General features: G+C 44.1%; 1 protein-coding gene across 1 annotated transcript; it reads right to left on the bottom strand.

Moving 5' to 3' along the window:
• Positions 1-26,009: 26,009 nt before the first annotated feature.
• LGI3 (leucine rich repeat LGI family member 3) lies at positions 26,010-47,533 on the bottom strand. Its single transcript, XM_032229854.1, has 8 exons — positions 47,331-47,533; positions 41,296-41,367; positions 38,185-38,256; positions 36,356-36,427; positions 31,197-31,268; positions 29,637-29,806; positions 27,664-27,828; positions 26,010-26,827 (listed from the first exon to the last, which is right to left on the bottom strand). The coding sequence occupies exons 1-8, from the start codon at positions 47,531-47,533 to the stop codon at positions 26,010-26,012; spliced, it is 1,644 nt and encodes a 547-aa protein (XP_032085745.1).
• Positions 47,534-72,089: the final 24,556 nt, after the last annotated feature.

Genomic DNA, 72,089 nt, shown 5'->3' with positions numbered 1-72,089 from the left:
AAAGTGACTGATGACCATTTTTCACACTTAGCGACCATTTTCACACTTAGCGACCGTTGTGGCATCCTCATGGTTACGCGATCAAAATGTTGATGTTTGGCAACAGATTCGTATTTCTGATGATAGTTTGAAATGGTGACAGTATAAATTATTGCTGGTGTAATACTTAACAATGGTTTTTAAGGATTTCTTTTATTTATAGAATACCTTTTTTATTATTTTGGGGGGATTTTTACTTTTAAATTGTTTATAAAATGTATTTACTACAAGAAATGTTCCTTTTTGCAAATGTGATCTTTGCAAATCTTTGTGATGCAATATGTTCAGACCAGGTTTATGTGTCTCAAAGTGGCTGCTATTCTATGGGCAGGCCAGGTTGGTGCAAGGCAGCTTTGCCAGATTTGGTGTGTTTCACCCTCATTGAATTTTATATCGTATAAAGAATGGAAGGAGGAAGGAAGAGAAAAAAGGAGGAAGGGAGTGAGTGAGGAAAGAAGAGGATGGAAGGAGGGAGGAAGGAAGGAAGAGAGGGAAAGAGCAGAAGACAGATAAGGTGAAGGTAGATCAGCAAGAGGAATGAAGGAAAAAGTGAGGAGTCTCGAGGAGGGGGAAAACATTTAGTGACCAAAGTTACAATGGCATTGAAAAAAGTGACTGATGACCATTTTTCACACTTAGCGACCATTGCGACCATTTTTCACACTTAGCGACCATTGCGACCATTTTTCACACTTAGCGACCGTTGCAGCATCCTCATGGTCACGTGATCAAAATTTTGTTTGGCAACAGATTCGTATTTATGCTGGTTTCAGTGTCCTGGGGTGACCTTTTGACAAAAAATTTTTTTTTAATCAAGCGCCCCCCCCCCCCCCCCGGTCAAGGGTGTCCCTCTTTTCTGAAAATCTGGTCACCTTAGTGTAGCTCAACTTCAACAACTTAAAGATGTGTGGACTTCAGCTCCAAGAATTCCCCAGTCCATGCATTACTTAAAGTTAGTGAGAATAATCCAGTGCACAGTGGAACAAAAGAATATTGATTCTGTGAAAAGCCACTTGTAAACCAAGATAGGCTCCTGTTGACATCTCGGACACAATTTCGTTATTTTCTTGGCATTGTTGCCAAGTAATTGTTGGCCACTGTTTTCTTCCAGGATGTTCTTTGACTTCCCAGTCTGGCTTTCAACTTCTGAAAGGTATTACCATCTGAGATTAAAACCATTAACCAAAGGTTATATTTCCATATTCCTATGCTTTATTGAAGAACATTCTTAAATATTCTTTTAAAAAAAAGAGAACTAAACTTCCTCCCTAAATCCAGGAAACAATAGAGGATCATCACCCTGAAATAAATTCTTCCATTCATATTGTGCCAGCCCTCAACCTAACATGGTGCCCAATCCCCAAAAAGCATTAAGGGCATCCTTCTTCCCCTGTCTGTGCAATGATAGACTTCAGAATTTGGAAGAACGGAAATAGAAGAAAAGAGTTGGAAGGGACTTTGGATGTCTTCTAATCCAACACTGCTCAAGTAGGAGACCTTACACCAGTGATGCCTAACCTTTTCCCCATCACGTGCTAAAAGCAGGGGGAGCTATAGGGAGGTCATGCATGGATGTGCCCACACCCATAATTCTATGTGTGCGCTCCCCCGCACATGCGTGTGTGACCCCCCCACCCTCCCCCGCTTTTGGCCCGCAATGGACCTGTTTTTCACCCTCCCCAGGTTCCAGAGTCTTTCTAAGAGGCTGGAGAGGGCGAAAACAGCCTCCCCCCCCTCCCCAGAGGCCCTCTGGAGGCTTCACTGAAACCGGAAGGCAAAAAGCGGCCAAAAAAGAAGGCTGAAGTTAGCTGGTCAGCGTGCACATGCGCACTGGAGTTGACAGGGCAATGTCTTGTGTGCCCTAACAAATGGCTCTGTGTGCCACTTGTGGAACACATGCCATAGGTTCGCCATCACAGCCCTATACCATTTTGGCAAATGGTTTTCCAATCTCTTCTTGAATACATTCAGTGATAGAGCACCAACAAATTCTGCAGGCAAGCCATTCTCAGATATTCAAACTCTTTCAGGAGTATATGGAGGCCATGTTGTGCCACCAGGGACCTTCAGAAGTTGTATATTGTGGTTGAATTCTTTGTATTTGAGTAGGAGCATACAGTCCCATATTAGAAATCTGGGGATATAGCTGTGTTTGAAAGATTTCTTGGGATGTTGCACATCTGATTTTCTTTCTTTCCTTCCTTCCTTCCTTCCTTCCTTCCTTCCTTCCTTCCTTCCTTTTTTTTTGCAGTTTCTTGAAATCCTGGAAAGTTGTGTTGGGTGTCACAGACCTTTCTAAATTGCCGGACACCGTACAGTTACGATCAATAAAACGAATCGTTTTCCACCAAGATTACAATCTGTTCACAGTGATCAACGACATTGCACTAATTGAGTTCGACAGTCCTGTGAACTTTGATAACTATGTGCAGCCAATTTGTTTGCCACCAATCTCCATGGACTCTGAAGCCTTCTCCAGCTGTTACATCAATAGTTGGAGCTCTGAGGGTGAGGGAATCAGAGCGGAGGGAGGCACAAGCAAGCATTGAGTTCTATATGGGTCATCTATTGTATAGATTCCCCATGTTCCCTTAGAGACAGGCAAGTGAGTCAATATAGGATATTTTTCCATTTCTCCCTTGGAGGCTATAGATCCTATAGGCTTTCCCTCATCTTCATCTAACCGTGGCAGGGACACACCCTCACAATATTGTCCATCTTAGGATGGGTAACCTGCCTTGTTTCACCATCTATGATGGTAGTGCCAGGGTTCCAAGTAACACATCAAACGGAATCAAAACTCCAAGGCAGGGAGGGTCCTCAAAGCATGGATTTTTTAGGCATGTCATATTGGCACATCTGGTGAAAACCGACTCTATAAATGCCCAAGGTTTTTCTCCATGTTAAAAGTAAAGTTTGTTCTTTCCATTCCTCATGAGTCCATCACATGGCCCAATCAGGTCCCAGTCTCCACCTTCCTAACACCTGGTGAGAAAGTCCTTGGTTCCCATAGGAAATAATTTTGTTTTGCCTCCAAATCCTCAGCTATCTCTACTCCCCCACTCCCATTTCCACAGCTCTACCCAGCTCTGCTGTGGCAGTCCTGAAGGTGCTGAAGAAAATGGCTTCAGGTTTGACAGGTGGAAGCACTTAGATGCTAGTAGAGGAGAAGATGAGTGTGCAATATTGCAATATTTGTTGTTACTTTGAACTGGTGTGTCCCTTTCCCTTTGGGTGCAGAACAGTTCTCTGGCCCATTGTTCTTAGCAAGTGGAAGCGAGCCAGCTTTTCCACCATGCCAAATAAGACACCTTGATTACCGAGTAACACAAGGATGTTAAAACCGCTTAGCTCAGACCTGGTGAACTCATCAATTCCAGATGTGTAGTTTGGTAAGGTGTCAACTCCTAAAGTTGCCATAGTGAGGAAAGGGGGGGAAGCGCATTCCACGCATACTTTCTGCTAGAGTCGGGCCTCAGATATGGCAGCAGGCTTGGGAGGGGTGCACCTCATTGGGGAATGTGATTTATGACACAGACTGAGGGGAGGGAAGGAACAGGGGTAAAGGTCAGCTATAACTCAAACAAAGCTTAGACCTGACTGTGGAAAGATCTTGCCAAAATTAATGCTCCTAAGAAATGACTAATTTTCTTTTGAAGTTTGGCCCGAGACTCATGAATCAATTAGGGTGTTTTTTGGAAACCTGACATAAGGACCAATTCACGAGTAATTTCTCAGATTCTCTCTCTCTCTTTTGATGAGGTTTGTATCAAGCAGACTATAGACTTGTGGTTTGGGAAATGAGGTATTGTGTGAGTGTGTGTTAAGGAAAAGCAAAAGTGGTCATCCAACTGAATTTCATCGCTTTGGCCACAGGTATGTCCGCTGTAGTGTATGGAGCCAGAGCAAATATTTTGGAGACCACAACATGCAACAGCAGCAGATGGTACAACGGAGGGATGAATCCCCACACTCTTTGTGCCAATTTGGAGGACAGGGACAGGGACTCTTGCCAGGTAAAGAGTTCAGAATTGTGCCCATCAGCAGCAAGAAAAGCAAAAGCTGTTTCCGTTGGCTCAGTCTGTATCAACCAGATAGGAAATCAGACCAGATGAGCTAATCCTACTTTATTGTAACATTTCATTAGCGGCATCTTGCCAGTTTGGAAGAACATCGTTCCCTTCCCCTTTATAGCCCAAGATACTAGGGAGGGTGTCTTCTGAGCCTCTTGCCCTGCCCACATTCCTGCTGCATTTTATCTGGCTGTTCCCTTTGTGGGCTTTCATCATCCTGTCCCCCAAGGCCATTCCCACGTACCATGACAGATTGCCAATGTAAGTGTGTTCCCTCGTGAGCCACTTTTATGGGTTCAAAGCTCCCACTAAGCCAGGGGTGTCAAACTGGCGGCCCATGGGCCGGATGCGTCACACGTAGGCCATGCCCACCCCAGCTCCACAAATGGGGAAAATGCCACAAAACATCACGTGACGGCAACATGACACGGTGAGTTTGACCCCGGTGCACCAAGCCATCAACTAAGCCCCCAGATTTCAACTATTGAAAGAACCCTACTCTGAAGGGAGATTTAGATAATTGAATGGGCGAGGAATTTGTTTGTTTTCCAAATCACCAAAACAGGTTATGACCATGATCTGGCAGACCATTAGGGGAAAATATTCAGAATAAATCAATTTCTCTCTCAGGTGGCTATACTTTAAAAAAAAAAACAGCTTAGGCAATTAAATTATATTTGGATTTGAATTAACCTTTAATTAAAGTTTAAGCATGATGCATTTAGTTCAGCAATGCATGAATTAACGGAGAGCAATTCTAAATGCATGGACCCAAATAACGTATTCTTTCCCCCTTGTGCTGCACTTGATTGGAATTACATTCTCTGTAGGCTTGAAGTTGGATTGCTGAATCTTATTTCTTTTTTCTTTTTTTTTTACAGGGAAACTTTGGGGGACTATTGACATGCCAGACATCCCCCAAGTCACCGTACTACGTAGTTGGAATCTCCAACTTTGAGACGGACTGTGCCAAGACAAAGCACCCAATAATTTACACCTCCGTTCAGCAGTTTGTGGAATGGATCTCCACCAAGATGGTGGGACCAGGAAGGACCCTAGAGGAGAAACATCTACAAAACCGTAACAATGAAGACATCAATTCCGCATCAGTCCCCAATCCCACTAAGGAAACAAGGATCATGGGACCAACCTACGTCCGTGAGGAAACAGTTCCCACAATTCTAGAAGAAGCTCCATATGTCCCGGACGAGACATCACTGTCGCCTCCAGTGTCCCGCTTTATTCCCAGGAAACTACCATTTGTTGTAGTTGACAAGTCATCTCCCTTGAGACCAAAATCAGTGGATAGACCAGAATATCGCTTTCCAAAGACAATTATTTTACCCCCCCAATATGTTCCTCCACAAGCAAAAGTCACTCTGGAGCCTGAATACATCCCCCTAGAGACCCCTCCTCATCTACAGCCACCATACTTACCCCCAGAGGCATCTGCTCACATAGAACCTCCATATATTCTTCCTGAAACTTCTGCGTCTCTGGAGCCACCGTATATACTGCACGAGACCACCAGATCTCTAGAGCCTCCATACATCCCTCTGGAAACCACTGCTTCTCTGGAGCCACCATATACTCTCTGGGAGACCAGCATTTCTCTAGAACCTCCATACACCCCCATGGAGACTCCTGTTCTTCTAGAAAGCCCATACATACCTACAGGGGCTTCTGCCACTCTAGACCCATCCTACCTGCAGTTGGAGAGCCCTCCCTCTCTTGAGACATCATATACTTCTTCAAGGATCTGTTACTCTAGAACCTCTGTATAAATCTCCCAAAACCCCTAGGCCTCTAGAACCTTCATAGTCCTCTCCATAAACACTTGCTCCTCTAAGCACTTTGTACATATGCACAGAAACTCCTGTATCTCTAGAACCTCTGTTTATAGCCCTCTAGACCCTCCAAATACACCTCCAGGAAACAACCCCACATTATTGATGTTATAAAAGTTAGTTATATTTTGGAATGCATAGCTTATTGTTATTTATTTATTTATTTATTTATTTATTTATTTATTTATTTATTTATTTATTTATTAAAGTGTTCTATCCTCATCCAAAGTGTACAGGCACCCTTCCTGAGATAGCTGCTTTACTACAACCTCTTTCTTCCTACAGGTAACCAATCATCTACTGGGGAGGTCCCACTTGAATGGCTTGGAATTGAGACTGATCTCCACCTGAATATTTTTCAGAGTCACATGCTTTCTGATCTTCCTCATCAACTCTTTAAAACAAAACACTTGATGCAGGTGAAACCTGCTATCTTGGGCCCAACGTTGGGGAAGCCAGGCTCTGCCAGTCACAAGCCAGGACAAAGGGTGAATGATGGAGGAGTAACACCTCCTTATCAAACCTTGGACCAGCTGGCCCGGCTGGAAGCACCTCGTAAGGGCCCCTTTCCAGGGTTACGGGAGCAGACGGTCAATGGTTTGGAAGGCGGAAGAGGGCTCTATGCCCCAACAGCAGATCAAGTGGCAAAACCATCGTCTAGGAGAAGGGAAACTCTGATTACAAACCTCCACTGCCTTGTGGTTCTGTCCACTACAGGAGTCAACCTCCAGGCGAAATCCGGAGTCAGAGTCCCAGAAGCAGTTCGTGACTGTGTACAATCACCTTCTGGTAATTCCTACGACGCAGCTGGAACCAATCGTATCGAATCTGCCGTTCCATGGGACTATTTCAGCCACGTGGAGAAGGGGGATCTGCTGCTGGGGTAACAGCCTATCCTCCAAATCAATCTACCCAGGCCTCGTGCTCTGGAGAGAACACTCCTCTTTCCAGAGAACGATACCATCATCTTTTGAGACTGATGGATGCCAATGGATGGATGGATGATGATGCAGGTGACATATCCCACTTCTACTGATGCAAATATTCTGTTCTTATGCAATGGCCAATTCTCCCCAAGGTCAAGAAGAAAGGTGTCATTTCCCCACCCACTTCTAACTACAAGCTATGTTTATTAGCAATTAACAACTTCTTTCTTAATAGCACTTGCCCTTCAATTAAGGGCAAGTGCAAAGACCTTGGGCAGAAGATTGGACTGAAGACTTCCAGGGTCCCTTCCAACTTTGTTATTCTTTTATTCAGGAACACAAGTTGGCATCTGTGGTAGTGCTGGGGTGTCTACTAGTATTACTGCTGTGTATGTGTATGTTTGTGTTGCATAAATTCCAAGACTTGAGAGTAAATACCTAGGTATATTGAGCCCCCCAATCACCCAGACTACAAAAGGGACTAGTTATTTTGATTCCCTTTCTTATAAAGAAATAGTGAGTTGCAGGTTTGAATTGTGAAGTGGAAGGCCAATAACCAGTGTTTGCAAGAAAATGGGGGGGGGGTGAGACAAGCCCCACAGAAGATGTGGGAGAGAAATTCACTGAAGAGAGAGAGAGAGAGAGAGAGAGAGAGAGATAGATATGTTAAAAGAATGCTGAGTAGGAAAAAGGGGGGGGAGTGAGATTTCTGTGTAGACTTTTAAACATTTTTTCCTATCTTCTCTTTCATTTCCTAGTTTTCTTTCTTTTTTTCAAGGACTTTCTACCTTGGAAGAGAGAAAGAAGCAGAAAAGGGAGGTACAGTTTTGTTTTAATTGTTTTTTTCTGCTTAGTTAAAACATTGAGAAAGGTGGGGTAAATGTATCATCTGACGCCTGCTTTTGCAGCTCAGGTTTGCGCTGCTTTTGGCCTGCATATTTCTGTTCAGGTCACTGCAATACAAGTTAGAAAATCAACCAGGTTGCCTGTATCCCAGTGAGTGGAATCTACTTACAGAAAGTTTAAGGAAAGTCAGTTTGCAATCAAGCAGTTGGAAGAAGTGGGCAAGTATTTCAACTCGGAATAGGGGATGAGAAGGCAGTAGAGCAGGGGTGAAATTAGCAGGTTCTGACAGGTTTTGGAGAACCGGTAGCGGAAATTTTGAGTAGTTCGGAGAACCGGCAAATACCACCTCTGGCTGGCCCCAGAGTGTGGTGGGAATGGAGATTTTGCAATATCCTTCCCCCAGGAGCCGGGAGGCAATGGGGATTTTGCAGTATCCTTCCCCTGGAGTGAGAAGGGAATGGGGATTTTGTAGTATCCTTCCCTGCCACTCCCATCAAGCCACGGCCGCAGAACCGATAGTAAAAAAAAAAAAAGAATCTCATCACTGCGGTAGAGATAATTACATTAATACACAAAAGAAATCTGAGTTAAGCAAGAAGAAAATGAGAAAGAAATTCAGAAAGCCCTCCAAAACGTTATCCTCCTAGCAGAAGCCTGGGGCAGCAAAAGGGGGAAGGAAGGGGTCTATAATCAGAAGAGAGGAGGAGGAGTTCAGGGAATCTGAAGTAATAGAGGGCATAGAAGAGGAAGTATTTTCCCCAATTGGGGTCCGAGCCTGGAGCTGAAGCCAATGATGGACGCCAGACATGAGGTGCAGGTTTTCTGATTGCTTTTCATTGGAGTACTCCAAGGAAAAGGGTTCCTGGTCAAAAGGCCAACAACCCAGAACAAAGGATTAAGAAAGCTTTATACACTATCACTATAGGAGAAGGCGGGACAAGGTGAAATAACAAGGCATATTATCTAATAATCTTTTTAGTAATAATTCTACAATTTGTTCTATTGGTCTCTAATTGTCCCTATTCCTAAGCCTTGGCTAATGAATGTCCCAGGAGTAATCTAATACACATTTTATTTGCCACCCCTAGCTTTTAGCTGAGGTCTGCAAGTTGTCTAACTACCCATAATTGCTACAAACTTTACACATGCATATTTCCTGTTGATAAGCATTCTTTGTTCTTGAGAGACAGACGCCCTCACAATTACAGTCTTCCTGATTTACTTTCAAGTGTGTGCCATGACCTTGCTTTAGCAGACAGCCCATCAGAAGGGTCCCTTTGGGACCCACCGAGTGTGTTAAATGCAGAATAGAAGGGCATTGGAAGAGTGAATGCCCGGTGGCTATAGCCATGCAAGCAGAAGAAGAGTGAAGAAGAAGTGTGAAGAGGCCAGGGGCAAGGAGCTATTGCTCCCCCAACCCCTGGTGGAAGTCCAAATTAGGAGATCTAAACACAAGATGCTAACAGATACAGGAGCAAGTGGATCTGTCCTTAACAGATCTCTTGCTCTTCAGATTACTGTTGAGATACCTTAATCTATGTGTTTGTTTTGTTTTGTTTGAGATTGCTGCATTTTAATCATTTTTATTATATTATGAGCCACCAGGCATAGAGTGCAGGTAAATTCAATACATTAAAACACAGAGCAGAAGGCGAGATAACATTTTATGCTAAAACCCTGAATTTAAAAGGAACATCTTCTGAAACAAAGCATAGGTGGCCGATGGCCCTTAAATCAGGGAGGTAAATGTGTGTCTTTTAATAATGGACATAAAAACGAGACAGAACTTCACTTGCACTGTCATGGCTACCATTTTGACAGAAATAACAGAATGCCCCAGTTCCATTAACCCTTTGGCCAAACGAATAGGCAGCATTGTCAATGCACAAGGCAGGTTGGTTGCCACAACATACTTTATAGCCCAATTATTGTTATTTGAAGAAAGCGAGTTTATTATTATGCAACAAGATTTATCTGAAGGGACTGCATTCAGGTATGACTGTTCTATTTGAAACACATTAAAAATGTATAGCAGTGGTGCTCAAGACCACATAATTTCATCAGTAGAGAATTTGCAATGCCATCCTCTTGAATTTGCATTACAGGTTTTGCACTGGAAATTTGTGGATTTACTCCTTCAAAGTTAGGCACGCAACGGGGAATTGACTTTTGCAAAATGCAGCTGATAATTGCAACAGTTTTCCAGAAAATCTGTGCAAAAACTGGTCTCTCTCCCCCTCCCTCCCTCCCTCTCTCTTTTGCATGCAACTCCCCCAACTGTTTAGTCCCTATTAGAATTTGCAGCTCCTTTTTTCCTGCAAGTGCAATTTTGTCAAATGTGGTCTGGGCTGTAATGTTCCAAATAAAAATTATGGCATGAGGGAGAAAGACGAGAACAGTCTGAAAAGCCAAACTTCAGGTAATGAAATAAAATATCCTAAAAGCTTGGGAAGAATTACAATTGATTACAAATACGTTTTCTTGGCCTTTGAGTTTCCTGTTGTATTAGGAGACTGTTCTGCAATTCTTAATTATTTTTTATTCATTCAGCGGTGGGGTTTTCTCAAGGGAACCTCAGTAGCCATTTTGAAGTAAATTATTTTTGCTATATTTGCTCTCAATTTCTGGCAAATTTTCTTATTTAAAAGTGGAAGGAGAACAGGAGCCTTTTTAAAAAAAGAAGATTGGGTGGTCAATATTGGGATTTTAAATTCAGATCTATTCTTTTTTTTTAAAAAAATCCTGTCATAGTTTAAAATTTTCATTTATAATTCAACAAACTCTTGGCTTTTCTTTATATGTTATACTGTTCATATTAAATAAATATGTTTAATTGAAAACTGATTTATTGCATTTTTCATTAGTTTATTTATGTAGTATTTGGGTTTATTTGACCAGAAAAATCTTAGGATTTTTTTTTTTACATAATATTATTTTTCACTTATGCAGTACTGTTCTAAATGAAAGTGGGGGGGAGCAGAATACTTAAAAGCACATATAATTTGAAAAAGTTCTAGTAATTTGTTATACTAGGCCTCTTTGAACCTCCATGTTTAGGGACAGTCTACTTCTTAAATGTCCAGGTATACTACTTTGCAAAACTCGTAGGCCGTCACCCTCTCTGTTCCTTTAGCAAAGTTTTAATGACCGTCCATAAATATTTTTTTGGGACTCCGTGCGAAGATTCAAACAGAAAGTGCAGAAAACATGTATACAAAGCTTAGACAAACACCATTTTCAGAACCAAATCGCTTCTTCTAGCAAAAGTCAGTGTTTGGGGTGACCTCCCTTGGCTCTGTAGGAATTTTAGGAAGAAAAGTAGGGTCCATTTCCAAGCCGGGAGAAAGGTGCTGGAAATAAAATGGAGGCTGACTGACTGCAAGGAAAGGAGTTTATTGGGTTTCCAGAAACTTCAGTGACAGAAGCACATGTTTCTGATAAAATGGTCGAATGAGTGGATGCATCTTTATAGGTTTTCGGAGTTTTGTGTTTGAGATGCTCCAGGGGGTTGTGCAATGTAGTGAGCTTGATGTTAATGGCAGTGGGTAAATCTTATGTCCTAAAGGCAGTGGTGGGATTTAGCCAGTTTGCACCACTTCGAGAGAACCGGTTGTTAACTTCCTGAGCAGTTTGGTGAAGTTGGTTCCAACAGTTGGTTGGAAGAAATCATTAGGGCCAGTTGTTAAATTAAATTATTGGAATCCCACCACTGCCTAAAGGTCGTGCCCTGTTCTTGGGGAGAATGTAAATTCTTCATCCCATCAACTGGACCTGGAAGCATTTTATTTATAAATAGGCTGGCCTGGATTTCTTAAGGTGCACAAAATATCCATCTTTAAAGACTTGAGGCTATTAAGAAAGGCTGTGACTGTTCTCTGCCTTTAAGAATATATTTCTCCCTTTTTCCTTTGGGGAAATATTCTTTTTTGCTTGGGTGTCTGCTGCTACCTTGGGGTCACCTCTCTTTGTAGCCCCAATTTCACTACAACTTTGTGAAATTAGCAGTATCTTTTCCTATTAAATAAATATATCCACTCTTTGCCAAATATGTTAGCATAGCTTCTAGATTTCTGATTAAAACTCTTGATAACAGACTTTTTTAGTCTAACAATTGATTGTTTATTTGTATCCTAGGACTATCATTAAGCTTTGTACCTTATGATTTGTGACAAATATAGCTTTTCTTTTATGTACACTGAGAGCATATGTACCAAAAACAAATTCCTTGTGTGTTCAGCCACACGGCCAATAAAGAATTCTATTCTATTCTATAACATATTTTTTTAGTCTAACAATAAACCTTCAGACACCTCCTCATAATGTAACTTATTTGGAGGAGGGAAGGTGTCCTTTAGCATTTACCGTTTGAAAAATATTTGATTTATGTTGCCACCCATCTTGATTTTAGGGGCAGGACAACAATTTTATATCCCAATTATTATTTGAAAAAAGTCAATTAATTGTTGAATGCCACAAGATTTATTTAAAGGGGCTGCACTCAAGTACAATGTGCACTATTTGCATTACATCAAAAAGGTACAGTAGTTGGATTTGAATTTTGTCATCAAAGAATTGTTCCCTTGCCATGCCATCTCTTTTGAATTTGCATTGCAGATTTGTGGATTTGCTCCTTCCAAGTTGTGCACAAGATACACAATGGACTTGTGCAGGGCAGCTGAACTCTGCAAAATCAGGCTGATAGACGTTCAAATCCTGGCAAAAACCAGGATGCCTTTTCTGTCTCTATTTTTTTGCACGCAACCCACCCGACTCTTAAAATGGCTGTTAAGATTTGCCGTTAGAATTGGCAGTTCCTTTTGAAATATAGTCTGACCTGGAATGTTTCAAATTGGTATAGTGGAGAACTGTTTTAAAGCCAAACTTCAGCTAATGAAATAAAATATCCTACAAGCTTGGAACGTCTGACATCGATCTCAAATAGGTTTCCATGATTTCAGCTAGGAGATTTGATTGGAAATGTCCCTTCGAGATATTTTTAAAAGTTTTCTCTTCCTCAACACCCTCTTTTATTTTGGAGTTGGTCTGGTCCTGAAGTATATATTCTTACTGCAGAGGTGGCCCTGTTCATTTGGTTCATTGGCAGTGGTTGGTTTTTATTTGAATAATGACTTCTTATTTTCCTTTTGTGTTCAAAGATTAAGAACAGCTTTTATTGTCATTGTACATCATGTATACAATGAAATTGATTTTAGCCTCACTGGTCCAATCCATGACAAAAAATACAAACAACATAAATAGTATAAAGAATAATCCCCATGCAAGTAATTAGGAAAAAAGAAAAGAGCACAATTTTCTCTATTTTGAATGCATTCTGTGCTGTGTCATTCTGGAGGAAGCCTCCACAGCCATTTATAAGAAAACATTTTTCTATAGGATTTGGTAGACTTGCTCTCAATTGCTGGCCATTTTTTCCTTGTTAAACCTGGAAAAAGAAGAGAAGCCTGTTTTAGTAGAGATTTTAAAGTCAGATCTGAGTATTTTTGATACTTGTCTGGGTTTCCAGGTTTTTGATTTTACTTGAGAGACCGCCTGCTGCCAATTACCTCCCACAGACCCATTAGATCTCACAGGGTTGGCCTTCTCCGGGTGCCATCTACCAGCCTCCTTCCTCTGCGCTCTTCAGAAGGGCAATGTCCAGATTTAAAACTGAACGGTTTTCCCTCATTACCAACAGCCAAAGCAGTTCCGTTGGTAATCATAATTCCTGCCTGCGTTCATTCGATCTACCACAGAGCCTGAAGATGATGCCAATATGGCGCAGGAGAGATTTTTCGGGGGAAATGAGACACATGTACTTATGCCTTTGGCTTTTTTAAAAAAAAAAGTTTATTAACTGCCTGACTCCTGAGCAAGCAGGAATAGCTTAGAAGTAAAAAACAAGCAAACCAGCATATGAAAAGAAATGCAACTGACCACAAGAGCAAAGATCCCCAAACAAGTATAGTTTATTCTCCTGCACTCCACCGCCTTCCATTTCCCTTTATATTTTTTGACAGAACATGTCATTTCCTCTGTCATGTTTCTCTTGTCATCCCCTCAAAATGTTCTTTTGCAGATGTCCCCTCAATCAGTTGTCGGTTCTTTGTTTTCTCTCTATGCCATCTCAAATGGCCCAAAGTATTGGTGGTCTTCTCCTTCAAAGGGTCACCAGTGCCATCTCTGGGGCCTGGTGCCAAGGGTCTCAACTCCCTCCAGGGCACCCTGGAGCTCCTCAGGCCTGGAGATCCCTTCAGGAGGTGGCAACACCACATCTTCCTTTGTCCACCATTTGGCTCCCGTCCAGCAGAAAGAGCGTCCATCAAGAGTGCCTTGGTCATCAGATGCTTCTCCTACATTCCCTTCACAGCAGCTAAAATGGTCCAGAGAGCTATCTTTTTTGTTTCCAGGCAGCAGAAATGTTTTTCCAGACCATTTTTCACCTCAGAACGTGATGACAGTCAGACTCCTGGTACCTTTTACCACACGTGGTGGACATGTAGTAAAGCAAGAGATTATTGGGAGAAAATACAAAACTGGCTGGAAATGATAACTAAACAGAATATTGAGTTAAAACCAGAAACAGGTCTCTTACTTATACTACCCGAGGACTATGATAAAGGGACCACATATTTAGTTTTACACATACTGACAGCAGCAAGGATCATATATGCTAAATGTTGGGAAAATGTGGATAGCCCACCAGAGGAGGGTGTAAACCAAATTTTTTGTAACTGTGCCAAAATGGTTAGAGTAATCTTTAAAATTAAAGATCAACAAGATACAGAATATTAGAAGATTTGGAATAAATTCTATGAATGGATAGAAGCAAGAGGTAGGAATGAGAGAAAAGTAAGATCATAAATGTTAGTACTGAAAAGAAGAAGGTAAATAATTACAATACTTTAATGTAAGAGAAAACCTAGCTAAAAGCTTTTTGGTTATATTATTACCATTGTTACTATATCATTATTATTGTTATTAGCTTCTATGTTTAACACCACTGTTTGTTTTTGGTCTTTTTATTTGTAAATGGTATACCCTGACAATGCACTGTTTTTCAAAAAAGTGTCTATGAATAAAATTTATTTAAAAAAAAGAAAAATACAACACTTGTTTAAAAAGGAACAATAAAAAGTATATCCAAAGCACCACTAAGAAAGTAATCATTTGGGTTGAAACTGCAAGGTGGCTCCCAAATCCTCTTTTAGGGTTAGGGATGAACAGTTTGAGTTGTAACCCTAACCCTGCAGAAAAATAAATAAGATTCAATAACATATTGGCAACTACAAGGAGTTTTCAATGTTGTCTAATATTGGAAAACTTAGCAGGGTGATACCTGGTTAGCGATGATAGAGTGACACCTGGGAGATATCTTGCACATTAAAATCCCCCTCCAAGATCTCCCTGGAGAAATAATAATAACTTGGTCCTTAACACCAATAAGACCAAGGAGCTTATAGTGGACTACAGAAGGAATAGATCAGTCATCCAGTCCTTGCTTACCAATGGAGACCGAGTGGAGCAAGTGGCCAGTTTTAAGTTTCTGGGTGTTATCCTAAAAGACGACCGGATCTGGGGCACTCATATTGCAGCCCTGGTCAAAAGGGCCCAGCAGAGATTATATTACCTGAGACTTCTCAGGAAACAACAACTGAAGGAAAAACTGCTGGTGACCTTCTATCGCTGCACCAGAGAGAGTAGTTCAACTTACACCTGTATCTGGTTTGCCAATTGCACAGGGGCAGATAGGACAGTGCTCCAGAGGGTCATGGGTTTCCCTCTCCTCTCTTTGGAAGAGCTTCATAGCTCCTGCTGCCTTAAGAAAGTTCAAAACATCCTTAAAGATCCATCTCATCCTGGGCACCCCTTTTTTTGAACTATTACCATCTGGCAGACAGTACAGGATAATAAAAACAAGGGCAAATAGGCTGAAAATCAGCTTCTATCCCAGGGCAGAAACCATATTGAATTCTACGGTATAATGCAATATTGGGTTTTCAATTTTAATTATATAGAAAGTAAAGGATGTATGTTTGTGTTTTATAGTTATAATGTACACTGAAGATGGCATTTCAGTTGTATGTGCAATGACAATAAAGTAAATTAAACTAAACGAAGGAAGAAAGTTTCACTTGGAAGAAAGTTTTTCAGATCTCTATATTTTTTTTCTGCAGGTGGAAGTCCCGAGTTCCACCATGCATTGCCAATCCCTTTGCTGTTCTTAAGCTTGGCTTATAGTAGTACAAATGTTAATGTCCAGTCCAGCCAGCCATTCAAGGACAGGGTGGTCTATGTTGAAAAAAAATCAGACCTTGGGCCAGTGGAAGCTCTTGACAGACATTCAGACACAATGTGGTGGATATTTTGTCAAGGAGCACCACAGTTACACTGAGGGATAGAGACAAGACCCCACTTAAACAAGGAGTCCTGTGTGTGATGCTAGTTCACCTCCTCGTAGTGCATCCTGGTTAGCACTGTAGTGTGAACCAAAATGACTAGCAACAAGTGGCAGCCAGACTTCATTGAAGAATTGGCACTTAACGATAGTTGGCAGCCCAGACATCATTGTAGAACTCCTGGCTCGCTAAATACATGGATGTGGACTGACCCACTTTCTTTTCAATGTCTTCTGGTGACTTGTTGAGAAAAAGTATTTTCCTGCTGTTATGTTATTATGGCTGGAAAATTCTCATCTTGGACAAAGGCTATTTGGTTGTGTCCAAGTGGAAATGGCTGCCACTCAATCAGCTGAGTGCACAACTGTTCCAATTTGTCTGTAAGACACACATAGAAAGAAGCAAGGCATTCATAGAAAGAAGCAAGGCATAGTCATCTCCTGATTCATCTGATCAGCCCTAGTAATATATTTATCCAGTGTTGCTCTTACTGTAAGTTTATATAGCACAAGCAATTCATAATAAAAGCGAATAGCCAATATTAGTTTGATTCATATGCTCCTTCATTACCTTTGGTCTGTCTAAAGGAGAATGGCTGCCACTCAGATCATCCACATCTGTAAGACACGCATAGATGCAAGACCATTACTCATTCATCTGATCTACGGTTCATCAAAAGGAAAATGGCTGCTGCTTAGTGAGCAGGATGCACAAGTCATCTACATCTGTAAGGCACCTGTAAAGAAACAAGGCCACTAGTCATTTATCTCCTGATCAGCCCTAATGATATTACTTAAGTTATTTGCACTTAGAATTTCAATATACCAAGCAGGAATCCTGTATAGAAAACCAGGAGTGCTGTCTGAAAGCTGGGAGAGAGTGGTAGAGATTCAAACGGATCCTTTCTGCATTATACAATGCTCCGATCCTGAAATCTAAATCTCTAGGACACCTGAAGGACTGCTACCGGCTCTCCCCCTTCCTTTTCCACTTCTTTTTGAACCCATTAAGGGACACTTTCCTTCTTCCCCAAATCTGATCATACAGTAGAAGATGGTTCACTCTGAGGAACTCAGTAAGATTTTGAAGGCTGCAAGGTGGTTCTCATCCTGTATCTGGAAGTCCTGAGCCTTTTGGTAAAGTTGGAGATCCAGCACTTTCTTTTCGGTACCTCCTGGTGGATTCTTCTGGTGACGTTGGGAAACAACCTTTTCCTGCTATTATAGATCGAATACTCTCATCTTGGGCGCAAAATGATGGCTCCATTCAACATGAAATGTTTGCCACTCTACCAGATACACAATTCATTGATCTCATCTGTAAGACACACCTAGGGGACATTAGTCAGTCATTTCCTAATCAGCCCTAAAAATATAGTTATCCAGTGTTATTTGCATTTATAGTTTTAATATTCCATGAAGGAATCCTGTACGGAAAACCGGGTCTGCTACCTGGAAGCTAGGAGAAAGTGGTATTCAGACAAGTACTTTCTCCATTATTCAACGGAGGACCTCAATGAGATTTTGAAGGCTCCTACAACTGGTTCTCAGGTTCCGTCTGGAAGTTCTCTTGCTATCCCACTCCTCACCCAGTCATTCTTCAGTTATTTATTTAAATACTTTATCCCTATCTCATGTTCAAGCGTTACCATTTGTTGATAATTTTTGGTTGCTTCAGGTTGCACATCCCTAGATGAAGAGAGTTAAACAGGAAAATACTGTATTGGGCCTAAGTCCACATCATGAAATATCCATGGAAGAGGTTAAAACACTAAACACCCCAGGTCCGAAGCCCTTCTCTCCAGTACACATGCCCCAGAATGAAAGGGAAAGAAAAAATAATTGGGACGAAAGGAACATTTTCTTTCTTTTTACAATGTCCTTTGAAGTAGATCAGGGTGCTGAGGGTATCATGTAGTTTAGCCCTCGGTCACTTCATAAAAAGTTTGAGAGATCTACCCTTGCCAAAATGGGCCATGCTCCTCATTAAAGGGGTGCCATCCTGCCAGTTGAGTGGACAGTTTGTTTATGTCATCTGCATAGTAATTATGGCCTGGAAACGCCTTGCCAAAAAGGTTGACTGCTCAGTTTTTGAATGGGTGCTACTGGACCAGCTGATGGCATAAGTAATGGGTGTCCTCTATAAGACAATAGAAAGCAAGTCCATTAATCCATCATATCTGGAAGAGCCCTAATAATATCTTCATCTGGGGTTTTTCTTATCTTCAGGCTGCCTAAAAGAGTATGGCTGCCACCCCAATTCTTCTCTCCCCAGCTCTGCCTCTTAATGCAACTATTTCCATGTGAATCTTCTGGAGAAGCAAGGGATTTCTTCATTGGGGAAGATGGCCCAATTCCTACTTGTCACAATGGAGGAAATGATAGATTTCAAAGATACTGGTGAGCAAAGAAAACATCCAGTCCTTCTCTTAACCACTCACCTTCCCTGGTAGCCAATCTTCACCTACACAGAAGCAGGAAAAAGCTGCTTTTTCATTTCATTAGATCATTTCTTTCTTCTTGAATAAAGTTTTCCCGATTGGCCAAAAGTTAGCAATCCTCACTCCTTTCTGCTCTATTCCAGCAATCCTCACTCTGTTCCAGCGGGAACAAGGAGCTAGTAACCCCATAGCTGTCATCTTTTTAAATCTTCCCGGCTGAAGTGCTAGAAAGAGCACTTCATTCTTAAGTCGAGGTTTTTGCAATAGTTATCTTATGCAAAGTAAAGAAAGTGTTAAAATAAAAATACAACTCAAAAATCTATCAAAGGTTCGGGGGCTTAGCAGTGAGAAGATGGAGTTTCAGGCTACTCCTGAAATTCCTCTATACCGAAGGATTTTTGGACGGGTTCTTTGAACCCTAGCTGTCCCGGAGAAGACAGTGAAGGTGGGGAGAGACTCAGGACCTCAGAGATACCCGCAAATCTCTGGGGGGGGGGTATTAACTCCTCGTGCCAATTCCTTTCTGGATTAGCTGCGTGCTAACTGAAACTGCAGGTTGCCCCTAAGAATGCTAGAAGTGATGTCATCTGGTAAGCTGATTTTATTATCCAAGAGAGACTGTTCGCGTTAAAAACTTAAGATAACTGAAACCAAAGAACAGGGAAATTTAGCGGCGAATTGGCTTTTTCTAATGGATTTATGGCTGGTGGTTACTTTACTTCTTAAATGCTTCAAGAAACTCCTCGACACCCTCCCCCCTCTGAATCTCCTTAAGTGGATCGTAAAATTTATTTTCTACTAATTAGCCCGTCACGATTCGACACTTTTATTACTTTACTACTCGGCTTTGTTTACAATCACAGCCTGCGAGAGACTAAGAAGTCTGTGGAAAAAAAAAAAAAGAGTTTGCAATTTTTAACTGCGACACACATCATGGTGTCCCAAAATACCTCTAAGATTTCATTTCAGAGACTTTTTTCCGCATGTAGAGGACTCTTTGATTCTTATCAAAGACTGGAAAGAAAATTGGATCATCTGATTTTAAAATATGAAGCAAAAACTGAGATTGTTGAATGTTTAAATGCTCCTGAAATACAAACGGAAAATGTGAGAAATGGTGTCTGGTCTATCTCAGAGGAAGAAAGGAGGGGGGAAGCTATAAAGAAGACTCATTTAAAAAGACAGAGTGCAGGAGGAATGGAAAATCCACCCTTGAGAATTAAAGTTAATTTGGAAAATTTTACAAGCCCAGGACAACATTATTATTATTTTGTCACTAACATTCAGAGTCCAAAGGTGCCAAAATATCTTTGTCTGGATTTGATTATGAAAACATTTGGTAAATTTATCCAACGCGTGGCAATTGGCTGGAGAGGATCTTGCTATTGGAGAGACACTGGCTGATAGATGGAATGGATAGTAATATATACAATTTGGAACTGGCTGATAGAATGAAGAACACAATTGAAAACTAGTTAAACCTAATTGCTTTTTCTTGTAACAGATATAGTTGAATAATAATTGATATTGATAGTAATGTATATAATGTGGAGCTGATATGATAACTAACAATTGGAAGATTATACATAAAGAGTATTAACTACAATAATTATCACTATTAAAAACTAAATAAAATACATACAATCAAATGTTAATCAATACTGGGAAAATGTTATGATATATGATATAATTAAATATTATGGATGTCCAGCTAAAATAGGATATGAGGATTTGATGATAATAGAGGATTTTATAAATAAGTAAATGAATTGTTAGCATGTGTTATGGATTAATTATGTAATGTATAGCTAAGGATGAAGGATGTTTAAATAACCATAGGTAATTAAAACTGGAGGTATAATGATGTTGATATGGTAAATATTCGAGTTAAGATATTTGAATTAATATGAGTTAATGGAAGAGAAGCACCAAAGCATGTTGTAACCAGTTGATATACTTCTTCTTTTTTTCATGATAGACACCTGTGTTTTGTTTCGTTTTCCTGCCTTGTCTCTTGTCGTTTTTGTTTTTTTTTGTATTATTTTTATTTTTTATTCTTTATTTTAATTTTTATCTTTTATCGGTCCTTTTTTTTCTTCTTTTTTTTTATTTTTTCCTCTCCCACCGGTGTGGGCAGGGATTGTTCAAGATTATTACTTTCATCAATATTGCTAAATAATAATTACAGTTAAATGAAAATGGATATATAATAATGCCTTAGTTAATATGTTGGTTGACTGTGGAGGAGATGTACCAAAACTTATCTGTAATTGATTGATATATTTTTTACAGATGTAAAGAAAGATGTGTACCTGTTTTAAACTAAAATTAAAAAACATTTATTAAAAAAAAATCTATCAAAGGTTCTACATTCCTGAAGATGGGATTTATATCTTTGCTCTGAGATGGAGTTCAGTAAAAATAGGCTTCCGATGCTCGTATTTAGTGTCCATTTGGCTTCAACAGGATTTTTTTTTTTAAGTCCTGAGACCTGTTGCTCTGCGTCATGTATCTGCAGACTCATTGAAGTTGGGGGTGTTCAAAGCTTCACGGGATCCAGGATTTCCCGCATGGGCCCTTCTGGCCATAGAGCAGAAGCCGACAGAGAGACCTGGGGGTGGGGGTGAGAGTTCAAAAGGCAATTTCAGCTACAGCCCCTTTTCTCCTGGGCTGCACCTCCTGACCGACTCGCTTCAGGGTCTGGGAGTGCTTTTTTTGCCCCTTTGTTTACAATTGAAGGGAAGCAGGAGAGTATGCTTCCCTTTGCACCCTTCCTTGAGGTCACCTGCTGAGTAGTAGCGCACCTTGGTCAGCATCTGGTCAACTATTCCGAGTCAGTCTGGACTCATCTGCCAGACTGAAAATGGGCAATTGGTTCTCCAGGTTCTCTCTTGAAGTACCAGGAACCACCCTAGAAGGCTGCATCTTAACCCACTGCTTTGTGGTTATTATGGCCTGGAAACACCTTGCCAAAAAGGTTGGCTGCTCAGTTTTTGAATGGGTGCCACTGGGCCAGCTGATGGCATATGTCATTGAGGTCATCTGTAAGACATACATACAGAAGAAGATCTTTATTACTTCATCTCATTAGAGCTGTGGTGGCGCAGTGGTTAGAGTGCAGTACTGCAGACTACTTCTGCTCACCGTTGGCTGCCTGCAATTTGGCAGTTGGAATCCCACCAGGCTCAAGATTGACTCAAGCAAGAGGCTGACTCTATAAACTGCTTAGAGAGGGCTGTAAAGCACTGTGAAGTGGCATATACTGTATGTAAGTCTAAGTGCTATTGCTATTGCTATCTCTGCATCAGCCCTACCATGTTTATTGGATAGCCATGGCGTGGCTGTCTTATTTCCTGTCCTGTCTCCCCCAACCCCCCCAATGAAACAAAATGGCTGGAAAACTCTTACCTTGGACAGCTGTTGTTTAGCACTATCCAAGATGAAATGGTTGCCACTCAGGTAGCCAGCGACACAGCTCATTCGGTTCATCTGAAAGACAAAAGAAACAAGGCCATTAGTCTTTCCTAATATATTATGTTACTGTGTTATGATTGCTGGAAGACACTCACCTTCAAAAAGGGAAGATGGGGCATTAAAAGGGTGCCATCCTGCCAACTGAGTGGACAGTTTGTTCACGTCCTCTGTAAGACACAATAGAAAGCAAGTCTATTAGTCCATCATCTCTGGAAAGAGCCCTAATGATGTCTTTATCCAGGGTTTTTCTTACCTTCAGGCTCCCTAAAAGAGTATGGCTGCCATCCAGCTAGCAGGACACACAAGTTGTCTATATCTGGAAGAGACACACGAAAGGCACAAGGCCATTAGTCCTCCATCCCCTGAGATGCTTTAGAGATGGCTCACCACATTGGTTTTCTTCTGACTTCTTTTCCATCATCTTCTCCTCTGCCCAGCTCTCCTCTTAATGAAACTATTTCCCTCTGACTGAGTCTTCTGGAGACAGAAAGGATTCCTTCAATGGGCGAGATGGCCCAATTCCTACCTGCCATGACGGAAGAGATGATGGTTTTTAAAAGGACCCCAAAGGCTCTTCCTCATCCACAGAGAAATACACCAAGGCAGCTCAGCGGGATATTTGTTTTCCTGCTTTACGATTTTCTTTTCCTCATTCTGTTCTGTCACTCCCCCTGCTAAACTTTAGATGTGATGAAGAAACAGAATTAAAAATCTAGCCTATCTATCTATCATCTATCTATCTATCTATCTATCTATCTATCTATCTATCTATCTATCTATCTATCTATCTATCTATCTATCATCTATCTATCTATCTATCTATCTATCTATCTATCTATCTATCTACCTACCTACCTACCTACCTACCTACCTACCTACCTACCTACCTACCTAGGTCTTTGGTTATTCGGGTTTTCTCCCATGTAAAATTGGAAGTGTCTTGGCGACATTTCGACGAAGTCTCATTTGTCATCTTCAGACTTATTTGCTTGGCTTCATGCTTCCAGGAGCAATGTGAGATCTCAGCTGTTTCTTCCTTTTAACTGCCAGTGGGGGGTTGAGCTCATTGGGTGGGAGCTTGGCTGTGTTCTGATTGGGTGGAGGTGTGTTCTGAATGGTTGGGGGTTTGTGCTTCATGTAAGGATTGGAGGGGTTTAAAGTGGTTAATGGTGCGGTTGCGGTCTGGCTTCTGGTCCTTGGTCGTGCCTCATCATCAGTGTGGGTTTGAGCCTGCTTTCTGCGTGGCTGTGTGGTGGTAAAATCCTGTGTGGCTCTTGTGAGTGTGGGTCTGGTGTCATTCCTCATGTTAGGGACTCGTTTGTCAATAAGGGCGGGTTTCCCAATGGCTGGTAGGTGGGAGGTATCATTTCGTTTGTTCCAGCTGTGCAGGAAGAAGGAGCCAATTGTCACAAATTAGTAGCTGTCGTGTTTTTAAACGTTCTTCATGGCTGATGGGGCTGTAAAGTAAAGGGTTTGTATTGAATCTGATCAGAGGACATATTTGGAGGGAGACCATAGCACACCACACCAGTGAGGGGGTGCTAAGATATTTGACAATGAATAGCCAGAGCAGTGAAGGGTTGGACAGCAAGTAAGGGCCCACAATTATAACCAATCGGCTGAAGAGAGATGGCCACTACATGAGGGAATCTGAGCTGTCATTGGTTGCTGTAAGGGTAAAGGGGGAGTTTCCTTGTTTCCCGCCATTTTCCCATACGGTCTGTGATTTACCTCAGGATGTTCTCGTCCTGTTGATTTATCTGATAATGCTTCTGTTTGTCTCCTGAAAATATATTTATTTACATAAAACTGCCAATTTGTATCAATGTCTCTGACTCCATTTGGACACCAGCTGCGCAATTCCCTGACAAATCTGATCAAAGGAAATATTTGGATGGAGACCATATCACACCACACCAGTCCTCACTATTAATCTTCCCCTGCAAAGGCTCTTCACTGCCAATTCACAACCTGCCCACCTCACAGTTCATTCCACACAGGAACATGTCACCTGAACAGGTGTATCCCTTAAGTCAGTGTTTCTCAACCTTGGCAACTTGAAGATGTCTGGACTTCAACTCCCAGAATTCCCCAGCCAGCGAAGGAGTTGAAGTCCAGACATCTTCAAGTTGCCAAGGTTGGGAAACACTGCCTTAAGTAACCCAGCTAAAAATGAAAAGCTTCCCACCCAAAGCACCAACTGAGCTCTGCCTTCACAAAGCCAATGCTACAGATACAGAGATGAGGGTTGCTTTGAATGTCTTTTGAGCATCAACTGCATCTTGTCTTTTGAGATGGGGAAACCCAAAAGGCTAAAGGAACTGGCAGATGTTGTGGTCCACGAGAACCAGCTGTGCAACCTCTTCCGTATTCACAATAGCCCCATAGTTTGTGACAAGGGATGGATGAGGACAGCATATGTGGCAGAAGAACCAATACCTTTGTTCCCATCTGGACACCAATATCAGACACTTGCATTAATAATAATGCACTTGCATTATTCAGGTAAAACTAAAAAGTATATTGGCATCATTTTTGAAGCCTTTTACCCAATATCTGGAGTACAGACTAGATAAAATAGATTTTACAGGTGGATTGAAACACAAAGCAGTTTAAGGACAAAGTTCTCCAAACTTTTTTTAAAAAAAGGTATTGGCAGAAACCCAGGATACTTCCAAAACATCCTGCCTTTGGAGTAGGATTTTTCTCATTACTTGTAGTTGTAAGGTCAGGGTGGAAAGGTGAACCTCAAATTAGCCAGCTACATTCCTACCCCAGGATTTAGATACCTGATTGGAATATAAGATCCAAGATATAAACCCATAGAGAAATTGCTATCTCTTCTCCAGAAATCTACCTTTGGACCTAGAAATGGGGGCTGCACCCCTCTTGCTTCCTTGACCTGCATCTGCAGGTACACACTTTGGATGGAAAGGAGGCAACAGACCTGGATAACAAACAGACTTTGTTTTAAAAAAATATGCAAAGGGACTTTCTCCTGAGCAGGCACAGACAGGATTTTATTAGGTTTCCATTTTCAATTCAAGCTCAAAACTTCTTTTGTTTAGAACCATTTAATATTTTTAAAGTAGGCGGGAAAATGTAGCCCAAACCATCACATGCTTTTTAGAAAACCATCTTGCTGAGGTGGCATTTGGAAAGGTAATTGTGTAAGTTTCATGAAATGAAAAAGGAAGGTGAAAAAGGAGCTCAACCTAGCCACCCTAAATCTTAGTACCAACACTGCCCTCCCACCCTCCAAAACAGACAGATGAATAGATGGGAATGCTTTATCCTGGCTGTCCTTGTTTAGTGATCACAGATGGGACTAGCAGCTCGGTCTTTAAGCGAATCAGCCGCTAAGTGGAAGTTGATTTGTATGAAGTAGTTCTCCATTGCCTCCTAAAAAACAATCCCTTAGAAGCAGCAAAGGTGAAAGAAACATGACAATGATTTGGTGAACACAATCTTAGTTGCCCTTAAACACAATAAACAAAGCATAACCATTTCAGATTATAATGTGGAAGCCTCTTGTAATTATTCTGCAGGAAACCAATTGCTACCTAAGACGCCAATCCATGCAGTCTTTGAAGGAAAGCCTTCCAAAGTCATTTTCATAGCTATGCGGATATACTAGTGAAAATAGCATATACTGTGAGGATATATTAGTGTTTGTGTGTGTCTCTATAGGTAATTTATGTGCAACTCTTGTGTGGTCTCACGCTTGGGCAACTAATCCAGGACTCTGGCAAGATACACCCAAGCTAATAAGATCCTTTCATAGTCTTTTATGTTCATGAGGAACAGAAGGAACAGTTGAATAGGACGTAAAAAATAGACTGTCAGTAGCCGTGTCCCAGTGATGATTCTGCTCAGTTGCCACTGAATGCTGCAAGGACTTCAGCAGAATAGTAGGGCTGGTGTGGTGCCTGTTGGGGAGGAACGTGAGGAGGAAATACTCATCCCTCCTACAAGCTGAGGTCTACGACAATATGCTTGTAAACCAGTGTGTTCCCCTTGAAGCTGGGGGCTAAGAGGACACTCATGGCCTCCAAAGGGATGGACTGGAAAGCCCGTGGAGCTTGGACAGAGAGTTCCTGGAACTTCACAAACTTTTGCTTGTCTTCATCCCAAAGGTAGATGTGGGTAAAGGAGAAGTCACTCCCCAAAGCCATGTAAAGTTGCTGAGAGATCTTGAAAGGCTCCATTACCATGGAGCCTCGGGAGGGCAAGGTCTGCACCTCTGTGAATCGCAGCCCTTCCCACCTGACCACCTTGGAGTCTCCAATGTAACGGCTCAGGCATAAGTAGTTGTCTCTCTTCATCTGGAAATGCTTGACCATCTGGACATCCAGCACTTCTGCGACGTCCCCCCAGTGAGCAAACTGCTTCTGGGAGCGATTCCACTGGTAGATGATCGGGGCCTGGGAGCTGCTGGAAATGATCAGCCGGGGTTTCCCATCCACCTCTAGGTACTCCACGTCCGTGTCCCGATGCCATGAGTGCAGGTCCTGGTGGGGATAGAAGCCATTCTGGTTCCAGCGATAGAGGCTGGTGGAGCCTGCCTTGGAGCTGTCGGCAATGACGAAGAACCACTCGCCGTCAATCTGGAAAGCCTCAATGTCATTGGGCTTCCGGATCTTCTGGCTGTCTATATCTTGGATCTTAATGAACTTGTCAATGTTGGTGTCCCAGCGGTAAATATAAGAGCCTCCAAAAAGCTGAGCCACCACAACGTACAGCTGGGATTCTACCACGATTGGTTTGCAGTAAACGGCAGAGTGAGCTGCAAGAGAGAAACGAGAGAGAAAGCATTGTTACTGTGACATTGTGCGGCTTGTGTGTTGTGGCCTCTCAGCTGCCACCCCATCCAGTAGCAAAATCAGAGGAGGAGGAGGAGGAGGAGGCATGGGATCTGAGAGCTCCGAGGGGAAACAGCGAGTGGAGCTGTCAGAGAGCAGGGGGAGAGGGGGGGAGGGAGAGAGAGAGACAGGCAGAGCCTGGGCCATCCGTCAGCCCTCAGATGGAGAGACAACAGCCCCCAGGTTTGGAGGTGGCTGATGAGGAAGAGAAGGAACAGCTGGGTCCAGTGCCTGACATGCGGCTCGCAGAAGGCAGATGAGAGGAGAGCAATGAGAATCTATGGGCCAGACCTTGGGATGGAAGAGCCACCGCTGCTAGCGAAACCCCACCCTACCTCTGGGGATAAAAGGCACGGGGTGGTGATGAATAGATTTGGCAGACAACTATTCATCTTCCGGACAGAGGGATTTGTTAGCCTGTGGTGAGATGGAAACTTTTTGCCGGGGCTGCCAGCACTTCCATTAAAGGAATCTTTGAATTAACTTTGCCATGTTTGGGGAGCTGGGTCAGAACATTGTGGTTGTCATTTATGTCTATGGTTTTTTTTTGTGATCTTCTTGTTTAATATTGTTGAGATAGGCAGCCATAAAAGTATTTTTTTATGAAGTCTGCAGGGTTTTGATAGCTTTTTGATAGCCCGGGGTAAGCTTGGTCCCTTAAAGATTTCTCATTCCAGACTGCAAATGGTTCGTCTTCAGTTTGCTTTCCAGGCACACCAGGGTGAATGATGTCCCCTTTTGACCTGCAGGTGTGGCTTACCAGGGATGCGGTCAAAATCCCGCAGTTTGCGCTCAACGTAGTCCCACTTCAGGATGGTACAGCTGCTGGAACTTGGCTGGGCCAGAGCCACATAGAGATCGCTGGAGTACATGAATGGCTCAGCAGACACAGACTGGAAAGGCAGCACCTGATGCACCACGAAATCTGGGAGAGAGGGGAAACAATCGTGTTTAGGGCGTCCTTGGAGGAATTTACATTCGAGATACCAGAACCACAAAATACACTTTCCAGTCAAGGATCTTCTCCATGCAGGAGCATTTGCAATAGATGTTTTTAAAACATTTGCCAATTTTTAATATGCAGTCATTTCCTTCCTTTTTGCTTAATAAATATATGATGACTTTTGCCCAATTACAAGGGTTGCAATTTATGTGGTTTTACAATAAATCAACACAACAAATATTTTAAAAAGGTGGCGCAGTGGTTAAATGCAGCACTGCAGGCTACTGCTAGATCAGCAGGTCAGCGGTTCAAATCTCACCGGCTCAGGGTTGACTCAGCCTTCCATCCTTCCGAGGTGGGTAAAATGAGGACCCAGATTGTTGGGGGCAATATGCTGACTCTCTGTAAACCGCTTAGAGAGGCCTGAAAGGCCTATGAAGCGGTATATAAGTCTACTGCTATTGCTGCTATTGCTATTGCTATCAAAGCTATTTATTATTTCAGACTGAAAAATATTTTTTCCTGGTAAACGTTAGTGCCTTTTAACGATAGTGCCAGAAAAGCCTCTTTAGATATCACATAATGACAATTTCAAAATAAGATAATGTCCTATATTTGAACACAATTTGGCCTTGATGTACTATATTTGACGTATCAGCCAATCACAAAGTGAACTTTGGCACCTGCAGCTCCTTTACATATGCAATCTTCTTTTTTTAGAAATTCCTGCAGCCTCGCTGAAAATGTGTCAAATAACATCAATAGTACTTTTAAAGTTAACTAACGCAAATCTTGTAATTTTACAAATAAATCCACCCCTATGCCTGTGACACATCTGGAAATAGGAAATATTAGCACCAGCGACTTCTCATCTTACTAGATAACCTTTATAAATACAATTCAATACAATGCAATACAATAGCAAAGTTGGGAGGGACCTTGGAGGTCTTCTAGTCCAACCCCCTGCCTAGGCAGGAAACCCTATACCATTTCAGACAAATGGCTATCCAACATCTTCTTAAAGACTTCCAGTGTTGATGCATTCACAACTTCTGGAGGCAAGTTGTTCCACTGGTTAATTGTTCTCACTGTCAGGAAATTTCTCCAAAGTTCTAAGTTGCTTTTCTCCTTGATGAGTTGCCACCCATTGCTTCTTGTTCTACCCTCAGGTGCCTTGGAGAATAGTTTGATTCCCTCTTTTTTGTGGCAACCACAGATATTGGAACACTGCTATCGTGTCTCCCCTAGTCCTTCTTTCTATTAAACTAGACATACCCAGTTCCTGCAACCGTTCTTCATATGTTTTAGTCTCCAGTCCCCTAATCATCTTTGTTGCTCGTCTCTGCACTCTTTCTAGAGTCTCCACATCTTTCCTACATCGTGGTGACCAAAACTGAATGCCATATTCCAAGTGTGGCCTTACTAAGGCATTATAAAGTGGTATTAACCCTTCATGTGATCTTGATTCTATCCCTCTGTTTATGCAGTCTAGAACTGTGTTGGCTTTTTTGGCAGCTGCCACACACGGCTGGCTCCTATTTAAATGGTTGTCCACTAGGACTCCAAGATCGCTCTCACAGTTACTAATATTGAGCAAGGTACCACCTATATTGTACCTGTGCATGGAAATCCAAATGTTTGGAAGTTGTCAAGGGAATTTAGGCAACTTCATGCTAAGCCCCAGAAGCACCTGGAGAACATGTATGTCAATTTGATCAATCAAACGTTGACCTAATTTATGAGTTCTGATGCCGTTTCTTAGACAGTTGCGCAAAGACACCCATTCCTACCTGTGGTGATACAGTCGAAGTTCTTTAGAGGAAGCTCTCTGATCTTCTGGCCTTGGTACTGAGGAGGACCACCACAGAAAATGGCAGGCATGCTTGCGTTGGTGTTTTCCATCCATTCCACCAGCCATTTGATCTTGCAATCACAAGTCAAAGAATTGCCCCGAAGGTCTCTGTGGGGATGGAAAATGTGGGGACTGTCATTGAACTCCTCCAGTCTCAGTTCTTATGACAAGGCCTTGAAGTCCTCAAAGAAAGAGGTGTGGAAAGCAAGTGTGGAGATGGAGGTCAGTTCTCTCATGGAAGAACTACAAATGTAAATTCAGTTCTAGCATCTTTCTTTCTGGTGTGAGGCCTTCAAACCACATGCTTTACTGAATTAACCCATTTGCTGCCCTTGTGTATGGAACCACAAACCTTTCATTGTTTGCAGAGTGGGTACAAGCTGAACCACATGCACAACAGGAGAATGTTACAGCCTCAAAAAAGTTAGGATGATTCCTAATAATGTAATCAGCAGAAGATGAGGACAAAAAATTTTGTGCCATCCATAACATAGTCCAATACCGTCCTTTTTTTTTAATTGAATGTTTTACGTTACACCAATTAAGGTTTGGAGCATCCTGTTACATATCTGAAAAGTCTCTACTCCTAGCCATTGAACTCAAGTGTTTTCTGCCCCTATTCCCTGCTCATGTGCCCTCCAAGGAAATTGGAATTCAGCTCGCATTGTCTGACTTCCAATTTATTATACTTTTAATTGTTACAGAATGGGCTAAGGAAGTGTGCAAGTTATATCTTTAAAAATCTGGAATACCCTCCACCCATGTGTGTGTGTGTGTGTGTGTGTGTGTGTCTATGTGTTGCATTTGTGCTGATAAATAAATAAAGGGAGACTAGTATAGATCTATTTCAAGCTATTTAGCTCTCATCAGCTAGCCATACCCTTACTGGGATTTGAACCTGTGCTGTATTACATATTAAGCAGTTGTGTTAACCACTAAGCCACAAGGTTCTCCTCCAAATGCAACACAAATGTAACAAAGAGAACAGTAAAAATAATGGCTTTCTGTCGTGATGGTCTCTTGTGACGATCCGATAGACAGAGAAAGGAAGCAGTCTGCTTCCTCCCATATTTGGGCATACCAGGGGTTGTGGCACTAAATACATATATATATGTATACATATATTCTCTCTGAGGTTTCATTGGAAAAATAGTAGGGGTGTGTGTGTTTAAATCATGTTCTCTCCTGTTCCATTCATTATTTACATTGATTGATTTTGGAACTTTGTCTTTCATTCCCCGTGGCTTGTTTCATCCAAAGCCTTCCCATTAACTATCTTGGGTTATCGTAGTGATGAAATTAATGATCATATATTTCTAGTTTCAGAAAGAATTCGCCAGGCTACAGTGGAATATACAAAAAAGTGAGATCACTGCAAATGGTGCAGATTCTGTAATTTGTGCAGTTTGCATGATGATGTCATGTTGCTTATCTAATGGACACCCATGCACTATTATTCCTTATTTTTATAGTATTTACAACCAAAAGAGAACCTTACAGATCACTAAGGATATCCAAAGGCTTCAGGAGATCTCTGGGCAGCGTCTGCAGGTTGTTGTTGGCCAAAGATCTGGAAGAAAAGAGGGAGGGACAACTATTTTATGCCAAACATTTCATGATCCTCAAATTAAGACTGAACAATGAAAGGTAGGCTTGCAGTGTAGGACTGCAACTATGTGTTTGGAACATACTTCAATGTGCTTATCCTTTTATATATATATATATTATATAATATATATATGTATATACATATATACATATATACATATATACATATATACATATATACATATATACATATATACATATATACATATATACATATATACATATATACATATATACATATATACATATATACATATATACATATATACATATATACATATATACATATATACATATATACATATATACATACATACATATATACATATATACATACATATATATATATATACATACATACATACATACATACATACATATATATATATAAACAGACCCAGGAAACTACAGACCAATCAGCCTAACATCAATACCTGTGAAGATACTGGAAAAAATAATCAAAAAACAGATTTGTGAACATCTAGAAAGGAATAAAACAGTGGTGGCATTCAAATTTTTTTACTACTGATTCTCTGGGTATAGCTTGGAGGGCTTGGTGGGCAAGGTGTAGCATAGTGTGGCTTGGTGGACGTGGTGTGGCTTGGTGGTTGTGGCAGGAGAAAGATATTGTAAAATCTCCATTCTCTCCCGACTCCTGGGGGAAGGATACTGCAATATCCCCATTCCCACCCTACTCCACGGGAAGGATATTTAAGGTGACCATATTTTCAGATTGGTAAAGAGGGACACCATTGACCGGTGGGGTGGTGGTGGTGGGGGTTGATTAAAATTTTTATATTTTGTCAAAAGGTCACAAAAGACGATTACATGACCCCAGGACACTGAAACCATCATAAATATGAATCTGTTGCCAAACATCAAAATTTTGATCACATGACCATGAGTATGCTGCAACGGTCGCTAAGTGTGAAAAATGGTCGCTAAGTGTGAAAAATGGTCGCTAAGTGTGAAAAATGGTTATCAGTCACTTTTTTCAATGCCATTGTAACTTTGGTCACTAAATGAACTGTTTAAAAGCTAAGGCTAGCTTGCATTATAATGCCTTATGCTAGCTTACATTTTGGATTTGGATTTGGATTTTATTCAACTTGTATGCCGCCCTATTCCCAAGGGACTCAGGGCGGCTCACAAACCGGAAGGGAAGGGAACAATACATAAAAAAAGAAAACAAAAACAGACAACAATACAGAGCCAGTTTAAAAGGTCTCAACAAGCACACCAATTCGAGTGGGGATGGAACTCAGCAGCCCCAGGCCTGCTGGAACAGCCAGATCTTAATGGCTTTACGGAAAGCCTGAAGGGTGGTGAGGGTCCGAATCTCCACAAAGAGATCGTTCCAGAGGGCCGGAGCAGCCACAGAGAAGGCCCTTCTCCGGGTGGTCGCCAATCGGCATTGGCTGGTAGATGAAATTCGGAGGAGGCCTAGTCTGTGGGATCTAATAGGTCTTTGGGAGGTGATTTTCAAGAGAGAGAAGCTAAACTCATAAACACTCAAGGAATTTGTCTTTGGTGAATATGCTCTCAGTGTACATAAAGAAAAATAAAATAGAATACATTCATCAAGAATCATAAGCTACAACACTTAGTGATAGTCACTAAAGCCTGGAGGATTGCTCCCTCTGTGCTTCTTTAAAACAGTATATGTTAGAATAGAATAACAGAGTTGGAAGGCACCTTGGAGATCTTCTAGTCTAACCCCTCCTTAGGAAGGAAACCCTACACCATTTCAGAAAAATGGTTATCCAACATCTTTTTAAAAACTTCCAGTGTTGGAACATTCACAACTTCTCTCCTTGATTAGTTTCCACCCATTGCTTCTTGTTCTACCCTCACGTGCCTTGGAGAATAGTTTGACTCCTTCTTCTTTGTGGCAACCCCTGAGATATTGGAACATTGCTATCATGTCTCTCCTAGTCCTTCTTTTCATTAAACTAGACATATCTAGTTCCAGAAACAGTTCCTCATATGTTTTGGCCTCCAGTCTCCTAATCATCTTTGTTGCTCTTCTGATTTGTGACTGTTTTTCTCCTTTATGACCACTGCACCATCCTCATGACCACATGATCAAAATTTGCTTGGCACCTGGCATGTGTTCATGATAGTTGCAGTATCCAGGATTATGCAATCACCATTTGTCACTTTCCCAGCGGGTTTCCAACAAGCAAAATGACCAGGAAAAGCCAAATTTGCTTAATGACTGCATGGTTCACTTAACAATTGCAGTGACTCACTTAACAACTGTGGAAAGAAAGGTCATGAAATGAGGAACCATCTTGCTTCGCAATGGAAATTTTAGGGTCAATTGTGGTTGTAAATTGAGGTCTAGCTGTACAGTATATGGAAATAATCCCAGTCCCTTAAAATTGAAGTGTGCTTGCCTTGCATTCTAAACAACAAAATATCCAACCATTTTTTTCTTAAATATTTTAAGCAAATGTTGTACAAAATCTCCAAATGCAATAAGCTTAACACTGTATCCTGAAGTGTTGGAATATAAAAACTGTCTCGTTCACATAGTATGTGAAAATAGCAATGAATTTAAACGTATGAATTTAAAACTAAGTTTGGAGCTATTGTTTATTAGCCAATGTTGCACTCTATCTTGTACAAAATGCTTCCGTATCAGAAAACACCCATGTTCTTCTATTCCAGACACCTGTAATGACCCCAAAGGACAGCTATTTGTCTATGACCTTCTATAACAAATTCATGGCTTTATACAAAGATACAGTAATATCAACACCCAACTCTGCTCACTGGCTAGTTTCAGATAACTGCTATTTGAGGAGAAGTTTTAGAAGTTACTTGCAATCTTGTGGCGAGTTTGCTGTTTAATCTGCTAGTTTTGCAAAAGGTGAAACTACACAGCTGTAAAAATAATTCCTGTTGCTCAATGCAGCTGTGCTGAGCTGCTTTCCTGGCACGATTTGGAAGATATTTGGTCACAGTAGATCAAATGTGGGTAAGAGAGCCAGTTTGCCTAGTAGTGGTTCAGGCACCAGACAAGAAATCAGGAGTTTCTAGTCCCATTTTAGGCATGAAAACCTGCTTGGATGAAATGAGGCCAGTCACTCCTTTTTTCCCTTCTTTCCTTCCTTCCTCCTTTCCTTCCTTCCTTCCTTCCTTCCTCCTTTCCTTCCTTCTTTTCCTTCCTTCCTTCTTTCCTTCCCTCTTTCTTTCCTTTCCTTCCTTCTTTCCTTCCTTCCCTAACTTTCTTTCCCCCTCCCTTTCTCTGTTGTGAGGAGTTGGAAGGAGCATTAGATCTGCTCACCGCCTTAAAAGTGGGATTTTTTTAAAATGGCTTTTTTTAAAAGTGATTTCAGCCTTTAGTACTCTCCCCATCCGTCCTCCCATCCTCCTTCCAAAAAGTTGATTTAAAAAGCCAGCGATCCCCGCACGCTTCTCCAGCGTTCCTGATTCAGGGGCAGAGTCCGAGACAGGTGCCTGGGCGCACCCTGTTCCCCCCTCAAGGCTTCGTGTTAAAGCCAAAAAGGACCTCCACAGAAATGGCTCCAGGGAGGCAGGGCAGGGAGGGATGCTGGAGAGCAGCTTTCGCCTACAGCCTTGGGGGGAGGGGGGTTTTGCAACCCTGCCCTGTTTGGTGCCCCTCGTTGCTTGAAATGGGGTGCTTTGTTTGGGGGGGGGGTGCAGGAGGTCCAAATAAGAGGTGGGCTCAGCCTCCGCTGGGATGGAGCAAGCAGAAGGAAAGGCAAGAGGGGGGGGTGGGATTTCACTGGCAGTTGCAAAGCAGCCTTCCACCGATTGCCTTCCCCCAATGCCCCACAACCCTTTCAAAAGCCACCCCCATCGCCAGCCTCTCCCAACCGGATCCCCATCTGCCTCCTCACTGCGCTGCCGCCGGCGGAAAGCTGTCGCTCTCCCTGCAGAAAAACGGCCCGCGTCACAGCGCGCACGCGCAGGAGGGGAGAAAGGGAAACCACTGCCTCTACAAGCCACATTGGGAACGACACTTCAGAGAAATAAAAACATTTTTTTAACGGCGTCCTTTTTAAAATTTTCTTTCTTTTGGAAAATCGGGATTTTTTGAACACGCCGCGGGACACGGGACAAATTATTAAAAATTGTGACTGTCCCGCCAAAATCGGAACATCTGATCACCTTAAGGATATTGCAAAATCTCCATTCCCTCCTGACTCCTGGGGGAAGTATACTGCAAAATCTCCATTCCCTCCCAATCAGCTGGGACTCGGGAGGCAGGGAATAGATGCGGGCGGGGCCAGTCAGCGGTGGTATTTATCAGTTCTCCAAACTACTCAAAATTTCCGCTACCAGTTCTCCAGAATGGGTCAGAACTTGCTGAATACCACCTCTGAAGTAAAGTTATAACTAGTAGCCAGCATGGGTTTGTTAAAAACATATCATGCCAAACCAATCTTATTTCATTCTTTGTCTAAAGTGACTAAATTTGTAGACCAGCGAAATGTTGTGGACATGGTATATTTAGACTTTAGCAAGGTGTTTAATAAAGCAGACCACAACCGACTATTCCAAAATGTGGAATAGACAGCATCGCCACCAGATGGATTTGTAACTGGCTAACAAACCATACTCAGCAAGTAGGCCTTAATGGTACTTTGTCTACATGGAAAGAAGGAAGCAGTGGGGTACCACAAGGTTCTGTCTTAGGCCCAATACTCTTCAATATCTTCATAAATGACTGTGATGAGGGGAATAAAAGGGAACTTGTCAAATATGCAGATGACACTAAGCTAGCAGGAATAGACAACACCCCAGAAGACAAGCTCAGGATCCAAAAAGATCTTGAACCATGGGCCATATACAACAATATGAACTCTTTGCCACCAGAAGGTGTGGGTGCTCCATCACTGGAGATTTTCAAGAAGAGACTGGACAGTCACTTGTCTGAGATGGTATAGGTTCTCCTGCTTGAGCAAGGGGTTGGACTAGAAGACCTCCAAGGTCCCTTCCAGCTTATTCTATTCTAAAGATACTTTAGCCAGATATGCGTGAAATGAGCTGTGTGCATTTGTGCAATTCAAAACTCACAGATGTGTCAGGGACTTAAGCCCACGAAAGGCATTTTTTGACAGAGACTGGATGTCATTGTTCTCGATGAACCTGGGTAAACAAAAAACAAGATGGCAAGGACATATTCTGATAAGGTCCCACTACATTTTCTCCATCACCCCCTCCTACCCCACTTTCCTCTGACAACAAATCCCTTTTCCCTTCAGCTAGGTTTTTCCAAAGACCCAGATGTCCGTCAAACACAGTCCCTCACTTCCATCCTTTCCATCTTTGAAGGTGCCACCCATAGCTGGGACACGGAAGGCAGAGAATAGATGGGGGCAGGGCCAGCAAGAGGTGATATTTACCGGTTCTCTGAACTACTCAAAAATTTTGCTAACAGTTCTCTAGAACTGGTCAGAACCTGCTGAATACTACCTCTGGAACAGTGGTGGGTTCGGACTGGTCGGCTGAACCGGTAGTGGTATGGTGGCCTGGGTTGCTGGATCTGGCAGCGACCCAGGCCTGCCACGCCCCCAAACCGGTTCCCCAGTCTTTGCTACCGTGGCCGGCATATTTCTGTGCATGCGCAGATATACACAGCGACGCACGCCATCTCAGTGGACCGGTAGTAAACCGGTTAGTAACCTACCACTGTTCTGGAGTCTCCCTTTTCTATGACACCTGGGCTAAAATAAAGAGTGAGCAGATGCCCCTGCAGGGATATTGAAGCCCAGAGTCGACACTCCTGGGAGAAATGTGGTGGCTGGGTTTTGCTTCATGGCAAAGATCCAGCGTGGGATTTGATTGGTACCTCAATGCAGGTGTCCCGCAACCAGCCCTGGAGCAGAAAATGCCACCCGTGTCTCTGTCTGTAGAAGATTATTAACAGGGTTGATCTTGCTACAGGCAGAAGTGAGACAGCCTATGCCAGAGGAAGGAGCTTCCCATGCTGAGGGGGAAGTGTCCCCCTGTAGTTATGATGAAGAGGAAGAACTAGGTCTGTGATTGTGAACCTATGGCATGTGTGCCAGAGGTGGGAGATAGAACCCTCGCTGTGGGCACATGCACTGTCGCCAGCTGCTCTTCTGGTTTCTGCCGGCCAGCTGATCTTCACGGGTGCCAGAGGGCTAGAAAACAGCCTGAAAAATGCCCCCAAAACAGGCTGGTTTTGGGTGGGTTTCAGGCTATTTTTCAGGCCATTTTCCGGGTATTTTTGGACCGTTTTCAGGGTCATTTTTGGCCTGAAAAGCCCCTCAAAAGCCTGAAAACCCCTCCCAGAACAGCTAAAGATGGCCAAAAAACAGACATGCATGCGCTGGCCAACTGGTCTTCAGGTTTCCGGTGCTTGGGCATGCACACATGCACATGCATGCACGCACGTTCCGGTTTGGGCACTCGGTGCCAAAAAGGTTTGCCATAACTGAACTAGGTGCTGTCCTTGAAGAAGGGAGAGAAACGGTGCCAGATCCAAGGATGCTAAGCCTCTTTCAGTATGTCAGTAGGTGACTACAGATCAGAGGGGGCATTCGGCCGGTTTGTCCCAGTTTGGGCGAACCGGTGGCAGTGGCAGCAGGAGGCTCTGCCCTCCCACACCCAGATATCATCACGGACACTCTGTACCATGCACAGAAGGTTTTGTGCATGCGCAGAAGTGTCGTGCGTGTGTTCCCAGTTCCAAACCAGTAGTGAAGGTAAAAGGATTTTATGCCTGTTCCAGATTCTTCCTGTAATTCTTCCCTACTTCTCCAGCCAAGACATTCATATTTTAACCCTGCATGTCGTTTCCCCTCCCCCCCCCCAAAAAAAGGCCCAGGTCACCCCATACTCTGACTAAGGACCAGAGAAAGTCTGCTAATATTCCATACAGGTATTGCAGGTGAGAAAGGCCGGTGAACGTGTTGTCTTTGATCAAGGAAAATTTGTTGGAATTCAGCAACCTGCAAGAAGGAACAAAGAAAGAAGCAAGTGTTAAAACTGGGGACAGGCCAAGGCAGGCAAAAGAGCCTGCCCACATTTTGTTCAAGATTTCCCAAATAGCGCTGCAGGTTGTTTTAAATTATCTTGCATTTTTATTTCATTTCAGTTCAATTTTTACACTTAGCTGGGATTACTTAACTCATAACTGGCCTTTTAAGATATCAGGCTGTTGGATGGAGTGGGTGTCCCAAAAGTGATGACAGTGGCCCCGATTTCATGATCAAAGCACCTCTCTTTTTTATGTACGTTAGGTTAAACCTTAAAAGGGATGGGGCTTGGATCATGCAGTTGTATTTCACATGACTTTTTTAGTCATGAAAAATATACCGATACAATTATCTATGAACTGGCTTTGCTAAATTAACACCAAGGATGGATGGATGGATGGATGGAAAGATGCATAGATGATAGGTAGAAGGTAGATAGATGATTGATAGATAGATAGATAGATAGATAGATAGATAGATAGAAAGATAGAAAGATAGAAAGATAGAAAGATAGAAAGATAGAAAGAGATAGATAATGGATGGATGGAAAGATGCATAGATGATAGGTAGAAGGTAGATAGATAGATAGATAGATAGATAGATAGATAGATGGATGGATGGATGGATGGATGGATGGATGGATGGTAGGTAGGTAGGTAGGTAGGTAGGTAGGTAGGTAGGTAGATGATAGGTAGGTAGGTAGGTAGGTAGGTAGGTAGGTAGATAGATAGATAGATAGATAGATAGATAGATAGATAGATAGATAGATAGATAGATAGATATAGAAAGATAGATAATGGATGGATGGATAGATGATATATAGAAGATAAATTGACAGATTAGATAGATGGGTGGGTGGTGAGTGGATAGATGATGGTTAGATAATGTATGGATAAATGATAGATAGAAAATAGATATAGATGAGAGAGAGAGAGAGTTGAAGAGAAGGCTCTGTTTTAATACAACACAGTATGTTATTTCAGTACAATGATATTTATAGCACACATGTCACTGCGACATACATTAAAAGGAGTGAGGCTTCTGTTGTTTCCTTCTACTGCCATCTTGACTTTTTCAAACCCCTTTTCTGTCGTTCTTTAGTACCGCAGTATCCCTTTTTCTCTCTACCCTATTCTAGGCTCCTTCCAGAATCAAATGACCCACTTAGCAACTCAGGCATATGGAAACGTTATCTGAACCAGGGCACAAGAGATGCTTGGTGTGAACTCTCATAGCCGCTTCGTGGAGAATTGTTAAGAGACGCACAGTGTAGCATGAAGGAAAAATCTGGAGGTTAAGGGTGCCACGTCATCCGAATCAGCCCCCTCCCCCACTCCAACGGAGACGGAGAATGGCTGCATCTTCTCCAGGACTGTAAAAACATTAGATGCAAAACTTCAGAACTTAAAGTTGACTGCTGCAAAGGTAGAACTCTTAGACAGGGGTGGGTTGCTTCCAGCATTACTGCCAGTTCGGTGCGCAAAAGATTTTGTGCTCCGTGCAGGTGCGCATTTCCACCTTAAAAGGTCTGTGCATGCACACGTTAGAAAAGGGGAAAACATTGCATTGCACTGAAAATCAAGATGGTGCTGCTCCCGATAGAACCAGTTTGGGGGTGTGGCAGGCCGAATTACTACCTACTCGGCCGTAGCACTCCGAACTGGTAGGAACCCTGCCTCTGCTCTTAGACCTTATAAATGAAGGTTTTAATAATTTAATCAGCTTAAAATCATAAATGAAATATAAGAACTTAAGTGTGGGGGATCTGCCATTTGTTGGAGTCCTGGGGATTCCCCCCTCCCCATTAATCCTCTGCTTCCTCTTTGAAATTTCTGCATATTCATATGAGATTGCAAGAAAAATCAGTTTTTCTGATCCAAATATTCAAAGCTGTGTTAAAACCCATGCACTGCCTGCAAGAGGAATGAATGGAAAACTACGATCAATTAATCAACCAACGAATCGATCAAAGTATTTCACAAACTTAAGAGGACACATGAATTCACGTTAACAAATCCGTCAATCAACAGCCCAAGTGCCCCTTTTGCAACGGGGAACTTAATTGAAATAGGGCTAAGACAGTAACGGCGAACATGCTGTATAGATGTCAAGGGTAACACACCCCAACATTTTGGGTGACACACCCATATTCACTCAAACCTAGCAACAACCATTCCCCAAAACATGTCCTGTTCTCACACCATTTTCAGAGGCTACGGAAACAATGTGAGAACAGGACATGCTTCCACACAGTTTTCAGAGGCTGCAGAGGCTTCTGTGATGGACTTCTGGGTGTGGGGGCAGGGTCCTGAATTTTCAACTGGGCGGGAAAACCTGGAAGGTTTCAGATTTGGGTTTTCCCAGATGTGCCAACGTGACATCTCTAATAAAGTGGAACTTTGAGGAAATTCAAGCCTTGGAGTTTTCTTTCGTTGGGGGTATTTCTTGGAACCCTGACACATTCTTCCATCCCACCTCTCTCAAATCCACTTTTCTGATTCTAGGCTCCTTGTCCTCCTTCAAAAAGGAGATGGGGGAGGGGTGGGCTTCATGAAATTTGGGGAAAGGGCCCTCCTTGGAAAAAGGGCTCTGCCAACTCTTGCCTCAAAGGGAACCCCCAAACCGAAAGGAAGAGAGTGACGGTTTCCCACCCCACTCCACACATCTAGTCCTAGAAACCACCAAAGTTCTACTTACTCCTTGGAGAGCATCATTCAACCTTGGCAGCTCCCAAATTCTGGGAAATTCTGGGAGCTGAAGTCCACCCTTTGGAGAGTTGCCAAGGTGGAGAAACCCAGGCCCCCAAATGCCGTAGCACCAGATAGGAAGATGTGTGGACCATGCTATGAAAAGCATGGGACCTCTGCCTTCCTGCCAGCTCCCGAGAAATTCCCGTGGCCAAATACCCCTAGGTAGGCATTCCCCTGGCCACGCGCTTTGTGTGGGGGTCTGAACTGACCACCCAGGCCCCTGTTCCCCCTCTTCAGGCAACCGTTGGGCAGATAGACGTACAGGAACTGCAGGGACGGAAGATGTGCGAAGGCCGCTTCCTTCAACTCGCTGAAGCCTGCATTGATCAGGGTCCTGCAAAAGAGGAGGGGGAGAGAAATCAATGAGGAGTCGCTGCAGAGCATGGCTAGGCTGCCTGCAGTCATGGGGTCCGAAGCCCACTGTTGTGGCCTATCAGCTGCCAGCCCCTCCAGCAGTCAAATCAGAGGAGGAGGAAGAGGCGTTGGAGTCAGGGTCAGCATCAAGGCAACCTGGGAGTTCCAAGGGGGAAGAGAGGAAAGGAGCTGTCAGAGAGAGAGAGAGACAGAGGCGGAGCCTGGGCTGCCCGTCAGTCCTCAGATGGAGAGTCAACAGCCCCCAGATCTGGAGGTGGCTGATGAGGAAGAGGAACAGCTGGGCCCAGTGCCTGATGCATGGCTGTGCAGAAGGCAGAGGAGAGGAGAGCAGTGGAAATCTATGGGCCGGTCCTTGGGATGGAAGAGCCATTGCTGCTAGCAAAACCCCACCCTACCTCTGGGGATAAAAGACAGGGGGAGGAGATGAATAGATGTGGCAGACAACTATTCATCTTCTGGCCGGCCGGACTTTTAGCCCACGGTGAGAGAGAAACTTTTTGCCGGGGCTGCTGGCAGTCACTCCTAAATAAAGGAATCATTGATTTAACTACAGAGGGTTTGTTGTGTTCGGGGAGCTGGGTCAGAACACCCACCGGCATCCACAGCAAGCCTATCAAGATCTATCAATGTCTCAGTCAATGTTTCCCCAAAAAAACTTTGTAGCTATCAAATGTACAGAATGTTGGCCAGCTAGATGGCAGCACGTCACTGAATTTGGCTACTCTGGAGTGCTAACTTTTCAATTTAAAATATTTAACACTTAATAGTATTGAACATTTATTAATTTCCTATATATTTATGTTGAAATAAATAACAAATTAATTAGCTTAATAATATTTCTTATTAAAGCATTATTTAGTGGTATAAAAAAAACAATGTCAATATTTCGTAACATTTAAATCAATAATATTTAAATCAATAACAAGTGAACATTCAATAATAGTAATATTTCAAGGTATGTACATAAATAATATTTCAAAATAATTTTTAGAATCATATTTCAAAATATTTAAATAAATTAAATAATAATTCATATCAATATAGTCCTAAAAAATCCAAGAACTGACTCCTGCATTGTTCCCAGAATACGCCATGAAGTTCAGGAGAGTTGCCATGGGAAATTACGCTGGTGGCATTTGCGTGATTTGTGGAGGCCTTTGCATGATGTCACAACACAGGTGCCTGTCACCTGAGTCCCCTTCGGGGGAAAAGGGCAGCATATAAATATAATAAACAAACAAACAAACAAACACCTGCCTGCATATGGAAGCCTCCCTCAGAGTCTTAGAGAACGCAGAAGTGCCCCCTCCCATCTGTCTATAGGAAGCCTCTTAGACTCCCTTTGGAGTAGGGTCAAATAAGTCAAAATGGACACCCAACATCAATCACACTGTCCCAGCCATTTGGTCTGAAATGGTATAGGACAGGGGTCCTCAAATTACGGCTTACTGTAATCAGGACTTACCTTCGCGAGCCCCGCGGACTGGAACTGAAAGGTAAGGCCAACAATTTTGGCCTGCCGAGGCATTCTGGAGGTGAAGGAGCTGAAAAATGGGGTGCGCAGTTACCCCCAGAAGGCAAAAAAACTGGCAAAAACAGCCCATTTTCATTTTTTTAAATGTTTTTTAACTTTTTATTTTGTTTATGCAAACTTCACATCTTTGCAACACATGACACTTCTTTTACATATCTGTTGTGATTTTTTTTATCTGTACATATAAGTCTTGTATAGCTATAACTTTATATATATGTTCATTTATATTATTTCATACATGTTTTTTCTTCATTCTATGTATAACATTCTATATATTCTATGTGTAACAACCTTCATTTTGCATTTATTTCCTATTATTTATTTGCTACAGTCTGCAAATTAAAAAAACAACTACAAAACCGGAAAATGATTAAAAGATAGAAATACAAAAGTTTTTCATCTCCCCTGCCTCCAGAAGATAGATACAGAGGGAGACAGAAAGAGAGAGGAAAGAATTGCTATAAAACTGATTTTCCTGAAGTTGACCACTAGACTCCTAAACCAGTGTTTCTCAACCTTGGCAACTTGAAGATGTCTGGACTTCAACTCCCAGAATTCCCCAGCCAGCATGGCTGGGGAATTCTGGGAATTGAAGTCCAGACATCTTCAAGTTGCCAAGGTTGAGAAACACTGTCCTAAACAACTGAAAAAAACCACCCAGTGAAAAGAAAAGGCAACCAAAAGAGCAGCATGTAAACAAAAGCAAAGAAAACGCCTCCAGGAGCAAAACAAATTAAAGTTGCATTGTTAAATGGACTGTTAAATTGACCACGCCCTCCTAGTCACATGATCTAGCCATCCCCCCCCCCCAGTCACATGCCCACCCAGCCACACCCATCCAGCCGTTCTGGCCCCCCAACAGTCAGAGGGACCGTGAATTGGCTCCCTGTTTAAAAAGTTTGAGGACCCCTGTTTGAGCAAGGGTTTGGACTAGAAGACCTCCCAGTTCCCTTCCAAACTCTGTTGTTCTCACTAAAGCCATCCCCTTGATTCTTTTGAGCATCCCCTGTGGACACCCTGCCCCAAGCCTTCCGGGGTTCCTCCCCCACCCTCTGAGCTGGCTCTCCTCTCTGTCCTGCAGCTAAGGAACTGCAACAGTCGGACACCCCCGAGGTGGAGAGGACGCCTTGAATGCGTTCTGTCCCATTGTGATTCATGAACGTTGCTTGGCAAGGAGCCCCCAGAGCACTTTAGCAAATCAATGTTGGCCCACAGGTGTTGCCTCGCATCCCAACCATTTCCGGCGGGTGGGGTTAGGTTTGGCTGGAGGGGCTGCCGCAATGGTGGCCATTAAGAGGGACGAAATGCCCGAAGGCGTTTAGCCTTCTGAATATTGATAGGTTCCTGTTGTTTTCTATTAAACACACATTGGACCCAGTGTAACCGTCCTGGCAATGTTATATTCCATACTAGAATATAAAGTTGGTCTATTTGGTATTTACAAATATAAGGATATCGTATTTCCCTCCTTGTTGCTTTGATCTTGTCTTATACATCTTCACTGTTATGGTTTCATACATTTTCATACAAATAGTTCTGATTTGAATTCTATTTCCTTTTCCGTTATCTCTATCAGCCACCTTTGAATTTTCCACCAATATTCTTTTGTTTTTTGGCACAACCACCACATATGGTAGTACATGCCTGATTCATGAATAGTGAGAGATTCCTGAAACCCCTTTGCACCAGGCTCCAAACTGAAGAAAACAGGGATATATTGAATTATGCAAGGTTGTGTTTTCTGGATAGCTTTGATTATTGCTACTTGAGACTGATGGAAGTCAAGCATCTGTGATGACACTTGGCTGGAGAGAAGGGTGTTGGAAAGCACGTGGACAGAGGTCCCAATCTGAACATAATGGCAACCTACCCCCAACAAAATGCAATCAAAATTGTATTCATTTCTATACTGCCCATCTCACCTAAGGATTTGCATTGTGCAGCACTGCAGAAATGGTGTCTTGGCAGCACTGAAGTTTTAGCAACTTCCTACAGAATTGCAGATTTAAAGCACTGGGGGAAAAACAACCTTGAAGGTCATCTGTTCCAGCCCACTAAAGCAAACCATTAGAGAAGGAAGCTGCAACTACGACATGTCACCATCCAGCTTCTGCTGAAATGAGTCCCCCAAGGCGAGCCCACCCATTCACCCCCATTATTTGGTAGTCATTCTGTTCTCTAGAGTCGTAACCCTTAGTATGTTTCCCCAAACATTCCAACAGAACGTCTTCCTTGTTACTTGTATTTGTTTTCCAGCCTCTCCTACTCCAGGTCCTTCTACAGTGTGAAGATACAGAACAACAGAATTGGAAGGGACCTTGGGGGTCTTCTAATCCCCTCCCTGCTTGAGCAGGAAACTCCATCCCATTTCAGATAAGCGATTGTCCAATCTCTTCTTTAAAACCTCTGATGATGGAGCACCCACAACTTCTGGTGGCAGCCCCTCAAACATTGGAAGACTGCTATCATGTCACTATATAGGAGACCACATATATTATCTCTCCTTAATGTTCACAGACCTTCCTTTTGGAACATTAGTCAACTCTGCCACCCATCCAGTCACTCAACTTATAATATTTCAAACCATATCCACAAATTGACAACTAATTGTCATACCCTTCAGAACTTATCATCCTGAGATAGGGAAGGGTAGGAAGAGTAGGAAGAGAGGACATGAAGGGGAAGAAGAGGAGATGAGTTGGGGAGAGGAAGGGGAAGAAGAAAAGGGAAAGGAGAGAAGGAAAGAAGAAAGTAGAGAAGAAGGGAGGGAGGGAGGGAGAAAAAAGTAGGGTTGTGGCAAAATAAAATAGGTGTATGGGATGGTAAGTAAAGCAATCCCAATTATATTTTTTTAATTTTTATATGGACAAATGAATGTTCAAAAGTATTAATACACAAAGTGAATAATAATTATGAGAATGCATACCTGAAAATGTATGCATGGGATTAAAAATTAAAAAAAACTTTTTTATATAAAAAAAGAAGTTATCATCCTGGACAAGCCCCCACCCAAGACCTTATAGGCTGATCTAATTTTCTCCTTGTTGGGATTTCCACTGAGTCATAAAGTAACCACATAGGCTGTCTTTGTACACTATGAAGGAACACACACACACACACACACGCATGCATTTATGCAACCACATAGTGAACTTTCTTAGCCACTGAAACATGCATTGACTTGCTAACGGTGTTGTGTGAGCACAGCTGTTCTTTGGATTATCAGCTTGATAAGAAGTTTCTATCTTCAGGGCAGAGATGGCTTGGATGGGAGAACCATGATACTGTATATGCGCCTCGGGTGGGGGGTTGGACTGGAGGATCTCCACCATCCCTTCCCACTTATTATTCTCTTCTGTTGCTCTTTCTGGGATCCAAGATGCGTATCCATCCCATCCTCCTCTCTTTCAGACCCAAAGGCAGATCCACAAGAAGCACACGCACAAGCGAGGAGGGGTCAGAGGGAAGGTTGGCTGTGACAAAAGCAACTGGCCAAAACAAAAACAAGTGACTCATGTTTTTCTACCACACCTTCACAACAGCAACCAGTTCAGTCACTCTGAGAAGTGGGCAGGCATCCCGCCCTAGGCTTTTTATTTGGGGGGGGGTCTCTTTCTCCCTCAAAGGGGAGGCTGGGAAGCCCTGATCCCCCTCGACTGCTGGAGGGGAAGGGGCTGAAGTACCCCTTAGAGGGTGGGTCGCCCACCCACATTCTGCTCCCTTCCACCAGAGTGGAGAACTTTAGCATCACCTCCTGGGGCAAAGATGCTTTTCAGTGCTGCATCCCGAGCAGGAGGGACCAGCCTGGGGAAGAAGATGCTCTGGTTCCCCCCCACAAGGATGGAGAGAAAGTTCCCCCCCCCCCCCGCCCTCCACACACACACTTCTCAAGAATCAAAGCCACAGGGTGTATGTGATATATATCCTCTCCGTGCCCCTCACCAGCCTTCTAGATATGGAGCCCACCACCCAATCCATGCCTTTTCCCCCTCCCCTGAAATGTTGGGAAAAGGGGGTTTCACCTCCTTTGTTCTGCTCCTGCCTGCTCACCTCCTCCCCATCCTCTCTCTTTAACACCCCGCACCCCAGCCCTCCTCCTCTCGCCAAGTTTCTCTCCCCCCTGGCTCCCAAAAAGTTGTTTGCGGTGCTGAAAATACACACAGAAGAACACAACAGAGAAGAACACAACAGAAGAGCAGCACAGAGTTGGGAAAGGGGACTTTGGAGGTCCTCTAAGACCTGCCACCACCACCACCACCACCACTAAGCAGGAGACCCCACACCACCATTTCAGACAAATGGGTCTCCTTCCCCACTCCCACCCGCAACCTCTCCCACCTCCCTCAATTCTCCCCACCCCAGCAAGGGAGCTCCGTTTTGCCACTCACAGAGAGATGACGTCCCGTGCCAGGTTCTTTGGCACTGCCTTGGAGTCCACGCAGAAAGCCGTGTCGCGGGTGCAGGAGCAGCTGGGGGGGCAGGGGGGCGGCCGGGGGGCTCGGCGAGAGGCCACCGGCCCCCAGCAGCCGAGCAGGCCCAACAAGGAGAGGAAGAGGAGGGAGCCTCTGCCCCAGCGCTGCAGCCCAGCCATCGCTTCTGCCCAGGTGCCACCGGCTGCGTCCCCGCAGCAGCCGCCTCCGGGCTGGCCGGCTTTCCTCCGCCGCGGCTGCCTGGATGGAGGGATGGAGGATTGGATGCTGCGGCGGCAGCTGAAGCCCAACTGGGCGAGCGGGATGCTTCAGCACCTGCAGAAGAGAGCAGAGCTCGGCTTCTCCGCCCGGCGCGGGGGTGGCAGCCAGGGAGGGAGGGAGGGAGAGGGAGCGGGCTGCAAGTGCCAGCCCCGGGTGGGAGGGGGAGAAGAGGGGGAGTAAGGAAGAGGTGGGGACTCCTGAGGTCATCGGGATAGAGGGGAAGGGAAGCACATGGCATCAGGGACTCCTGGGGGGGGTGAAAGAGGGGAGGGAGGGGGAAGAGAGGAAGGGGGCTGCAAATGCTAGTTCTCCCCCGGGTGGGGGGAAGGCGGAGAGAGGGGGGCAAGGAAGTACTGGGGACTCCCGAGAGCATCGGGGATGGAGGGGAAGGAAATCACATGGCATCAAAGGCTCTTGGGTGGAGTGAAAGAGGGGAGGGAGGGGGAGGGGCTGCAAATACCAGACCTGGGAGGCGGGGGAGGGCAGGTTAAGGAAGCGCTGGAGACTCCTGAGAGCATCAGGATGGAGGGGAAGAATAGCACATGGCAACAGGAGCTGGGGGTGTGTGTGTGAAAGGGGAGGGCAGAGGAAGCATCCCCCAACTTTGGAACGAAGACAAAGGACCATTTGAGGAACTCCATGCAAGGAGACCCCTAACACTGCCAGAGATGCTCAAAGGGGCACAAGGCTTGGGTTGCAGAGAGAGGGGAGCAACCCACCCAAACAGGATACGGACTTTTGAGGGGGCAGAGAAGTTCCCAGGATGGTGGGCTGCGTCTCTGCCGGTGCTGGGGCCACTGCTAATCCTGGGCCACTCGGGGGTCATTGGCCCTGGTCTTAAGACGGATTTGTACCATGCATCTTCTCGGCTCCTGAGCTGCTTTGCCAAGACCTGCCTGGCATCTCTGTGGGCATCTCAGACTTGACAGGCGTAAAACAAAAGGCAACTTTAAGGAGCCATGATTGGCCGTGGGGGAAGCTGTGAAAGTTCGAATAATATGGAATAATATGGAAAGTTATAATTGATCTAAACAAGATTGAGCTAGATTTCTTTCTCTTTTTTTAATTCAAGCCTTTCATTTCTTCCTCTCGCTATGCCTGACTACATTTTTATGCTTTGCATAATACTGCATGCCATAAAAGGAATTAATGCAAATAACACTGAACGTAGGTACAAGGGGTTCTCAACTCATGACCACAAGCGATCCCAAAATTTCTGCTGGTATGTGAAATAGTGGTCGAATGAGTTCGGCCCTGTTTTACAACCTTTCCTGCCACAGTTGTTAAGCGAATCGCTGCCGTTGTTAAAATAGCGACACAGTTGTTAAATGAACCTGGCTGGTCGGGAGGTTGCAAAAGTTGATCGCGTGAAGGTGAGTCACTGCAGCCATCATAAATACGAGTCAAAAAGGGTGTGTCAGCTTTTGTGGGTTCGCAAAGCTTTTCTTAGGATGCATTATATATGACCTGCATCTACCTTCCTTCTCCCCACCTCACCCCCTCACCTCCACTTAATTCTTAAATTAGCCTGACCACCATAGGCCTCGGAGGAGGGCAGGATTTACAGCTGGTGCCTTTTAATGGAATTGCCAGCTGGCGAAGGGGCTGCCGTCTACCGCTCTTGCCATCTTAACACAAGGAGGTGTTTGTTGTCGTTGTTGTCCATGTTATTTTTCCCCAGCCAGCCCTGTTTGAATAGACTCTGTCCTTTTGTCTCAGAATTTGCTCTCTTGTGATGAAGCCGACTTCCAAATGAACCCAGGATCAAAGCCTTTTGGGACGGTCCAGGCAAGACATTCCAACTGCAAGTGCTAACGCTATCCTATGTTCCAAGGTGATGCTGGTAAAAACTTGCAACTCTCAAAGTATCGTATTTTCCGGACTATAAGATTCACCAAGATTTCAAAGAGATAAGTAAGAAAATAAACATTTTTGTCCTCCCCAGCCCCCAGGAGCACTCTGCAGGCTTCAGCAGGGCTGGGGGAAGGCAAAAACACCCCCATTTTTCAGGAAAACGGGCCACCCTGTTTTTCATAAAAATGGGATGCAGGGATGGGGCTTCAGGGGGCCAAAAATGGCTATATTCATTGTACAAGATGCATCAACATTTCCACACTCTTTTAAGGGTAGAAGAGGTACATCTTCATAATCCTAAAAATACGGCATTTTTTTTCAGGGGGCAAATGGACTTTCTTGTTTTTTTCTTTTGAAGACGTTTCACTTCTCATCCAAGAAGCTTCTTCAGCTCTGACTGGATGGTGGGGAATGGAAGGATTTGGATTCCTTGCAGGCAACTGGTCATTTGCATCCTTTCCAAGTGTTACAATGACTCTCCAAAAGGATGCAAATGCAAGGAATCCAAATCCTTCCATTCCCCACCATCCAGTCAGAGCTGAAGAAGCTTCTTGGATGAGAAGTGAAATGTCTTCAAAAGAAAAAAACAAGAAAGTCCATTTGCCTCTTGAAAAAAAGCACCTTTCAGACAACCAGGGCCTAGATGACTGAGAATCTCCATAGACAAGTCTCAAACTACATATTTCTCCCCACCTCACCTTTATAACACAAGAAACTAGGGGTGTGTGTCCTTTTTGAGACCTTTTCTACACCTCTGTTGATTTTGTGGGCTAAGCTGCCTCTTATCTGACTGTTGTCTAGTTTCCTTCCCTTCCTCCCCCTCTTGTCCCTTAAATAACATTTTCACCAATCTTTACACACAGTCCCAAGCCTTAGCTGATTTTGGCACACCAGTTATCTTCTGGAAAAGTTCTGATGCCGCTCAGAGGATGGGTCAGAAATGGATTACACCACTTGCAACGTCCAGATGTTTCTTCCCTGCTTTTACAACAAGCCCATCTCCAGCCTTGGTGGCCATTGTGAATTGGGCTTCTGGCTGCAATCGCTGTTGTTGCTCATCTTCCCATTCTCCCCCATTGTCCTGGCGACTGAATTGAGCCCACTAGGGCCTGGGAGCTGCTGGGAGGGCAGCGTGTGGCACGGAGACAAACGTCTCTTGTTCCGGGCACAGCTGTGCCCCAGACATCAAAGGGCAAAGTGTGCCAGGGGGTGACTTGAGCTTGGAAAAGCCACATTTTGCAACCAGGGCTGGGCTGAGACGGGCACAAAGGCTCCTGTGGGACGAGGACAAGCAGAAGTTGTGCTGGGGAGGGGGCAGATTGCAACCCCCCCCTCCCACTGCTGGGTGGGAGGGAAGAAGGAACAAAACTCTCGGGTTCTCAATGTTTGTTGCTAGGAGATTCACAAGTCATCTTTGCCAGATTGAAGGACCAGGTGATGGAATGTCTGTCCAGATGAGGCCCTGGGGATGAGAAGATAGGACCCAGGTGTGGACGGAATGGACATGAGAGTGAGGAATATGAATTCTGATAAAACTCTCCAGAACTGCTGAATTCAATTCCCAGCATCCCACACCATTAACTATGATGGTGGGGCGCCTGGAGCCACAGCTCCTCACCCCTCTCTTTGGCTCCAGATTTCTTTCCAATAACATGACCCTCGTTCTCTCAGTGCTATCGCTCTTCTCAGAAGCTCTTGCTGTTGTGTTTTGGGCAAACATCTTACAAACTTCTCAAGGAGTGATTTAAAGCGAACGAGGAGGACTTCCTCCTTCCCAGATTGACTTTAGAACAAGTTGAGTTTAAGGTTTAGGAACAACAAGGGGCCACTTGTCCCTAGAAGGTACTTCTGCTTATGGACAAGGTTCTTCAGAAACTCTTGAAGGACATGTGTCCAAATAAACACTTTTGGAGTGTCCCAAGAAGACTAGGCAAGAAACGCTTCCTTAAAAGCAAGACTGGCTACCAGCCAACAGGAGTTGCAATGGGGCTGGAGAGCTAACCAATCCCCCGGAGGTGTTTAGCATCAGGTGCATAGTATAAGTAGAGGTTCTCCTATCCTTCAGTAGTCCAGAAGAATAAGGAAGATTCTCCTGCTAGAGAGCTAAGGATTGGAATGGAAGGCGATTACAAGATGGACGATAGCAACAAGTTGGCCCTAATGTCCGAACCGCCTCCGGTGAGTTTCACTCCTTCTGGGAAGAGGTTTTTGTTCTTCCAACTTTAACTTGGAACAATGCATGGGCCGTGAGTTAGAGGAACAGAGCCAGCTAGAGTTAGCCCATAATTTACGATAACTGAGATGGAGAATTGTAATTACCCAGCTCTTCAGCCAATTAATAGGAGGGGGGGGGACTTTTCTTCCCTGTTTTCAGCCCTTTCATTTTTTGAAAGTTTATTTTTATTTTTTATTCTCTTACATACAATTATGGCATACATTCACATAGTTATTCTGCGTCTTTACATTTGTCATTCCATTTATAAGGTTATATATACATTTTGGGTTGCTTTGCCCTTCCACCTTATTTTCCCTTCTTTTCCTCCCTCACTCCCTTCTCTACTTCTTCCCTCCTCCTCTCCTTCCCCTTTCCTTCTTCCTTACCTCTCCCCTAATCCTCTCTTCCTCTTCCCCTTCCTACCCTCTCTCCTTCTCTTTCTCCTCCTTCCACCCTCCTCTCCTACCCTCTTTCTTCCCTTCCCTCCTCTTCCTCTCTTCTCCCCTCTCTTCCTTTCTTTTTCTGTTTTGTAGGTGTCTCTTTCAGCTGTCAGTTTATATTTTCTTGGGATGGTGTTTCCACAAACCCAAATGTGATTTAATATCATTTCTTATACCTTTCCTTCGCTAACCTATCCTAACTATGTTTTTCCCTTTAAATCTCACTCTTGAATATAAAACCTATACTAATATTGTCTCATTCCTTTTCTGGCCCCACCCCACTGTAGATGCACCAAGCCTATGGCCGGAATACAGGTAGTCCTCAACTGAACGACCACTGAGCCCAAAATCTATGTTGCTAAATGAGAAATTTGTTCAGTGAGGTTTGCACCATGTTACGACTTTCCTTGCTGCTATTGCGAAGGGAATTGCTGCAGATGCTAAGTTAGTTAAGTGAATCTGGCTTCCCCAGATGATTTGGCTGGTCAGAAGGTCACAAAAGGGATCGCGTGACCCTGGGAGACTATAACCATCATAAATGTGAGACAGTTGTCCATCGTGCTGAATTTTTCTCCTGTGACGGTGGGGGAAACCGTGTGAAAAACAATCATGAGTCACTTTTTTCAGTGCTGTCAGTTAATCTTCGATTAACAGATCAAAAGAGCTTGGAAGGGACCTTGGAGGTCATCCAGTCATCCAATCCAACACCCCCCTGAATATCTCCTGTCTCAGGGTGACTTCTGTGGAGGACACAAACAGAGTTTCTATCTCATTACGTTATTTTGAGACACAATGGCTCGTCTAGAGAAAAGAAGGACTGGGGGTGGGGACATGATAGCAGTATTCCAGTATTTGTGGGCTTCTACAAAGAGGAGGGGGTCAGTTTATTTTCCAAAGCACCAAAAGGCAGGTCAAGAAACGATGGATGAAAACTAACCAAAGACAGAAGCAATCTGGAATTAAGGAGAAACTTCCTAACAGTGAGGACAATTAACCAGAGGAACAATTTGCCACCAGAAGTTGTGGGTCATCCAACAGTGGAGGTTTTTTAAGAAGAGATTGGGCAACCACTTGTCTGAATGGGGTAGGGTCTCCTGCTTGAGCAAGGGGTTAGACTAGAAGACCTCCAAGGTCCCTTCCAGCTCTGTTCTGAGACAAAATCCAGCCCTGTTGGAGTGAGGAATGCTCACATCTGTTTTTGGTCCTGCAGGATTACACAGAATCTCCCAAGCCCGCTGACCTTTCTTGTGGGAAACTCTTGATCCTGGTGATGGCGGTCGTGGGATGGCTCTGGTGGTCTGACTGTGCTGCTGGCAGGGCTGCACATTACCGAGAGCATACCGAGGCGGTAAGGGTGGCTTGACCAGGATTCTTGGGATGAAACTATGGAAGGGATTTCCAGAGAAGTTCATAATCCTTCATCCCCACTGGCCATGGTTGTGTGGTTGATGCTCTACCCCAGGGATCCCCAAACTTGGCAACTTTAAGACTTGTGGACTTCAACTGCCAGAATTCCCCAGCCAGCATAATTTATTATCTTGTAATCCCTTCCTCTGCAATCTCTTCACTTAGATCAGGGGTCCCCAAACTTGGCAATTTTAAGACTTATGGACTTCAGCTCCCAGAATTCCCCAGCCAGCATAATTTACTCTCTTGTAATCCCTTTCTCCTGTGCGCTGCTTGGGGAATCCAGCATGAGTTAACTTTGTCCATTAGCCTAGAGACTGAGTTCTGAAATTGTTGACCACGCCTCCTCTGACTGGAAGGGTTCAGCTTTTTAACTCAGTCCAGCCTGAAGAGAGATACAAATTTTCTCTAGGATACTAGACAATTAACTCTATTATCTGTAAGTATTGTTTTTTCCTTTTAGCATTCTCCTTTTTCCTCTAGGTATCTACAGATTAGGAAGGGCAGGCTGTTCCGTTCCGACGGTCTGCCTTGCCGGGCCGTTCTCAGTGCAATACTGGCGCTTCTCAACGCTAAATCGGCTGGAACTGGTGGCAATTGACTCCCTCACCTACCGATTACCGCAGCCGAGAGCTGGTGTGCCACTCTCGTGTCGGCTACCTCAGGCGCAATCCACTTATTAGCGCGATCAGTCCCTCCTTAATAAACTCGTTTTGCCACTGAGTTTATCTCTGGGCATGATCGGCCTTATTGTTCTGCGCATGATCCACTTGAGACAGCGATCAGCGCCCTGCTCTCAGCGACTCTGCTACTGCCGTGATTGTTGCAGCCACGAGGGAAGCAGTTTCGGAATGGCCATTGTCTTCAGCGGAATTCAAAGTGGTGGCCATTTTTGGAAGGTTGAATTGCGCGCAGTTGGAAGCCGACCAGGGGGCAGCCGGATTATTCATGCCAAGTTAGCATGATGCGAAATCACCCGAGGAAGGAGTTGCTTTATTCTGAGTGAGCTCTCTGATGATAATAATGGCAGATCGCTTGGCGACTGGGAACAACTTTGGGGCAGAAATCTCCCTCTCATTACCATCTAATCAGTCCAGGGCCAGTAATAGGGTCTGGAGGACTGCCACCAGGACCTCCTGCAGGACCAGGGCAGCCGCCTCATCCGTGGCTGCAGATAAGGCCGCAGGACACAAAGAGAAAAACAAGAAGGAAGCTAGGCCTCTGGCTACCTCTACTTCTAGCAGGTCCCCATCAACTCTTACCATCCACGGTTCTCTACCTGCCTTACCACCCAATCTGGAAGGGGTCCAGAGTTGGTCCCCTGATATTCCCATGCCACAAGACCTCCCTGTAGGGGAAGTGGATTTGAGGCCCCAATCTTTATCTGATCTCTTGGACATGTTGGAGAGTCAGGCACCCGCGGCCAGGCACATACAACTATCAGCCACCTTTACCCCCACTGTGGCAGGGTTGAGGCCCGAGGAAACTTCTCCCCTCAGTATCCCTCCGGAGCTCAGAGATTGATCTCGGTTGCCATAACTCAGGGAGTAGAGACTGAACTCCAGCGAAGGGGACAACGCCCCAGACACGTGGCCTTGTGCCAGGGATCCATCCACTTCCCAGGCGGATCCTCCCTCCCCGCTCCCCTCATTCGCAGTGAGGGTTCTATCCTTCGTGAGGAGGAGGACCTGGGGGAGCAGGAGCTTTCTGATGATGACAGCTCAGGGCAGGACAAGCCCTCCTTCTCTAGGTTATTTCGGCCTCCATTGTTTAAATCATTGTTATACAAGGCCAAGACCACCGCCAACATGGGTGACCCCACTACTCAGGCCAGTGCGGCAGTGGGACTGGGACTCCATGGACTGGTTCTTTGCTGAACAGGTTCAGGAACAAGATGTATTCCCTTTCCTAAACTATTTTTCGATGTGGTGTAGAGACAATGGACGCAGCCTGCTGTGATCCTACCTCCCAGCAATTGCAACAGAAAGCTATATAGCTCCACCCCGGAAGTAGCGGGATTCTTCAGTTCCCTACTGTAGAAACACACACACCATTGCCCGCTTTGGCCTCTCCAGCCCTGGTGCCATCCGAACTGTCAGAAGGCCCAAGGAGGAGGACCACAAAGCCGAATTGATGATACGCAGCCTCATTTTTCAACCGGACATCCTTGGTGTGACTTAACAACTCCAGCCAGAGTTGCCCCAGAGGATATGCGGCTGCACCAGGATATCAACAAACTGGTCTCAGCACTGGAATATTCCTCAGACGCTACTCTTAATGGGACTAAATTCACATCTCGAGCTATAGCATCCAATGTTACGTCCCACTGCTCCTATGGCTCCACCATTGGCAGGCGGATATAAAATCTAAATGGCGCCTAGCTTCGACTCCATTCAAGGGTGGGTCCCTGTTTGGTTCTGCCTTGGACCTGATCTTAATAGAGACAAGGGACAGTGCAAGGTGCTTCCATCCACCAACAGGCATTCCGATAGGAGACATCAGCCTTATTTCAGGAAGCAGCCATTTGGACCACAGTACAACCAGCCATACAGACAGGGACAGGACCATGCTCAGGACTGGTCAGGTGCCCGAGACAGGAATAGACAACAGAATCAGCAACAATCACAGGCTCAACGGCCATTTTGTGGCCCCAATAACCGTCTTTTTCGCCGTATAGGTGACTCCCAAGGGATGGGGCCTATTGGTGGGCAATTGTCAGCCTTCACAAGCCAATGGGCAGAAACCACCTTGGACGCTTGCGTCGTCCAGACAGTGAGGCCAAGCCTCACTAGAGTTTCTCTCCATGCCCCCGAGATGATTCATCAAGTGCCCTGTCTCCAGGTGTCAAGTGAAACAGGGTCTCATGAACCAAGAGATCCAACATCTGTTATCCATCGACGCCATAGAACCAGTTCCCAAGGGACAGGAAAGGCTAGGGTTTCTATTCCATCTTGTTCCTAGCCCCCAAATCCTGAGGAGGATGGAGAGCCATCCTAGATTTAAAGTGACTCAATCTTTACATCAGGCACCAAAATCAAGATGCAGTCTCCCAAAAGCTGTTGACCTGCATCAGACAAGGTGACCTGATGACATCAGTCAACATAAAAGGGTCTACCTGCATGTGCCAATACATACAGCACACAGGAAATTCCTGCAGTTCCAGTTCTCGGGCTGCCACTTTCAATACAAGGCCCTACCATTCGGCCTTTCATCAGCCCCACAAACTTTTACCAAGCTACTGGCAGCAATAGCCGCGTATCTTCGCTCCCTACCAGTCTGAGTAAATTGTTATCTTGACGACATCTTGATCCTCTCGTCATCGCGATCCCATGCAGTTCGAGATCTCAGGAGACTATCAATACCTTGCAGCACCTCGGCTTTGTGCTGAACTTCCCAAAAAGCCACTTTCAGCCGACTATGAGGCTGTTGCATCTCGGGACTCTCATAAACTCCGTCACATGCAGGTGGCCTTATCTCCGGAACGACGCAGCAACATCCAGTCACTGGTGAGTCACATTCAAGGTCAGAGGTCCTTACCACTGGCGATGCTTTCCCAACCTCTGGAAAAATGATTTCGTGTATCGACATTGTTCCCTGGGCACGCTTCCATGCTCGTTCCTTCCAGTGGTTCCTTCTTCTGTTTCAGAAGACACACACCAGCCACTCTCAGTCCAAGTTGCTAATCCCACCCAAGGTGTTCACATTGCTCTACTGGTGGAAGACTCCCAACCTGCTCCGGGGGTCTCTATTCAAGGAACCAGAGAGCATTGTGGTAACAACAGACGTGAGCCTATTACTGGTGGGGAGCACATTCCCTCGATCAGGTAGCCCAATGGCACTGGAGCGCACAAGAGCTCAGGAACAGCTGGAGCTGCGAGCCATCTGGCTGGCTCTTCACGAATTTCAGGACTTGGTCAGGACCGTCATGTGCTGGTCCTCATGGACACGTCGCCTCCAAGGCTCATGTCAACCGTCAGGCAGGCAGGCAGTCCAAATCACTTATGTTGGAGGTGGAGAGGCTCCACTGTTGGGCAGGGAAACACCTTTTATCAATCTGAGCAGAGCACATATCGGAGACCGCGAATATACAAGCGGATTGGCTGAGCAGAGGCAACGGTGGATCAGACGGAGTGGCGTCTATCCCAGCATGTTTCAGGAACTATCCCGCTTCTCCATTTCTTATTCAGGGAAATATAATATTCTGCCTTTTAAATATTTCCTAGGACAGCGATGGCGAACCTTTTTTGGCTCGCGTGCCATAAAGGTGGGGGGGGGGGAGCCCAGGGGGGTCATGCGCGAATGGCCCGCAATCATAATGCAATGCCCAACCCCCCTTTAAACCCACCCTACAAGCAACCAGAAGTCTGTTCCTGAACTTCCGGTTTGCCCGTAGGGCCTGTTTGTTTGCGCTCCGGAGGCTGGAAGCTCCTGAAGCCTTCAGGGGGCGGGGGAGGCTCTTTTCACCCTCCCCAAGCTCCTATAATGCCTCTGGAGCTAGGGAGGGCGAAAAATGCTTTAAAAAGGCTGACCTCAGCTGGCTAGCGCACTGTCCAGCTGACAAGGCAACGCCTCGCATACCTGACAAATGGCTCCACATGACACAGGTTCACCATCCCGGTCCTAGGATATTTCATTTTTCTAGGAGAAGAGTAGGTGCTAACTTCCTACAGGGCGTTAGCTACTTTCCATTTTATTGATGCTGTAGGGATCCCAGCCCTGGTCTGAGTAGGTAACGCACATCAGGCCATTGTGTGGAATCTGTCTCTTGGGTTATTGTCTGGGCAGCGCAGGCATTGTTGGCTCACAAGTGGTTTGTCTTAAACTAGGATTACGGTCCAGCTGTGATGCGTGATACCCAGCCAATGGTCTTCATCCTTTCTGGAAGTCCTGAGTCCCATTTTTCTTCTCCTTTTGTTTTTGTTTTATAAAAGCTTTTATTTTAAACAAATAGACACAGCAACAGAAACAAACACATGACTTAAAACAACACAGGAACTCAAAGTTCCATCATATATCATAAAGCAGTTCAGGATTCAGTAAATTTGGAAATGTCTTATGTCGGCGGCAAACAAGGAAAAGCAGTACAGATGTTGTATAGATTGCATCTCCCCCCCCACCCCTGCGAGGCTTGCAACGATGTTCCCGAATAGTTCACCATGTTAGAAGTGTAAAAAAGTACACGGGACCTATTACCATACATGGTGGGCATGCAAGATGGTAAAGAAATTCTGGTCCAAAATTTAAAATGGCTCGAAGAAAAACGGGAGACCATATAGATTGGAAACCAGAAGTATTTCTATTAGGCATAATTACAAAAAAGTAAAGTGGAGAAATACTGTCCCTAACCCTACATATTATAACTGCGGCCAGAATAACATTTGCCCAAAATTGGAAGAGCAATGCAGTACAAAGGAAGAGGAGGTGATAAAAAGATTTTAAAATGTGCCCAGATGGATAAATTGATGAAGGAAATACAAGGAAAGGAGGAATCAGAATACTATCTAATTTGGGGTAAATGGTCTAAGTGGTTAGATGACAGAAAATAAGAAATAGAGAATTGCATAACAATGATGTAGTAGGAAAGGAGTACATAATGCTAAGATAGGAGTCAGTAAAGATAAGTTATGATAGAGCATTTGAATGATAGTAAGAACATAATGTATAATATAGGCAAAATAATATTTTGACATAAACAGCAAAGTACAAATAAATACGGAATAGTACATAAAAATGGATAATGGATAAGGAGAGCATGAATGTAAAGATATGTAATGTATTAGAGGGGAAACACTAATTGTAAAGACACACCGATACTGACTGCTTTTCTTCTCCTTTGGCTTTGGCTTCTTGGCGATTCCTAGGTCCTGCAAATGACCATTCACGCCCGGATGGCAAAGGGTCCCCCCAGCACTTGGCCATGAGCCAGAAGGAGAAACTGGCCATATTTCCCATCCACATGAAGCTCAACTCTTCGGCCACAGTGGTTTATGATTACAGCAATGTAAGGTTTGCACCCATCCTGGCTTTCCTTCGTCTTGGCCAAAGATTGGCTTGTGCAGCTGCCTGACACCTCTTTGGAATCGAAATATTCTCCACCCCTTTTTTTTAAAGTAAACTGCTATTTCTTGTTGTGACCAGAGGCATCTTATGATGAGTCTACTGAAAAGCTGCAGCCCAAAGATATGTCCCAGTTTGGGGGGGGTCTTCCTATTGCAGTTAGTTAAGAGAGGAGAATGAATTAATATCGTCATCTTTTAATGAGCCTGTAATCTCTTGGGCTCTGGCTAATTGAATGTAGCCAACTGTTTTACTGGCCGAATGCCTTTCCTGTTACCAATCAGAGTTATATTCAGTAGATATATTCTTATCGTACCCAGAGAGAGAAATATCATATATAGAATAACAGAGTCAGGAGGGACCTTGGAGGTCTTCTAGTCCAACCCCCTGCTTAGGCAGGAAACCCCACACCACTTCAGACAAATGGCTATCCAACATCTTAAAAACTTCTCCAGTGTTGGAGATCCACAACTTCTGGAGGCAAGCTGTTCCACTGATTAATTGTTCTGTCAGGAAATTTCTTTTTAGTTCTAAGTTGTTTCTCTCCTTGATTAGTTTCCACCCATTGCTTCTTGTCCTGCCCTCAGGTGCTTTGGAGAATAGCTTGACCCTCTTCTCTCTGTGACAGCCCCTGAAATATTGGAAGGCTGCTCTCCTGTCTCCCCTGGTCCTTCTCTTCACTAGACCAGCCATGCCCAGTTCCTGCAACCATTCATCGTATGTTTAGTCTTCATGCCCTAAATCATTATAACATGCAACTCAGGATTGAACCGTGGGGTCCTTGATGCTCTCCGAGTTTGGTGGTTTCCTTGTAGACATTTCATGACCAACTAGGTAACATCATCAGTGCTAGAAGGATGTCAGGGTTGCCATCGCAAGCTCACCTCTACACTCTGCCTTTGAACAGCTGGTGATCGGCTACCGATCATGGACAGAAAGGCCTGCTACGTCATCAGAATGAACCAGAAGGATATCCAAAGTCTGGATGCTGTCATCGAGATCTTCCAGGATGTCCAGGTGAATAAAAAACAAGGGAGGAAAACAGTGGTGGGATTCACATTTTTTTACTACAGCTCTGTGGTGTGGTTTGATGGGCGTGATGTGGCTTGATGGGCATGGTGTGGCTTGATGGGCATGGTGTGGCTTGATGGGCGTGGGGTGGGGTGGGGTGGGGTGGCTTGGTGGATACTGCAAAATCCCCATTCCCTCCCACTCCAGGGGAAGGATACTGCAAAATCTCCATTCCCTCCCAATCAGCTAGGACTCGGGAGGCAGAGAATAGATGGGGGCAGGGCCAGCGAGAGGTGGTGTTTGCCGATTCTCTGGACTACTCAAAATTTCTGCTACCAGTTCTCCAGAACTGGTCAGAATCTGCCGAATACCACCTCTGGAGGAAAAGTGAAAGCATCCATGGTAGGAGGGTGGGAGAGCCATTCAGGGCATAGTGCCTGCCGTCTCCTTGGGGCAGGAAATCAAACTAAAATAGCATTCAAATGTTGACCACATGACCACTGGGATATATCACCTGAAAAATAGTCAGTGCCGTTGTAACTTCGGTCACTACACGAATGGTTGCAACTCAAGGACTACCCGTACAATGGTGGCAAGCACATGCTGGTTGCCAGCCAAGCCGCTGAATTTTGATCATGTAACTTTGGGGGATGCTGTGACAGTCATAAGTGCGAGGAGCAGTCATCCGCCACTCTTTTCAGTGCCGTGGTAACTTTGAACAATTGCTAAGCGAACGGTTACCATTTGAGTTGCAGTTCCCAAAATAAGGCCATGGGCCCAACTCTACCCTCCAGAGTTACTTGTCAATGTGCAAAGCATTTCTAGTCTGCTCTCGAGTGCCATGGGCAGGAGGGGGAAGAATGTTCAGCAGCCACATTCTGAAGCACATTCAACGCCTACCTTTTTCAAGGTTGGCCTAGAGGCGTGTGTTTCTACAGCCCGGATAAGTGCCTCATTGGAGAATGTGATTTGTGACACACTTGGGAGGAGGTGGGAAGAAGGGTCAGAGTTGAGCCATAAATTCCATGCGGCAGCGTTGACTTCACTTGGGTAATTACCGACATGTAGCTCTAATAAATAACTGGATTTCTTTTGAAACTTGGCTTGAGCTCATGAGTTACTGTATGTTTTCGGACTATAAGACGCACCAGAGTATAAGACACACCAAGATTTTAAGAGATAATTTTTTAAAAAAACGTTTTTGCACTCTGCAGACCTCCCAAACCCTCTGCACACCTCATTTTCCATGAAGAACAGGCATGCATAGAGTTTGAGAAGTCTGCAAAGTGTCCCTGGGGGCTGGGGGGGGGGCATAAATGAGCAAAAAATGACCCCATTTTTTACTTGTTTTTGCCCTTCCCAGCCCCCCCAGAGCACTTTGCAGGCCTCCCAAACCTCTGCACATCCATTTTGTGAAGGGGGCAGGGTTTTGGGAGGCCAAAAATGCTGTATTAAAGTTGTGTCTTATACCGAAAAATACGGTAATTAGGGCATCCTTCGGAACCCTGACACTGTTTGCTGTTGAGTTTCTTTCCTGTTGGAGCAATTCTTTCCCTCTCCCTCCTTCCTCTTGCAGAAGCCCCTCCCCTGCTGCCCCTTGGACAGAGAGAGAAGCCAGTGGAAAACCTCTCAGCAGTGCCAGCTAATCGTTCGATGCTAGGAGCTGCCATCAACCTTCTCTGCAGCTCCCTCTCCATCTACTGGGCTTAACGGAGTCAGGATAGAAGAGGCAGAACGACAGCGGGAAAATGATGGACCACCAAATGTCTAAGAAACTTCTCCGACCTCCAGGTCCTGGTTGCCCCAAGGGTGCTTTTTCAAGAGAGCTTTCTTTGTTTTTACTTGAAGACGTTACGCTTCTCATCCAAGAAGCTTCTTCAGCTCTGACTGGATAGTGGGGAATGGAAGGATTTACATTCTTTGCAGACCGCTGGTCATTTTCATCCTTTTAGAGGGTTGTTGAGGCCACTTGGACCCTGTGTCCTCAGGGTCACCTGAGTGGTTCAAATGGTTTCAGGTAGTCGGCAGTTTTTTTCTCTGGAAATCCGTCCTCCGGGTCATGGTTGTCCCAAAGGTTGTTTTTTTTTTTTCCAAGAAGCAACTGGATTTTCTGGTTTTCTTTGAAGATTTTTGCTTCTCATCCAAGAAGCTTCTTCTTGGTCATTTGCATCCTTTTAGAGGGTCTTTGAAGGACCTTTTAGCTATCCAATTTGGAATGAAGACCCTTGGAATGGTGTGGGAGTAGGAATGGATTTCCAGAGGAAAAATTTTTTCAGATTACAGGAACCATTAGACCACTCAGGTGACCCTGAGGACACAGATAAATCTCCAAGAGGCCTCAACAACTCTCTAAAAAGGATGCAAATGACCAGCTGTCTGCAAGGAGTAATAATCCTTCCATTCCCCACCATCCAGCCAGGCTGAAGAAGCTTTTTGGCTGAGAAGCAAAATGACTTCAGAGAAAAACCAGAAAGTCCAGTTGCCTCTTGAAAAAAAGCATCTTTGGGATGAACAACCACAAGCAACACAGCAACCTGTCGGCTCCCCCCCACCCAGCTCGTGGTTGTCCCAAAGGTGCTTTTTCAACAGGCAACTGGACAGTCTCGGTTTTGTCCTTTGGAAACATTTCACCACTCATCCAAGGAACTTCCTTGGGACAAATGGCCCATCCTGGAAATTCATCCATTCTTGGCCTTCCTCGCCAGAAGCAACAGAAGGAAAAGGCAGCCTGGCCGTATTCCTCACCCTAACAAACCATGGCTTGTTATATCAAGGCTTATTCTGGGAAATTTTCCCTTGGTGGTTTGCAATTTAGACTCCTGACCTTTGGGGTTAAAAAGAGTTAAAGTGGGGAAATCAAAATGGCAATTGGGAAATTATAATTCTATGTTTTCTTACTCATTTCCTCTTTTTTTATTTGCTATTCTCTTCATTTATATTTCTTTGATTTTTCCTGTCGGGAAAAAAATAATAAATGTTTTAAAAAGGTAATCATCTCACCTTGTATGGCAATCATTTTTGATGTCAGACTATAAACCAGGGAGACGGTGGGACTGTATCTTGGGCAGCGTTTGACTCATGTCTGTGCACACTTTTTGTGCAACATACTATGTCCTGGGTGTTGTGTTTGTTCAGGCGGTTGTGCCTCCCAGAGTCACTGCTCTGAGATCTATAACTCAATAAATCAAGACGTTGAAAGCTAATCAGGAGTACCAGCTTTGTCAAATCGCTGCAGAGGAGCTGGAGATGGTTTACTACAGGTTTCCTAAGAGGCAGGGAGCAGGAAACCCCAAACAAACACCTGTGTTTCACAGAGAACACACCTCAGACAATTAGAAATCATCAGTGGCAAGGCAACAGGTGATGAGAATGTTAAGTACGGACAGTGGTGAAATTCAATTTTTTTAACTGTTATATGGGTGTGGCCTGGTGGGTGTGGTGTGGCCTGTTGGGCGTGGCTTGGTAGGGGTGCCAGGGGAAAGGATACTGAAAAATCTCCAATCCACCAGAGGTGGCATTTGCCAGTTCTCTGAACTACTCAGAATTTCTGCTACCGGTTCTCCCAAACCTGTCAGAACCTGCGGATTTCACCCCTGAGTACGGATTAGGGGAGGCCTGGCTCAAAAACAGTAACTGTGAGAGGGGCCTTGGAGTCCTAGTGGATGATCACTTGAATATAAGGTGACCAGACTTTGGCAGGACAGTCATGATTTTAATAATTTGTCCCGTGTCCCGCAGCGTGTTCAAAAATCCCGATTTTTCCAAAAGAAAGAAAACAATTTTAAAAAGGACACCGTTAAAAAAAGAGTTTTTATTTCTCTGAAGTGTCGTTCCCAATGTGGCCTTTAGAGGGCAGTGGTTTCCCTCTCTCCACTTGGCTCCTTCCCCTCCTGCGCGTGCACGCGCTGACGCACACCGTTTTTCTGCAGGCAGCGCGGCGAGGAGGAGGCTCGGTCCCGGGCCAAGAGGCTCAGCCGTCGGAAGGTTTTTCTTTTCTTTTTTTTTTTGCCCGCTTCTCTTGGGCGCCGCTCTCCCTGCAGCCATTTCTCCCTCTTTCTCCTTTTTGTCCTTTCTCCTCCTTCCCCCCAAAAAGAGAACGAGAGGGAGAAAGAGGAGGTGTGGGGCAGATCGTGGGATCACTGGTTTCTGAGCTTGGTGAGCAAGGATCCCCCACCCCACCTCCTCTTAAGGAAAGAGGAGGTGTGGGGGAGATTGTGGGATCGCTGCTTTCTGAGCTTGGTGCAGCAAGGATTCCACTATCTTACTATTTTATTTTTCTTTATGTACATTGAGAGCATATTCACCAAAGACAAATTCCTTGTGTGTCCAATCACACTTGGCTAATAAACTATTCTATTCTATTTTACTCTACTCTATTCATTTCTATTTCAATTCTAACAAGGAGTTTAGCTTCTCTCTCTTGAAAATGTAAGCCAGCATAAGGCATTATAATGCAAGCTAGCCTTAACTTTCAAACAGTTCATTTAGTGACCAAAGTTACAATGGCATTGAAAAAAGTGTCTGATGACCATTTTCACACTTAGCGACCATTTTCACACTTAGCAACCATTGCAGCATCCTCATGGTCACGTGATCAAAATTTTGATGTTTGGCAACAGATTCGTATTTATGATGGTTTCAGTGTCCTGGGTCATGTTTGACAAAATATAAAATTTTTAATCAAGCCCCTCTTCCCCCCCCCCCCCCCCGGTTAATGGTGTTCCTCTTTACCAATCTGAAAATCTGGTCACCTTACTTGAATATGAGCCAGTAGTGTGCAACAGCAGCCAAAAAAGCTAATACAATCCTGGGTTGTATAAACAGAGGTCTAGAATCAAAATCAAGTATTAGCGCCATTTTACAAAACCCTAGTAAGGCCACCCCTGGAATACTGCAACCCATTTTGGTCACCATACTACAAAAAAGATGTGGAGACTTTGGAAAAAGTTCAGAGAAGAGCAATCAAAATTATCAAAGGCCTGGAGACTAAAATGAATGAAGAACGGCTGCAGGTTTTGGGTCTGGCTAGTCTAAAGAAAAAAAGAATTAGGGATGACATGATAGCAGTCTTCCAGTATCAAAGGGATTGCCCCAAGGAAGAGGGGGTCTAATTATTCTCCAAAGATTGACATTCAAGCATCATTAGGGCTCAGAGCCAGTTGTTAAATTATTTGACTGTAGCCAATGATTTCAATCCAACTCAACCCCCCTTGCTCAAGTAGGAGACCCTCTACCATTCTGGACAAGTGTGTGTCCTCCAGTCTCTCCTTAAAAATCTCCAGTAATGGATGAACCACAACTTCACTTTCACCGATGAATGCCCCCCTTGACCCCCCCCCGTCAAGAAAGCTCTCCTTAATATTAGGAGTTCTTAGTTCTCCTTTGGGTCCGTCCTGTGGCTAAGTTTGAGTCAAGTTAATTACTTCCTGCCCTTCATTTCTGCCTCTCCCATCGCCACTGTTGTCACAGCCTTCAAGGCACCTAAATTGCTGTTCCCAAGAGAAACAAAAGCCATCTGGAGTCAGAAGCGTTTGTCCTTGAGTCTCATGGATGACTGTGCCAGGCTCCCTTGGTGCCCAGGAACATCCATCCTGCCTTGCTGAGAGTGGGAAAACCCCTCCCCCTCCCCGTGCATCATTTATGACTGAAGGCTGAACTCTCCCTGAACTCTCTCGCACGGAACCTGATGATGATGAAGATCCAGAGCCGGAGATGGCACTGGGTGAGGAGGGAGCTGCCACATCTAACAACTAGTCACCTCTCTCTACAACCTCAGATAGAAGAGCAGAGCAGAGAATAGAATAGAATAGAATAGAAAATATATTAGAATAGAATAGAATATTGGAATGAAGAATAGAGTAGAATAGAACAGAACAGAATAGAATAGAATATTGAAATGAAGAATAGCATAGCATAGCTAAGCATAGCATAGCATAGCATAGAATAGAATAGAATAGAATATTAGAATGAAGAATAGCATAGAATAGCATAGCATAGCATAGCTAAGCACAGAATAGAATAGAATAGAATAGAATATTGGAATGAAGAATAGAGTAGAATAGAATAGAATATTGAAATTAAGCATAGAATAGAATAGAATAGAATTTTGGAATGAAGCATAGCATAGCATAACAGAATAGAATAGAATAGATATTGGAATGAAGAATAGAACACAATAGAATAGAATAGAATAGATATTGGAATGAAGAATAGAGCACAACAGGAATAGAATAGAATAGAATAGAATAGTTTATTGACCAAGTGTGATTGGACACACAAGGAATTTGTCTTTGGGGCATATACTCTCAGCGTACATAGAGAAAAATAAAATAGAATACATTCATCAAGAATCAGTGAGTCATAGGCTATATTAGCAATCAAACTGTACAAGGAAACAAATAAAACAATATAAATTGTAAAGATACAAGCAACGTGGTTATAGTCATAAGTGGGGAGAGATAGGTACTAGGAAGGAAGAGAAGAATAATAGTAACACAGTCTTAGTAGGTAATATGACAGTGTTGTGGGAATTATTTCTAACAGTGTGAAGGCATTTGGGAAAAAGCTGCCCTTGTGTCCAGTTGTTCTGGTGTGCAGGGCTCTATAGCTTCGTTTTGAGGGTAGCAGTTGAAACAATTTATGTCCAGGATATGAAGGGTCTGTAGATATTTTCCCAGCCCTCTTTTTGACTCGTGCAGTGTACAGATCCTCGATGGAAGGCAGGTTGGCAGCCATCGTTTTTTTCTGCAGTTCTAATTATCCTCTGAAGTCTGTGTTTGTCTTGTTGGGTTGCAGAGCCAAACCAGAAAGTTATGGAGGTGCAGATCACAGACTCATTTGATGTTGATGTTGGTCAAAGAATTTGGGGCGGAATTGCTGCCGATGCCTTATCCTTACAAACGGAGTGGACCTGCAACATGGAGAGCCAAAGCAGTCCAGATGATGGACGTAACCCTGCAGTTCTAGTCCTGCTTCTTGTTAGAGCATGCTACCTTTTCACAAGGGATGAGATTTTGACTGCCCAATTATGGGCCACCATCCTTACTTACTCCTTGCAGACCGCCCCCTCCCCTGGGGGCTAACAAACCCTCTGGGAAGAGGCTGGGAGGAAATAGGGGGGGACTAGAGCCCAGTGACAGCATGGCCTGAATTGGGGTTTCAACCTTCTTCAAACTGAGATTCCACCTTGAATCTGCTTTGGACTTGGGGAGCCTTGAACGAGGCTCCTCAAAATCCCTGAATTTTCAATACTCTGGCTAATCATGAACAGGAATAAGGGGACCCACGTGATACAACTGACAGGGGCATTGAAAACCTTGATTTTATATCACTCTGGTTCCTGACAAGACTGTTGGAGTTCTTAGATCAGTGTTTCTCAAACCCAAGATGTGTGGGCTTTGACGCCTATAAAATTGCTGGCAGTGTAAATTCTGGTAATTGAAGTGTGTCGATCTTCAAACTGCCGAAGTTGAGAAACGCTGCCTTAGATTAATTATGTTTGGTGATGTTCCTCTCTAGTATACATAAATAAAAAGTTTATATTAATTAGAGATCATGAGCTTATGCCCATTAACTTCCAGAAATCACCTAAAGTATCATACCAACTTTTTATTAGTGCCCACCAGGCCTGGTTTCAGTACATCTGAGAAGATGCCGGAAGTCCTTCAGGTTTGACCACTGGTCCTCTACTGTTGGTGGCCGGGGCCGAGAGCTCCTTCAAACAATTCTGGATTGCCATGGGGTGCCATTCACTGTGGGCCCCAAGCCTCCCACAGCCACCCAACATTCAACATATTTCTTTCAGAAGGCCATCAAGAGAAGGGTTAGGTGGAGAAATCACTAACATCCAAAAAACAAATGGAAATGATAGCCGTGTTCTGATATCTCAGGAGCTGCCCCAAAGAAGAGGGAGTCAAGCTATTCTCCAAAGCACCTGAGGGCAGGACAAGAAGCAATGGGTGGAAACTAATCAGGGAGAGAAGCAACTTAGAGTTAAGGAGAAATTTCCTGACAGTTAGAACAATTAATCAGTGGAACAGAAGTTGCCTCCAGAGGTTGTGAATGCTCCAACACTGGAAGTTTTTTAGAAGAGACTGGACAGCCATTTGTCTGAAGTGGTATAGGCTTTCCTGCCCAAGCAGGGGGTTGGATTAGAAGATCTCCAAGGTCCCTTCTGTTATTCTATTCTATTCCTTTCTGTTCTGCTCTATTCTATTCCTTTCTGTTCCGTTCTGTTCTTGTTACTGTTCTGTTCTGTTCTAGTCTATTCTATTCTTTTCTATTCTAAAAGAAATGTGAGTCAAGAAGAGAAGGAAGATAGATAAGGGAGAATGGAAGTGTCCTCCACTCGGATTTTGGATCCTTGTCCATATCACTGCCCTTGGCTTTTGGTTATGTAGTCCAATGTCCCAGGAGCAGGTTGGAAGGCACGACAAAGCCAAGATCTCACTACAGCTGCTTCTTCTTGTCCATCCTACTATGAACACTAACTTCATCAGCCAGGAAGACACCGTTTAAGTCCCACCCCCAACCAAATCCTGTGATACCTGAGGACGTTAGATAGGAGCCCCTTCTCGAGGTAACCTTCCTTGGCCAGAAGAAAGAATAGTCATAGCACAGCTGGAGCAGAGGTGGGTTCCTACCAGCTCGCACCTATTTGGTAGAACCGGTTCATCAAATCTACCGAACCAGTTAGAAGAGGTTCCACCAGTGGGCCCGGAAAGCAGGCCACACCAACAGAAGAGGTTCCGAAATTTTTTGAAACCCACCACTGGTCCTTGGATATGATTATTCTACACTATCATGCTCATATTTATAAAACTCAGTGACTCTGTGGAAGGTAAGGATGACTACTGCGTTTGTGGTGCAATCAGAACATTGTGTGTGTTGAAATTGTTTTAGCGCAAACCAAAGATGCCTTTTAAAAAACAAGTTTACATCACATTGTTATGCATGCCAGTGCTGTGTGTGAGGTAATTTAAGGTGGTTCTGACAAGTGTTGTCGGCATCTTCATATCCGGTCACATGGGCGGCAAGCCACTCCCACAAAGGAGGACACACCCACAGAGTAGGTTCGAACAATTTTTGAAATCCACCACTGAGCTGGAGTTGGGGTATCTGCAGGATGAAGTCAAAAAATCAAGATGATGGCTACTATTGTGTGATCAATATACTAGATACATAGGAAAGGCAATGCTTCAATTGTGCTGTTGTGAGTACCACCATGACTGTTTTCCCTATATCCCCCACCCTACTTATTCTTTCAAGAAGTAGGAACATTCAATCTAAGGACATTCTGTGTTCTTTCTGCACATATTCTTGACTCCATCTCTTTTCTGACACACTCTTGGCACAATAAGGACGATGATTGACCAATTCCCACTTGTCTTCATTTTATTGAATACTTTATTGTCATTGTACATGTATGCACAGTATACACATACAACAAAATTCACATAACACCCAGAGACCAAGCCCAACATACATGACAATCCTCCCCCCACTCACACACACACCAAAATCCCCCCCCCTTAAATCACCCAAACATCCACACAACAGACCAAGTAATGCTGTCCAACAGCTCACTGATGGTGGCCCTTTAGTTCATTGTTGAGTGCAATTATAGCTCTGAGATAAAAACTATTCAAAAGACCTGTGATCCGAGTTTTAATTGTTCTGTATCTTCTGCCAGAAGGCAACAGTCCAAAAAGATTGTAAGCAGCATGGGGGGAGTCTCTGAGAATGTTGTGCAACTTCCTCAAACAGCGAGATGTGAAGATGTCTTCATTGCAGGTCCAGCTTTTATTTCATAACAATCTTCCCTTGGAGAAGGGAAGTCCTTGAAGACTAATTCAACTCAAGTTTTTATAAGTCATCGAAAGCAAAGAAAAGATTTCTGGCCAGCAAATTATGAACCGATACTCAACTTATCACAATGCGTTGAGTATTCAGCTTTGGGGAAGGAAATACTTCAACTCAAACCCTTGTGATTGAAGTGTAAGGTAGAAAGGACACTTTCTACTCCTGGTTCTCTGTGGCAAGACCTAGTCCATCCTGGGCAACTTCAAGTGGAGTTTCAAGGACACCGAGAGAAGGTTTGAAGGAGAAAAAGAGTCCAAATAGTTGGGTTATCAAAAATATCTCGCAAGGCAGAAGATGGGGGGAAAATAAGGTGGAACTTTGGTGACAGCAAAAAGACCACTTGGGGCTCTTGTGGGGTAGAATGGATTGTGTCAGGCCTGCCTCATTCAGTATCCAAGAAATAAAACCCCCAACTCCAACTGATTAGAGAATAGGTATTTTTACTGGACATGAAATGAAAACAGCAAAAGTAAAGCAAGATCTCAGGCAAAAAAGCACAAACTTGTACATATCAAACGTTTACCAAATCCCTCCCTCCAGTTAACCTGACCCAATGTCCAATTTCCAACCGCCAAGGGTGTCCTATGGGGTGCATCTTCAGGCGGCCTCATTCCGCTGGTATGCAGAGACAGTTGGCCTTGACCAAACCCAAACATGAGCCTTCAGCATGTGCAGAAGATGGTGAGAACTAAACTCCCTTTTTCGAGATGACTTGAGATGTGTCCACCAGTACGCTTCCCCTCCCAAATACCATGAACCTCCCTCCCTCCCCGTTACTATGGCAGCCAATAGCAAGCATGTGAGATAGAGGCTGACACATTGACTGAAACTGCTGATGAATGTGAGAATTCAGTATCGATTCGGGGAGCACCAGGGCCATTGGGGGTAGGTGTTAAAAAGCCAAGATGGTAGCCTTGATGGCCAACTGAAGCCTCACGGGGCTTTGATCACCCCGTTGAGGCCACTCTTGACTTCTTTGACATCCACAGGTGCCTCTGAAAATACCCCAGGGATACCCAACCCTCGGTCCATGGACTGGCACTGGGCCACCACATGCCAGAAACAAGTGAAGCCCTATCCGCGGATGCAGGCAGCATGCATTTTTGCAGACCAGGTCCCCTCCAGTCTGCAGAGAAACCTTGCTTGGCGGAAAGGGTTCCTGGTGTCCAAAGGTTTGGGGACCACTGCATTATGCAATACGTTTCCCAAATATATATATTACTTTTCCTATTGTATATATTACTCTTTCTTACAAATCCTCTTTTAAAAAAATCTGCTACAAAGAATATTATAGGGAGCAGTGGTGAAGTTCATTTTTTTACTACTGGTTCTGTGGGCATGGCTTGGTGGGCATGGCAAGGGAAGGATATTGTAAAATCTCCATTCCCGCCCCACTCTGGGGCCAGCCAGAGGTATTATTTGCCAGTTCTCTGGACTCAAAATTTCTGCTACCAGTTCTCCAGCACCTGTCAGAAACTGCTGAATTTCATCTCTGATGTGGGGGGAGGGGTTTGGTATTTTTCTATAGGGGAGTTTCCATTTTATTAATAGATTAGATTAGATTAGAATTCTTTATTGGCCAAGTGTGATTGAACACACAAGGAATTTGTC

Source organism: Thamnophis elegans, chromosome 13, assembly GCF_009769535.1.
Source record: "Thamnophis elegans isolate rThaEle1 chromosome 13, rThaEle1.pri, whole genome shotgun sequence".
NCBI lineage: Eukaryota > Metazoa > Chordata > Lepidosauria > Squamata > Colubridae > Thamnophis > Thamnophis elegans.
Note: the sequence above shows the minus strand (reverse complement) of the source record. Positions and strands in the feature narration are given on the sequence as shown.

Coding starts and splice junctions, on each gene's coding strand:
- LGI3 (XM_032229854.1), bottom strand. CDS start 47,533: ATGGCTGGGCTGCAGCGCTGGGGCAGAGGCTCCCTCCTCTTCCTCTCC. Junction 36,428..38,184: donor CTTTCTCACCTGCAATACCT/GTATGGAATATT, acceptor TTGTTTACCCAG/GTTCATCGAGAACAATGACA. Junction 26,828..27,663: donor GGATTTTGACCGCATCCCTG/GTAAGCCACACC, acceptor TCTCTCTTGCAG/CTCACTCTGCCGTTTACTGC.